At 38.9% G+C, this 72,089-nt stretch overlaps 1 protein-coding gene across 3 annotated transcripts; it reads right to left on the bottom strand.

Moving 5' to 3' along the window:
- Positions 1 to 3,741: 3,741 nt before the first annotated feature.
- On the bottom strand, positions 3,742 to 47,775 carry PKIA (cAMP-dependent protein kinase inhibitor alpha). Of its 3 annotated transcripts, none has more exons than XM_082327816.1 (5): positions 47,761 to 47,775; positions 11,450 to 11,627; positions 5,930 to 6,305; positions 4,693 to 4,754; positions 3,742 to 4,034 (listed from the first exon to the last, which is right to left on the bottom strand). In XM_082327816.1, exons 2-3 carry the CDS (start codon positions 11,598 to 11,600, stop codon positions 6,226 to 6,228), a joined length of 231 nt encoding a protein of 76 aa, XP_082183942.1. In that variant the 5' UTR covers positions 11,601 to 11,627; positions 47,761 to 47,775; the 3' UTR covers positions 3,742 to 4,034; positions 4,693 to 4,754; positions 5,930 to 6,225. The 3 variants fall into 3 exon arrangements, with proteins under 3 accessions (XP_082183942.1, XP_082183941.1, XP_082183943.1); XM_082327815.1 differs by lacking the exon at positions 47,761 to 47,775 and adding an exon at positions 47,153 to 47,264; XM_082327817.1 differs by lacking the exon at positions 47,761 to 47,775 and adding an exon at positions 30,361 to 30,450.
- Positions 47,776 to 72,089: the final 24,314 nt, after the last annotated feature.

Below are 72,089 nucleotides of genomic sequence, written 5' to 3' on the forward strand. Positions count from 1 at the left end.
ATATTAAAGCAGCAGATAGATATCATGACTGTACATGAGTTTTTAACTTTCATAGTACATGTTCTTACATAAATAGCCAGCTAAATCACTGCACTGAAAAGAACATGGACAGCAGAAATAATTTTACATGCAAATGAGTTGACTGAACTAGTAGAAAACACAGTGAAATGCCACTGAAAATGAATGATAAAACATTCCCACATCAAAGATATGGCTAATACATTGGCTAGATACTTGCCATTTGAGGTCTCAAGTGATAACAGAACTCTATCAAATGCACGGTTTTGCTGATGTGCACATCGTAATACTGAATTTCTTTGCACATCACACCTGTGGTGTTCTTTTTTTAGTGAGAAAAGGGACATACAAATGAAGGCATACTAGTAATGAAATGGATCTGTCAGCATGCTACACGGTAAAAAAATCTTGTTTTTGCCTTTGCTGCCTTGGAAGCCACTATTTATGTGTTCATTCTTAAAAACTGCTTCTGTCTATCTGTTTGCAATATCTACGTTTGATGAACGCAATGAGACTTAATTTACATGCTAATGCAACAAAACAGATGCAGAATAGATCAACTCACCTGCTAACAAAGGCATGATTTGGGCCACACTAGTACTGATTGAATGACAGGTAGCTTTAATCCCCCGATAGTGGTTTGCAGAGCTGCTCAAGATTTGATCTCCCTACAAATATCTCCCATCCAGCTCTCAGATGATATGTCACTATTTCCTATAAATTACTGCTGAGTTACTTTTTTTGATTTCATCTCTTATCCTTTTGTGTGTTAAAAACTGATTAATTTTTCAGGATCAAAAGGTGTTTTTTTCATGGAATTAGATTTAAGCATTAACTGGTTAACCATTGATACAATAGGTTTATTATTTAATAAATACAAAACACTGTTATCATCTGTCTTTGCTAGTGCAAGAAGGTAGTGTGGATTTTTTGCAAACATTTTTGTCTCAAGACATTTTGAGAGCACTCAAGAGGATCTGCCTTGGTCAAGCCTGTATCAGGCTATCACCTGTTACACTACACTCATGGATCAGCACCAGAGAATTTCTTAACAGCAAATGGGATTGAAAATGTATACTGATGGCTAATTTGCTAAAAGGTTACTTAAGGACTCATAAGCAAGTCATCACTAGCATTGGTCTTTTTATAAACACTTGGTTTCAGGGTACTGAAGCATAATGTGTTGCCTGAAAACACAGAGATCATTTGTACAAACAGATGCCATCAGTTGGCAAGTCTGTCCTGCCCTCCATCCTAAAACATCAGCAACTCCAAGCCATAATGTCAATGTAAAAGGGTAGAGCATGAAGTCCTGCTGCTTTCAGAAGACGGGGATGCTTCTTGTCAGCATGAGTGCACTATATTTGTGTTTAGCTTTACCCTCTGCTTTTGAGATATGTTCATATTCTGTTAACTCACAATTAGATTAGTCACACACAACAATAGGAACTGATTCAGTACCCTGTTATCCTATTTGTCCAGACCATTGTTTGACAATTATTTTCTCTCAGGCAGATATTGGCAGTACATTACATAAATAATAGTGGAAATGCACCAAACATCCATATTGACCATCTCTGTCCTTATTCTCTTGCATCCAGTATAGTATCCCTGTTCATGACAAAAGAAGGAGGAGAGAGTTCAGCCTGAGCCTGCAGAGAACAGCGAGAACGTTCCTGCTGCTACCCTGATTTCTGTCATTTTCCTAGCTGTTAAAAGTTTCTGCTTTTCGGAGAGTATCCTGTATTCTAAGTTATCTAAGAAATCTCTCATTCTCTTTCATTAGAACCTGGTGATTGTCGTTTGTCTCAGGGGTAAGGGCCACAGCTTTATGCATGCTTCTGTTCCAGAGCACTGTTGAAAACCTGAGGTTGGTTCTGAAGTCAAAATACCAGCTAAGTTGAACAATTTATCTTCTTTTTAGCTAAGACCAACACATCCTGACTCCATCATATGATGGAGGAAGCTATTTTCTGCATTGGGCTCCACCTGCCTTACTATTAAGAAAAGATATCCTCCTTATGTTGCTGGCCTATCTTCTTGAATTCACACTTCCTTCCTGGCTCTACTGCTTCTCTTGTGCTGAGAACTTTGAAGCAGATCCCCCTTTGTGCATTGCTCAAAAAGATGAAGAGAAACAACCTTTCCACTACAAGACTTTAGTCAGTTAAATATACAGAAAATCCAATACAGCACTCTATATCCATATATTTCTAGGGTATTATTTTACATGAGGGAAGCACAGGACAGAAAATAAACCAGCCAGGAGGAGAGGCAGAGCAAAACAAAGAAACAAGTCAGGGCAAAAATACAGCAGTTTAACATAGGAATACTGCTGAGGTAAGGCAAACTTTGTCAAAGTTGAGGTTACATTACTGTGCTTAGTCTCAACAGCAGCTCTCAGTCTTTCCTTTGTAAAACATTCATTGATATTTCTGAAACATAAAATATAAACATTAAGCACACCCGGAATTCTTCACTGTTTAGCTGAGGAAGGCATTCATACTGTAGAAGTTCCAGCTTAACCACTTTGGTAGTCGCTCCCTCCTTCTGGACACCATATAATTTCATTATCCATTTGCATGAAATCTAACTCCTCAGGACCTGTCACTCATACCAGGATACACTTTTCCCCCTTTTAAAATTGGAAAAAACATGGCAAGGGAAATAGCAGGGACAAGTAGCAGGTATACTGACTTTTCTTTTATATTTATTTAATAATTGTTGTATGGAAGATCAGAGTGAACTTTTGGCTTAAAATGATAGTTTGATGAAATAATGGTATGTGCATGCTTGCTGCTGTCTTTTAATAGAAACTTTTTGAAGCACATGCACAACATTAATGGAAATAAGTAGAAAGAAATGCCAGTATCTCTGTGCAATTCTAGTTCTATATTCTTTGTGTTTCAAGTGGATGGAGAATCTAAACCCTGCAAGTGCAATGCTTGCGAACATAGTCATAGACTTTATTATGAGCAACAAGAACATGAGTACAGAGACTATTTTTTGAAGTGACGGGGCTGGCAGGGTGAAGGAAGCACTGAAAAACATGCAACTAAAGAGACAGTAAAACAAACAAAAACCACCACCAAAACCAAACCTTTAAGGAGTATTCTATTAAGCTGATAGTCCAGACCTAACTTTGTTGAGTGTATATAGCTTTTGGAGAGATTTTTCTAAGATAATCCTGGATTAAACAAACAGTTAAACATTTTACCTATCATGAGCACAACAAAATATAAAGAAGATACAGGAACAGAACCCAGAGTGGCAGGCTTACTGAAAAAGATAACTAGCAAAGGGAAAAATAACCCAGTCAAAGTCCGATTCTGCCATCAGTGTCCCTGTTATATGATGCAATTATACAGAAATAAAGGTGTGACTATACTTGAACTAGCTCTTTTGTAATTGCTTGGGTAATAATAGTACTCAAGATACCGTGCTGTGATTTGGCACAGACTAACCACACGTTTACATAAAGTGAGGCCTGCTTATAGATGCTACAGAAACACCCCAAATAAAAAGAGCGAGCAGAGTTCAAATGGTAAAGCACACTCATACGCTTTTGGGGGATGAGGAACATAAACAGCCTTTTACTCTACTAAAATTAACAGCGCTATTTTCCAGCACAAAGAGATGTGTTTCAAAAACCAGAAAATGCCTCCATAATTGTTTTAAAACCAAAAGAAAACAAAAGGAGAAATAGAAGAAACAGGTACAAAATAGAGAGGAAAGGCTGAAATGAATTTTATTTCACAACACAGAAGAATTAAGAAGGAAAGTGTACTGAAATAAAGAAAAGCACTGAAGGAAAATAAGGAAAACCAACACTTCAATGTACTGTAATTACTTATTCCACTATTACCTTTTTCCACGACATTTTACTGATGGTGTTTCATGGATCATCAATAAAGTAACACTATAAAAAGCCCTAGAATCTTATTTCCTTCTGGTGGTTGTGCTAGATTGACAGTAACTAGTCCATGACAAAGGGGCAACCAGTTCCACTTGAAGACCTGATGCAAGAGCAAGGGGGGAAAACAGAATTATTTTTTTAATAATTAAAAAAAAAATCAATAATAATGTATTAACTTTGAAAGGAACACCAAGTGAAATGAATAAATAATTAGTTTAAGGGTAACAGTATTTTCAAAGCAAATGGACTACTTCTGTTACCAAGATGATAGGGCATTTGACAGCTAATAAGAGCAAGGCATTCAGCTTCCAAACCATAAAAGGTGAGAGTTATTATTACACTAATGAGCCACAAGCATACTGCTGGCTTGTTTTTTATTAACACTAATAAATGAGCTCATAATACTGATCAGAAGTGTTTTTTTTTTTTTCTCCACACATCTCACAGAAGAATTTCAGGTGACAAGTACTATGATACACATGGTAGAAACAAACAGCTGTGGCCACAAAGATGTTTTGTTAACTGATGATTAATATATTCAGGAAGCAATCACACTATTCATTAGTAAAAGTTTACAAACATTAAAAAGTGCATAACATTTGAAACCAACAACAACACAAAAATATATATAATATATATACTATATATAAAGAAAGTGACATCACCTCCTGTTAATAAAAGAAAACAAATCTTCTGACTTTGTGATTGGTGCTTATGTGATTGCCGTGGTTTACTAGTCAGTCATTCTCTTTACTCACCTTAGTCACACAGAGGTGTGGTTGCCCCATTTTGCAGTATTCAGCCTCATATATGGCCTTGTCTGTTGGGGTGGGATGGGGGGAAGGAAATCAATCAGCATAGCTACTGCAGAATAGGTTATTAATTTGTAGGTATTTTAAGTAATCCTCTGGATGGACAAGCTATCCTAGTATTTCAGTGAAGGTCCAGCTTGGACTGTCATTTTGGAATAGCTGAAATGGGAAAAATACAGTCTTTTGGGTGCTAGATGCCAGGTCTCTCACTTCCCTCTCCGCATCCTAGCTAAAAGGCTGCTGTAGCAGCTTCTAGCACTTGGCTGTACCTGGTGCATCAGTAACAGGCTACTGGCTGTGCAAACTCAACAGCCTGATCAACTGAGGCAAAGGCAAGGAATAGAAAAAATAGTTCCCCTGGCTGGATCCAGCCCATGATCCACTAGTTGGACTATCCTGCAATCTAAAACTCATTCTAGAATACATAATTGGCAATAACCTATGCCAGTTATTCTCCCGTGTGTAAACAAAGGCCCATCTTTAACAATGTGAACCAGGAAAATCTCTAGCACCACGGAATTTGTCTAAATTTTAACCCATACAAGGTTATAAATGTATTCTTAAAACTACCGTAACAATAAAATACTTGGACTAACATTTTAAAAAAATATCTTGGAGAAAGATTAAGAAATTGGGAGTAAAATTAGAAAAATGGGGAAGAATAACATAAAAGATTCAATTTGAGTCTCTGATATGCAACTAACTACAGGCAAGTGGCAAAACTGTACCAAGGACACAAAACACACTGAAGTATTCACATTAACAAATCGTTTTGAAGGCTCATCTAGTAACAAATTAGAGTGTTGCTGAGTCATTTGGGTTTAGGCATAATCAATTTAGCGGTTGACGTTTTAAATCTATCATGTGCACATCACCACATTATGCAAAAAACCAGCCCTTTCAAAACGCGTGGTAGAAAAATTCACAGTAACAGAAATATTCTTCATAAGCAGTTGAGAAGGGGCAGTGTGGAGCATCTAAGTCGTACGATACAAAAACCATTGTAAATAACAGAGCTGTAAAACAGACGCAAAGTTCTAAAAACAGTGCTTTCTTTACAGTTCTTTTAATGGGTGAACACTTTGGCCAGAGAATTTTAAACTCTGAGGATCACACAAGCCTTTTCTTAAGATACACAATTAGATCCTCTGACGTTTCAAAGGCCATTTGCTACAAGATTTACCTGTTCTACTTTCTAAAAGTGTTCCCATCAAGTAGTCATTATGAAGGGATCCATCTGATGACACTATCCCAAAAAATCAATACATGTTCAACCATTGCTAATGACAGAGGTAGAGAAAATTCTGTCTTCTGCCACAGCTTGTACCCCCATTTTTAGCATTGTGTTGAGTGGGTTCCAGCAGTGAAGACACATGCACTTTCTTTTCCACCAGCTTGCTCATGGAAACAAATTTGTTCCAGCATGCTCTTGTAGTCTGAAAACATCCAGCAGCTGCTCCAGTCGGTCAAAGTCGGATGTCAGCTTTCTTGCTTTGCTGCCTCCCCTTGGGCCTCCCCGGTTTGCTCACTTGGATTTCGTTGTGCATCTCCTTCTCCTTCTATAACATACAAGAAAAAGACGAGTGATCCACCCTAAAACAAAGAGGTCTTGCTCCCAGAACCCCAACTGTTCATCCACCAGTCTCAAAAACAAAGTAAAAAGAAACTGAAACTGAAATCTTGCATTAAATATGAAACCTTTTACTACTAAGATAGCCATACTTTGCACCTCAAGAGGCACCTTCAAAAACAAATTCCTAGCTGCAACTACCACTATCATTTTAAGTACTAGCTGCAACAACCACTATCATTTTAAGTACAGACCTAAAGTAGCTAGAAATTAAAGAATTTACCAAAAATAGTAGGGTATTTTTGACAATTTATTCACTATGTTACTATGACAATGTAAGAGAAAAAACCTCATTACACCAAGTCTGAACAGAGTTTGCTATAAAGAGATGCAACTTCAGTAAAAGCAATAGTTTGTTAAAGCTGTGTTTGTTCTGTGCATCCATTTTCAGTACCATGCCCCCACCATGCATTCAGTCCACTGCAAACCACAGAATGATCTGAGGAACAGAAAACATCTTACAGTGGTACAGTGAGCAGATAGCTCATAAAGCCTGTCTAAAGAAGGCTAAGTAGTGCATTGACAAAGGTCTGTTAGCACCTATATGCAAAGTATTGTATTTCACCTAACGATTAAAGACCTAACAAGTTCAGACAGCTGGAAGCTAAGTGCAAGTAAGACAGAATTCCCTGAACACTGGACTAATTAGCTATAGGTACATAATAAGGAATAATGTTACGTAAGGAATAATGTTAAGACATAAGTAGTCTCTTGTATCTTGCAAGGATTCTGAGTAATTTGTATTGAACTGGCTTAATACAGTAGTTCAAGAGAAGAAAATTCCATGGACTAAGTTGTAAAGAAGTCTAAGTAGAGGTAGCAGTACCCCTTAACTTTAATCTATAGATCTTTAGAACAAAGGCAAGTTCTCAATACAGATATTTATTGTTTCCCCATTTCAAATCACACTGTACATCTGCAGCTTTATTTCGGTTTATAGAAATAAGCACCATAAACACCATCTCTTTTCTATATAGAAGAAATGGCATATTGCTAATGGAAAAAGCTCAGATGTGATTGCTGTGTTTGGTGCATGCAGTGAGTATTTAGTGCCTCAGAGGGTATTGGTAATCATCAAATTCAACCTGATGAACAGTTGTATAGAAGGTTGATTAAGCTATTAAACAGTGAGGTTTGTTCTGTTCATTATGGGTTGAGTAATAAATAAAAATTTGTGAGGCACTTTCTCAGAAAACTCTTTATTTTTCAGTTTTCTCTCTTACATTACAAAGGATTCCATCAGGATGGATCTACATGCAATTATTTCCTATTGGACAGAAATCCCTTTTGCCCAAGTTGTCCAAACACTTTCTACAAAGCCTCCTACATTAGTTCTGATACTGCAGAAGTCTACATGAGTGGAATTTGATTTTTTTATTCCTTTTTTGCCTGCTCTTTACTCCATTTATTCTGACTACTAGGAAGTCTCTAATATTCCTCACACTATCTGGGCAAGTCAAGCTTTCCTGAAAGAATTTCAGGACACACCGAATAGAGAAAAAACCTTGCAAGGCATTTGTGTTTAAAAGAAAAATCATTCTGAACATGAAGCCCAGATATTTAAATACCTAAATGTTAAACATAGTGCACAAAGATTCAGAGAAAGAGCACTAAGGTTCTAATATACCACTTCTTCAAAGATTTCTTTCAACTCACTGAAAAAACTCACTAGTCTAAATCCATTTAATCTATAATGCACTGTTCTTGGTGCTACAGACTTTGTCTTTCTGCTGGCAGAGCTCTCCTACCAAAAGCCTTAAGATACATTTATAGAAACAATTTTGTGTCTAGATTCTGAGAATCCCAAAATTGCCTAAGCACGCTCTTGAACTATTCTTCCTTAAAAACATGATGGCTATAAGCTCTTAAGAGCTGCGATTCTTACACAGCATTTCGAAACCAACAGGCAGTATTAATAAACCTCAAACCAAATAATATGATACTGTCAGCCATAATACAGTTGTGTGAGTTGGTAAGCTAGTGACAGTTACCAGTTCTGCTAATGTGCAGCTTCTACCTCATTTTTCTTCCTGTAACATTACTGACTTTTCAGTGTCTATCGGTGTTCCCAATGCTTACACCTAAAACATTTCTACCATGAACTAAAATCACTTTTAATCACAAATTTCTACAATCAGTGCTTCATTCCAGTTCTGTATGACTTTAACGCCTCTGCTACCCCCAGTTTTTTGCAGATGGTTGGACCATTGTAACTTTTACAAGAAAGTCTTCTTTCCACTTCTGCCCTGAATCCGTGTTCTGTGGCATATCTACAGACACCTACAAAACTAGCAGTTTGTTTTAGAGATTAGACTTGCAGAGACTGGTCCTCGTTCTTCATTGTACTTTTCCTTACTACTTTATTTAGCTACAACCACCTGTAAGATGAATTGAATATAAAGTTTCTTGGAATTGCACTGGTTACCTTGAGAGAGAGTTGACCAGGTGAGCTACCTGCTGATTTCCCTATTAAAATCTTTCTTTTGCCTTCTGTCTTATGATTTCTGTTGCAGTTTTCTACTTCTCAGATGTACCCAGTGTTGCTTTTATTAAATTTAGATAAAATGGGTTGCCACAGAGTACTTGGAACCTATATTTTGAAGTTGGGTAAATATGTCCATTCCATAGCTATTACAAGGTTTTTAGCTTATTATGGACAAAGAACACTGGAATGGTTGTTTTGAAGGGAGAGTATTATATGGTAATTATATGTATTATACATAATTATGCAGCAAACTCTTGATTATCTGTCGTTGGCTCATCAATGAGGGGATTAACCAGCACTCTCTTCAGGTATCAAATACTGCATGACAGAAAATACGTGGTCTTTGAACAAGGCCTCTCTGCGTAGTGCTGTTCAAAGCTGTTCCTGTTCTTTACAGGAAATGTATCTGCAGGCTCTTCAAAATGAATGTACTAAATGTGCTTGGGTAGCTTAATTTACATACGTTTTATAATAACCTCTTCTTTTTTATCTGCATTATCCTACTCTGCCATTACTCCATGCAGCTGAAAGCAAATGTACTTGCACTTTTGCAAGAAAACGCATATAGTTGTAATAAGAATAAAAGAAACAGAAAAAAAAAAAGAATCAAACTTGATGTCTGTATTTGTATAATTAGGTAGTACTTAGCATAAATTGTTTGACATGCACCTTGAAAGAAATAAGATACAATCCCTAAATGTGTTTTCCTCTTAATCCTGTCAGGCATGATGCATATATACATCCCACGAGCACTAGTATATTCTGAACTGGAATCTGAGATGCAAAATATTTTTTAGCCTCTCTTTGGTTTTGGAAGATATGACGGGATAATACACCAATACTCATACGAATGATAATACAATGCATTTTCCAATATTTGTGGTTTGGAGGCTTTTATCTGGCACCTAGGTGTACTAATAATACAAAATTTGCATACATTTTCATTGTGTTTAATTCAAACAGCATAACCTCCTGAAGAAGTATGCAGGCATTTTTGTGTATCCACTACCTAAGGTAATTTTATGAGCAACTCTGTACAGTTTTCTGCAATGATTAAGTTACCCAAGCTGCAAAAGTTGCCTCCATGAAAAACTAAAGAGACTCCTGAATTATGTGTTAAAAATTAGACTAACGGTTATTTAACCCATTCTCATCACTACAGAGCTAACTGCATGTACAAAATGCATACCAACATACATTACAGGCACAAAGTTATTCTTCTTATAGCTCAGAAAAGAACACAGTTCTGGCTTGCAATCACTCCAACAGCTTAACTTAAAAATAGGGATTGTTTATATCTTTTAAATGGACAAGATCAAAGACAATTTTGATAAGTGTAAATTTGAGACTGAAGAAAACTAAAGCAAGAAGGAAAGTTGGCATTATGCATTTCAAATGCCACCTACTTTATATTTTTCCAACATTTTACACATATCCCCACATTAAAATAAATAGACACACCTACACACATACTAATAAAGCTTTTCTTTTTAAATAGAAAAAAAAATTAAAGGCCCTGCCCAGCTAGAATTGCATGCATCTAGAAGCTATAGGCCCCAAACTGGCAACTGCAGAAGGAATAACTTAGGATGTACATTAGTCCGAAAGCCAAAAAAAAGAATCCCCTCCTCCAAATAGCACTACAACCACCCAAATGTCACGCTGCCCACATCTGATTGTCCAGTGATGAGACTGCATCCGAGAACTCTTGCCCTTGTCTCTGAGAAAAATATGTGCACAAACAGGGCAGCTGCTTATGAACAGTTTGTTCTTTGCTGCATTTGGTTTTTTTTGCTGTTATTAAAATAAGCATAAGACCTCTTTCCTAAGATCTGAAAAGGGCTTTCAAATATTTGTAAGATCCATTCATTAGCCCCCACCCACGTAACATGAAAATAATTACGCAGGCATATTACTATTTTTATTTAATGTAAGGCCCTTCACCATGCACTGTCCCTCCTTCCTCTCAACTGAAGGTGTACAACCAGCTAAAAATTTTGGTAATATTAGAGGTGAAGTAAGATTTAGGATTGCATTAGTGCTAATCACCTTAAAAGAAGGACAATCAATCAGCAGAAAGGGGAAAGAGACAATTTACCCAGAAACAAAGATCCAAGTAAATCAAACAATGCATTGCTATTGCTCTGTCCTCTGGCAGCTGAAAACAAAATTAATCTCCACAATAACCTTTCAAGCAGACACATGGCTTGTCCTACAGGCTTCAAACCAAAGAGCTTCCATTAAAGCATATTATGAAGAGTTGGGTTTTAATAAGGACTTCCTTATTTTCTTCCTTATACTCAATTTTCCATAAAATTTATCCTGACACAGACTCTGCCACTAGGCACTCACTGAAGAATGACTTTTCTTTTTTCACTAATATGTCATACTTGCAAATAACCACCCTTCCCATTTATGAAATCTAAGCTTCTTATTGCAGGTAACCCCTGCTGATCTGCCATTATCAGAAAAATAAAATTTGTTGCTGAGGGACAAGGGAATAATGCATGCACATAAACCATATTTTGTGTACTATTCTTTTCATTTTCATTTTAAATAAATATAATAAAAGACCAAAAGGTACTCACCTGCTTTGTTTATATCAAGCTCTGATAACTTTAAGGCCAGTTCACTAGAGTTCCCACCCGGAGAGGACACAAGTATGTCATGTAATGCATTTCTTCTACCTGTTCTTCCTGAAGCAATAAAGTCTGCATATGTAGATTCCACATCAGTCATTGCTAACAAATATCCACATAGCAGTACCTGGATGGAAGAAAAAAAGAACACTTAGAACACCAGAAAAACAGATAACGTTATGGAACAGGAACAGAACTAGAGGGTTCTCATTGTGGAGTAGATTGGCGATGCAGTAAGCAGCAAAAGAAGATGCCTCAATCTCAAAATTTGGAGAAATTAGGAAAGAAACAGACTAGAAAGCAAAAAAAGTGTGTGGATTTTATGCAATCTGTATTCAACGGTACTTTAAACAACTTCATTTTTCATTCTTCATAAAGTGCTAGTGAGTACTTTATAAAAGCAATAACCTCAGCAACATAATTTCTTTATAGAGCTGTCTCTGCTTTTAATATTAGCTGGGAAGTAGGAGGTAGATAGGGGGTGGAAGAAAGTTCTTTTTTGCACAAAATGCAGAGCGTAAAGAGTAAGAAAGTACAAATCGATACTGCTTTTGCATGCAGAACAGCGTGCTCATACACAGGCACAGCTATGTTTTGTGTATTTTCCTTTCTGTTAGTATGATTAGTTTTGGCATTGTATATAGACCTCTTCAGACTCAACCAATTTATTTTGGTATGGTAGTTGCACCAAAGTGAATGCATTACCATAAAGTCACTGAAACGAGTGGAGACATGCTAACAGAGGAAGCAGAATAGCTGAACTATAATGCAGAGGTTAGAAAGCAATGCTCTGTAAGCTAGATATAAACTCAGAACTTCTTTTCATTAGAAAATCATTATTTCTCATGTCATTACGGAATAATGATGATGTGCATTAATGTAAGATCTGCCAAAGATACGAGGAAACTCCTGTTTCAAGCTCAGTCAGAGAAAGATTTTCATGCCTGCTGGAGTATCTGCTGTATCTGCTATAGATCCAACCTGTTAGGATTTTTTTTTTCTTTTTCTTAATTTATAGAATTGTAACCAGAGACTGGGGGTGGGGGCATAAGGGCAACATTGCACAGTTGCATGCAATGAGAAGCTTTAGCTATTATTACTAAAGTAGCTGAAATGTCACATTTGCATAGTGTACAAATCTTTTTAATCAGTTCCTATTGCAGTTGCTGGACATTGAAGAAGCCCCTGAAGTCATCACAAACACTAACAGCAGTAAAAGATTCAGCTTTCTCTCTTTAAATAAAAAGAAAAAACTCATTTTTTATAAACACTTTTTATTTTTAAAATAGATACATAAAAGACAACAGCCAACCCTTCCCCACCCTCAGCTCTGAATAACTTCACAAATCCTGTCCATTCTTCATCTTCATGCTAGTCCTGACCTCCTCAACTTTAGTCAGCTGTATGAGAGTGTACATATGATGTGTCTGAGAAGCCAAGAAAAGGGTTCTACATCATATTTTATTTAGTCTAAATATAACTATATCAAGTATCATTGCAAAACTGACTGACTGAAAAAAGTTCATTGCTATCAAGCTTTGGTGTCCCATGCCAAATGCTGAAGGGCTGGCAGGATAATTTTACTCCTATGAACAACCACTATGAAATTACTTTAAAAAAACAAACAAACAAACAACCAAAAAACCAAAAAAAAACCCAACTCCCAAAACCTAACAACAAACACGTAGGGAATGGCAAGAGGTCAGCATTGACCGAAAGCCTGCCTGACACACATAAAATAGTGTAGTGCCTCTCAATTAACAAATGCTTTCATGAGCATGAGAGCACATGCATTTCTTCCCATGAAGTGCCCTCTTCTTGAAACACTGCAAGGATACTGAAGCAAATGAGGAGGCTACCATTTGTTTTTTGCCCAAAGCACAGACATCTCAATGCCAAGTATATCAACCATGTACTCATGACGTATATAACTTGCAAAGGTGAAGGGAAACAGTGAGGGCAGTTGTGATAAGGTAAGAAAACAGCACAAGTTTTCAGACTTATCTGACCTGTTCACTGAAGAATATGATCCAGCAAGATGAGAAGATAAAAGATTTTAAGTGAATCTTACATGCGTTATATATGTTCATGCCTGTTATTGCAACTGGCCTGTAGAAAATAAAGTGCAAAACCTGAAAGTAATCAATGTACAGGCTTGGATTTTGTCATTACTGTAGCACCAGTCCAAAGTCATCATAGCTATCACTCCTGACAAAACATCAACTTATTTTAGAAAAAACACCACAGAGAAGAATATTCTTTTGCTACTTTGGAAGCTGCATATCAGTACATCAGGAACAGAATAAGCAGAGAAGACTATGACTGAGGTAGAAGGAGCTATAGGGCTGTAAGGCTGGCAAAATGAGCAGTGTTGTACTCCATGAGCAATTCCCTGGACTGTACAAGCTGCATGCCACAGAAGACTCTTCTGTAAGATTACGTTCTTCTTGAAACATCCCATAAAACATGGAGAGCACTGGGGGAAATCTCAAGCTTATTTAATTTTAGCTTGAAACAAGCTATAAAGCCATAGGAAAATGTGCTTGTGGAGAACTTTATTTTAAAGGTTCATTTTCTATAGGCTCAATATGGCATTACTAACAACATTCTGATCAAAAAAGAATGTTACCAAACATACATTTATTAACACTTCCAAGTTTTCCTGTCTGCGTCTTCTCTTAAATGTCAAACACCATTCTGTTTTGTATTGGCATTATCCTGAGACATTACTGCATAAATATGGAACTCCACTGACATCACCCGAGAGCTCCCCTTCCAATGAATGGCTCAATGCCCAGCAGTCTGTAATTATTCACTGAACCAGTCATTAAGGAATTACCATTCACTCCAAAAAACCTTTTTTCCTTCAGTCTCTGTGGAAGGAGTGGAATTTGCTAATAATTCTGTGAAACATAATTTGAATTTCCCAACTAATTGCATTAACAGATATTCCTGCATTAAAGATTGTAGTCGCAGTCCCACTAGTTCTAGTATTTTTTTTTTAAGTTGTAAAACCAATACTCTGCAACGTGGTATTGAACTGAAACAAGAAGGCTGCAAACCTCACTGCTCCTGCCAAGTGAACCAGCAAACTAAAGAAAGCAGTTCTGTGAGCATAAAGACTAATGAAACCTGCTGTCACAGGGTTGGATTCCTTGGTAACTGATAAGATACTATCCCATCTGAAGTCTCCCCCAGCTGTGTTTTGTCTTTCCCCCCATGTAGAGTCACTTTGCCTGAAAATGGGTTAGAGTTTGCAATACAGTCCTGGGGATTTTCAGATGCCATCTTTCCTTTCCTCAGCTTCTTAGTTTCATAAAACTTCTAGAAATGTGAGTATCTTAGACTTCTGTCTCTTTCCCCTCCCAAAGAAAGCTGTGCTGAAAATGAGTTGAAAGCAGTTAAGGAATTATGGAAGATGAGGAAGGTAGATAGGCATAGTTGCTATCTTGGAATTTAGCCAGTGTAACAAGACATCTCTGTATTATTAATGATTATTCTGGATAACGTACCTACACCTGCAAAAGGCCTACTTCTATATCCTATGCAAATGAAGAAGTTTTACAGGTAAGCATCATAAAGAGTAGAATTAGTATCCATAGAATGCAGGAGGAGAAATGAAGGATGACAAGAACAGTATAATTTAATAGGTACAGAAAGAATCAGTATTGGTGTTTTCAGAAAGTTCCCTGAATACTTCTTGATCTCCACAATCCAGTTTCTGTGTTAGATTTTCCATTTCTATGCTATATATAACAAATCTTATCTCCCAAGTTTCTGAAGCTAACTGTCAAGTTTCTACAACTGTTTTCCTTCTTCTATATACCTTGGTTTTATTGAAAAAACTCTTAAAAATAACCTAAAAAGTTAGTGATGGCTTCACAAATGAAATCCCAATTTGACTGCATTCCATAGTCATTCAGTGAAACAAGGTGTTACACAGTGCCGTTGTTCTCAGGAGTTTGGAAATGAAAGTACAGAAATTATGTGGCATACCAGCATGAATTAAAAATCAGTGTCTATACAGTTTATGGGCTAGTAGTACCTAAGGCTGTTAAATTTACCCTGTTTAAGAGACTAGCTACCTAAAAGAAGCTCAGATGCATTTAAAGTACCTTCACTAATTGATATTTATTATTTTAAAAGGAAGACAGAATAAGAATGTGCACCTGACACATGGCTTTGCCTATGGGATTTGGAATACATTGCTGGCTAACACAGGAAAGCTGCCATTTTCTTGGCAAACCTGCAGTGTAAGACTAAGAGGTACGATCCTTCAACGTTTACTCCCCCTCTTTCTCCGTATATGGTTAATGATGGCATTGAATAAGGGATTTTCAAATAAAACTCTCCCAGGCTTTGGCTGCTAAATGTTGTATCACGATCAGCACATTATTTAAATATAATTATCTATATTCAGCTTTCATAAAGGAACAAAAAAAAAAAAAAAGAGAGAGAACTTGTCACTTAATAGCACGTCTGCTTTAGAGAAGGTATATAATTATGCTTTTAAAATAAATTTTCGTTCCAAATGTAGTCTTAGCTTAGAGACAGGGCTCTTTCCAGCAAGGAGATAGCTCTATTCCACAGCAACCTGTACCTAGATTCCCATCTCATGCACGGTCTGCTATGTTGAAAGCAGAAACAGAGCAACAATTAAACAAAAGCGTATTTCTTTCACAAGAGATTATATCTGTTGTGCTATACAATAGTATTGCTTTTGCGCAGACACAGATGAGCAAGAAAATAGCATTAACTCTTGAAAGCCAATTAAAGGAAAATATAAATGTCCGTGCCAGCTAGCGAGCTGGACAGTATTTTAATCTGCACTTTGAAAATCCATTATGTAGTTTTGTCCGACTGATGTTTCTGAAGTGACCACCTCTATAAAATGTAGACCAGGTCACTTACCTTTTTGACAGTTAACATATTTTTACTGTGAACATAGTATATGTAGTACTCCTAGTACTAATAAGATCTTAATGGAAATCAGTGGGCAATTCAACTGGTTAAACAACGAAACAGAACAAAGAAAACCACCACCTGACATTTTTTTTTGACCAGAACAAAATTAAGAAGCTATTTTAAATCTGCATAAAAAAAGCACTATTAAGTTGGATATCCTTCAGCTCATAACCTACACAAAGACATCATTCACTAAGACAGTTAATGGGTTTTCTTTCTTTGTTAACTAAGTTATATTTTACCTAAAGAGATCTACAGAACTAAAAGCCAAACAGTTACATTCTTACTATGTCCTTGCTGAGGCAAATTTTATTATGCCCATGACCATGAGGATTTGGTCTCTCACCTACCATTTAGTTTCAGTTCACAAATTCAGTTTTATCTTCCACTATTCCATAAACACGGGCAGTGAAATAACAGCAGCAAATTAAAAAAAGCAAACATAATCAATGAAGCAATACTACAGAGACCTTGGTTCTTTGGAAAGATACAGTACAGAAGCTGTCATTCCCACAGACAACTATTGACATTATTGGAAGTAACTCTAAATAACAATAAATGTTTTGATATTTTGACATTAACATCCTATGCAGGAAACAAATCACAACATTAAAGTATGCACATGGGGACTCTATGTTAGGGAATGGAAGAGGGTGAGCTACCATCTACCATCACTAGTCACTGCTCCATCTAAAGAGAATGCTGAATGGCAAACAAAATGTGTTTGAGAAAAGAGGTATCTATTGCTGTGTGACTTTCTTACTTGCAGCTGGTGAATGGACCTCTTGGCTTCTGAAGGGAAGGAGGGAGTTAAAGCGTCACTTTTCAGGATGCTCTGATACTCTCTATGAACAACTAAATCCATTGCTATAGCATGTCATAACCATAAAGATGGATAAGGGCCTCAAGCAAGATGGGAGCTGTCAGGTTCCTCATGTGACAAATCTGGCAGCCCTGCTGAGCATTCCCGCGTCCATCCGAGCTGTGGGAAGGCTGATGTTACAGGGTTCTGGGAGGGCGAGGCCGGGTATGCAGCGCTGCAGTTTATTTGTTTAGAATGGTGCGGTGCTCCGAAGAAAGGAGCAGGGCTAACACAATACTGAACAAATACAATGGTTCAAAAGGAATGGTTTCAGCCTTTAGGGAAAGCCTCTCCACGGGGGCCTCTATATGGCAATCCAGCAGCACTCCTTTCAGAACAGAGAGGTGACACGAGAGGCAAGCCCACGGAACAGTATGAAGACACAAAACCCACCCCTCAACAGGAAAGAGGAGCTCTTCCTCAACTGCTGGATTACTGGAAAAGCCCAGTCTATTGAGGATTTGCAACAGACTGGCAGCTTGGGAATGCTTTGCGCAAAACAGAAAAGACTTTCTGCAGAAATGCAGAGTAGATGTCTGCTTAGCATCAGGATGTTTAGTGGAGGGGAGGGGGGGAGTTGTGTGGGCTTTGCTCATGAAGTATCTCTGTATCTTCCTAACCTTGCCCTTAATTCAGGATTCATGCTACAAGTTTGTTCTCTAGACCACTTCCATTAACAAGTGCCAGCCTGCACAGCCAGTGCTTTAAACGTATTGATCAACACACTTCTCATTAGAAAACACAGCTGAGTCTCTAATGTCTGTTCTCCAGCGAACTTGTTATAAGCACTGTAGTGACTATTTTTGTAACAGCCACATCTCCTCTATTTGCTACTATATACAACAGCATGTATATGGCTTTATAAGGGAAAAAAAAAGAACAAAACACTCAACAGTCATGATCAGTAGTCTGCAAATGTTTTGGGCCAAACTGCTGTGAGCCACTATAATCCTTACAGACAACTTTTGACTGAAGAAAAATTATAGGTTTAGCCAACTTTTAACTGAAGGTCTGATAGCAAAATAGTTCTGTGAATTACCTGCAGACCAGTATGAGCCTTCTAAACAATCAGTGGTACAAAGGCGATAATGTGGAAGCTACTCAGATAAAGGGTTTTCTATCAAACAGATTTCCAATTTTTGGCAGAAGCTTAATGCTATGGAAGGGGCTAAGAATGAGATTCATTGGACTTATTTTAAATGCCTGTGTACACATATGTAGGTAGGTAGCTATATGAGGTGATTCATCTGATCCATATTAAGCATTTGTTTCAGAGTGAACGCAGTTAGCACCTTCAATGTGCTTCTCTCTTCCTACTGAATAGAAAAAAAAGTCTAGAGGGTGAGCAGGGATCTTTATTATACATGCATTAAGTTAGGTGACATTAATCCTACTCTAGATGACCTAAAAGGATTCTGGTCCATTGAATTTTAAATTCAGCATCTATAAAATGCTTATCCACATAAGACCTATTCCCCTCAGTATCCTTTCTTCCCCCTGAAGATATACATCTTGCTAGATATTACTTTACTAGTACTAATGCTTTCGAGGTCAAAGCAAAAGAACACTTCATTCTCATTAAAAAAAAAAAAAAAATCAAGAAACAGCACACAGACAGTATGTAGTACATTGTTGTGTACCTTTCCAGTTAAATGGGAACCAGCTCTGTTTTTTAAAAAATAGCATTCATTTATAAAGGACTCATCCTTGGAACACAGAGTATTTCCACCACTTACTGCCGAGCCAAGATCTAACACAAATATGGTGCACATTTTGTTTCCAGGCAATACTCATATCATTGCAATACCCGTTTTCCTCTAAAGTTGCAATGTATGAGGTTGTCTTAGAAGACCTTCTTTCTTCTTATCTCACTGCAAGAGATTTTGCTTAATAGAGTTATACTTCCTATTACACTACTCCCATTCCTAACTTAACTAAAGTTTACATTTTGTGATGTTCTGCATTCTGACAATTTGATTGATATGTTTACAGCATCTACAACAGCAGCTTGTAGGTAACAAAAGCACTTTGAAGGGAAAGCATGCAGTTAGAGTAGCAAAAAGAAAATGTCTAGCTAACAGTATCATGACAGCATTTAAAACTTAGGCTATACATTATCCTGTGTGGACAGGAGGATACACCAGTATTTTCATAAGGTTTTTTCCAGACCTATTTGCTAGGATTCTTTAATGTTTCAGTACAACACGTAGTCTAGCTATCAAGTATTCAAGAGATTGAAATGCTCCACAGTTTAGCTATCCTTCAGCTCTTCCTTTGTATTTAAAAAACTGTCCCCCTTGTCCTGGTTTCGGCTGGGATAGAGTTAATTTTCTTCCTAGTAGCTGATATAGTGCTGCGTATAATTTAGTATGAGAATAATGTTGACAACACACTTATGTTTTAGTTGTTGCTAAGTAGTGTTTATACTAAATCAAGGACTTTTCAGCTTCCCATGCTCTGCCAGGTGCACAAGAAGCTGGGAGGGGGCACAGCCAGGACAGCTGACCCAGACTGGCCAAAGGGCTATTCCATACCATACGACATTGTGCTCAGTGTATTAACTGGGGGGGCAGCAATCGCTGCTCGGGGACTGGCTGGGCATAGGGTCAGTGGGTGGTGAGCAATTGCACTGTACATCACTTGCTTTCTATATTCTTTTATCATTACTCTTATTATTGGTTTCTTCCTCTGCTGTCTTATTAAACTGTCTTTATCTCAACCCATGGGTTTTACTTTTTTTTCCCCCTGATTCTCTTCCCCCATCCTGCGGGGGGAGGGGGGGGGAGGGCGGGGTAAGCAAGCAGCTGCATGGTGCAGCTAGGGTTAAACCATGACACCCCTCCAAGACACTTTCCTCAAATCTTTAAGACATTGTGAACTACTGGACAGATGCAACATCTGTGGTATCACGTATCTTTTCAGCAGGTTCTGGTAGAATAGCTCAACTGTCTGCATGTGACTACCTTTTAAAATCATGCAGTCATGACTCATCATGAAAGCATGTGTTGCAGCATCCAGAACAGAAGAGCTGTTTCTTCTTGAGCAGTGGCAAACACAGTACTGGAAGGAAGGGATTTGCCTTTTTTCATAGCAAGATCATCCACAACTGTGTGTTACCAAATATTAAATATTGGTTCCTACATTTGCTTTTAATAAAATCAGATTACCTCTTGCAAAAACAAAGCCACTATAATATGCTTCTGCTAAGATCTCATATTTCACATGCAAGCTTGCAGTTTTCCAAGAATACCCAAAACGACACCATACTTCTCAGTATTTGCAAAGATAAGTACCACTGGGCCAGCCTGGAGACCCATGAACATGAGACAAGCAGCTTTTTAATGATCGAAGTATTTGAACCTCTGTGTGCCACAACACATTAATCAGTATTTCATTCATGGTATATCTGGTCAACTTTTTGGCTTGTCAACAATAACTTAACTTTTCCATGCAATTTTTTTCCTGTGGCAGGCATTTAACATCTACTTTACATTTGAATTAGTTTTCCCAGCCACCAGACATTCTGCCTTTCTTTTAATTACTATCTAGAAGCTACAAAAACGGAAATGCTGTGCTTTTTTGTATCTTAAAAGCAGTTTAATTTATTATAACTCACACGATAAATTCACATTTTTTATTGCATATCATTTCATTTTGGTTTCCTCTTAGTCTCAGCCTTATATTTTTCAAGGTTTGCATCATTTTTGCATTTCGTTCCCATGTGTACACTGACTACTTTAGAGTCTAAGGACTGCCTGGCTCTGTTGCTATGCAACTGCATAGCCTACTTAGGGCTTCCTGAAATAATCGTCTCAAATGTGCTTTTTTTAGACTTGTTTCCAGCAGGAATACTTTACTGTTTCTTTATAATGGACCACTGATATTATTACCACAATATTAGACAGTGGTCACCTGGGAAGTTTTGGTAGCTACCTAAGATGACAAAAAAACAATGTTATTGGTTGCAAAATTCAGGACGTACCTCCTACATTAGCACAGGGAGGTAAATATCTCAAATATTTCTATATGTTTGCCACATGTTCTCCAGGTATACGAGAGCCATATATTTATAAGCAAAAAAAATAAAAAAATAATAAAAAAAAATCTTAATTTTTGTCTTACTCTATTTCATTCAAGGGGAAAAAAATTTCTCAATTTAATGTAGAATAAGCCACCAGTCAGAAAAAAATAAACCCTCTTTATATGAAGTATATTATAAATTTAATCAGCTCAACAGAAGGAACATATATGCAAATACTCCATGTTGCAATTCATTATAAAATAAGTTGATTTCAGAACTCTTTAGGACAAGGTTCCACATTTTTAAAATCATATTACAGATGCCATGAACTGGGGCTGCATTTGCTTTTTGAGGTACCTGCCAGCAGCCCTTGAGAAACTGTCCTGTGAAACATTCAAATCTCAAACAGCATTGTTCTTGTTAAAGCCTTCTAGTGCTGCTGCTGCAAGGGTAGACCAATGAGTTTTGTTTTCTTATTACTCGTTTATTTGGGAATCTTAAGTTAATTCATTTCTGTAACAATATGTAGAGCAATATAAAGACAGGGCTCTTGTTAAAGCACCAATCAACTCTAGAGGGCCAAGTGCCTTACTATTCACCAGGCTGAGGGATCAAAGGAATGAGGTCTAATAATACAAAAGAGATTTTAATGAAAGGAAATACTTTACCTCATATTATTTTCTTTTCTTTTGTCCACCTTAGCAGGCTCAGCAGCAGTTATGTCTATGGATAGAATCATTAAGGTTGGAAAAGACCCTTAAGATAGCCGTGTGTCAGTCCAGAATTGAGGTAGAGAGAGGAAGGATGTTTCCCAGACCCAGAGAAAATGGGAACAAGGTTTAAATTAAGGCCCTTGCAGAGGAAAGTCCACCTGCTGTCTTTTAAAGGAAGGGGGGAAGAGAGCAGCAATTTCATATTGTTTGCAAGATCTGAAGTCAAAGATGACTTTCTTAAAAAGAGTAGACTGCGATAGGCACAGGAACAGGCTTCTCAAACAAATGCATGAGGTGGTACAAAGGGGTAGTTTTCCATATCCATATGCGTAGGCACATACATGCATAGTAGCCAAGCTATCCAAGAATATGATTCAGCAAGGTTTAGTGAGTGTGACTCTCCCAGAGTGACGCATTTTAAGTCTCTGTTCTTTAAAACCACATAAAAAGTACAGCTCAGACTCAAACTGGTGTCAATACTGTTTTGAAAGCAAAGAGGTCAAGACCTAAAGAGCAGCAACATTTGGGAGGATCTCCTGGTAAGCAGTCTGAAACCTAAAAATGATGCATGATCAGCTGGAAGAGAGAAAAGCATTAATGAGGAAATCTTTTATAATGGAGAAATCCTTTAGCATGTTCAGTTTGCATTTTACACTTTGCAGTATTTGTAGGCATTTAAAAGACAAGTCAAATAATTTCTAACATAAAAAGACAAAAAGCAAGCCCTCACGTTTGCCATGATAAGTTTGAAGACGGGAACCTTACTGACCTCTTTTGCATGTCCACTTCTAAAAAAGAATCTAATTAAGCAAAGAGGAAAAAAAGCAAAACAAACAACCACCCTTCTTCCTGAATAATCCTTTGTGACCTAGGATCATTTTGAACACTTGGGATTGAAAAATCTGCACTTTAGAGGGCTGCCCTTAACAATGCTGACAAGTTTCCATGTGCTGGTACCAGATGGAAACTAAAAAATGGCTTGCATATACTAATAGTTAATTAGCAATTGTGCTGCATTGCACAATCTGTCCATGACAGTCAGATTTAAGATGCATTTCTAGATGCAAACCCAGGTACCCTGATGAGTGTGACACCCAACAGCAATTGAGGAAGATACAGGCTCTGCAAACCACAGCTACTTAAAATCAATACTAGTTACAGCTTTGAATCTGAGGGTCAAATATTGCTTTCGTCCCCCATTTCAAGCCAAACTAAAGCTCAAATACTTAATTCTTATCCCTCTAATGTCACAAGTCTTCATCTAAAAGAAGAAAGGGCCAAATGGAGGAAGATAACAGGGTGGGCAACTTACAAAAGCGGGTGGTGGAAGCATATAAACGAAGTAGAATTTCCTTGACTCTCACAGAACTCATTGATTTCAGCCAACCATAACAAATTGCTCAATCACTTTAAGAGATGGCCTATTAAAAAAGCATACAGTAGACATTTTATACTCATGCCAAGAAAAGTTATCCAACCAAACTAACACATATTTTCTGCAGCTCAAGCTCTTAATCCCAGCTCGAAACTTTCACAGCAGTTGCTGAGTACTAAGAAATGTTAAAAGAGCCTAAGAAGAATCTGAACATACAATTCTTCCTACATGCATAAAAACAACAAAATGCAATGAAGTGCAAGCCATGTTTTCTGGATATGAGCATAAACACACAGGCATGAGCAGAAACAGAAGAACTTACAGAAACCCTTACTACTGTACAAAGTTCCTGAGGGGAATTCATGTTGTCAGACCACATGAGTACTTCCATACTTGACCTGAATAGCTTACCTGACATTGCCAAGGCTGTGCAAAGCACAGAATCCCTCCTGTTATCTACCTGTTGGTGTATTATAGACAATGAAAGGAAGTACCAGCTGTCTGCTTACAGTAAGAACGCATATGTGGGCAGAGTACTTCCTAAGACTTCCAATTTTGAAACCCTGGCAAAGGGGAAAAAAAAACCTCTCAAGAATAAGAATCACCCACAGATGTGAGTTTCTGGGTACCATTTTTTCCACAGGAGGCAAGCTGCAGGTATAACCTCAAAGAGGAAGAAGGTAACCATATAAAAGATGTTGCTCCAAATCTAAAGCGACAGAAACACACACATCTCTTATAGTCACTACAGAAGTGTCTTGTTCAAGTGAAAACTAAACTTCAGAAATAAAGAGAATAAAAGAATTAAGTAATTGAGAATCAATGAAAAGGCACATAGGCAAACTGTGGTAAGAAAGTACATAAAAATAAACCCAAATGGACTCTAAGACTGAGCAGGATGAAACAGTCAACATTAAGTGCCTCCTGGCAAAGAAGAGAAACAAACTTCCTTTATAACCACTGTTCCTCCTGGCAAAGATCTTGGGATGCTGACAGCTAGCTGTAAGCCTCTACCCCATCCCAACTAAAACTGTCCACCTTTGGACATAGATGTACATGGGAATGACCATAATACCAGAGAAAATTGGTAGATACCAGGAAGGTTTCCTATACAACAGTTTGAGTGTTCAGCATCAGGAAACTTTGAAAATTACCTCATCTATCCACGTAAATACACATAGATATACCTGCCAAGATGGGTACTGTTGAATATTCACTCCATCTGCATAACTACTTGTATCTAGACATACTTACCAGTAGTAGATTTTCTGTAAGCTGTACAAGAACTGCCTCATATTCCAAATTTTTTTAATTTTTAATATTTTTAAAAATTATCTGTTGGTACCTAAAGTAATTAGCTTTAAAGAACAACCTGTGGTGCGCTGACCTTGGCTGGCTGCCAGATGCCCACCCAGCTGCTCTCTCACTCCTCCTCCTCAACAAGAAGGGGGAAGAAAATAAGATGAAAGAGCCAGTGGGTCGAGATAGAGACAGGGAGATCTGTTACCAATTACCAGCACTGATAAAACAGGCTCGACTTGGGGAAAATTAATTTACTGCCAATTAAATTAGGTTTGGATAGTGAGAAACAAAGACAAGTTAAAACAACACCTTCCCTCCATCCCCTTCTTCCCAGGCTCAGCTTCACTCCTTCAGTTCCCGACTGCTCTACCTCCTTCCCACCACCCAGCAACTGGGGGGGATGGGGAATGGGAGGGTGCAGTCAGATCAGTCCACATCAGTTCCTCTCTGCTGCTTCTTCCTCCTCACACTTTTCCTCTGCTCTAGCATGAGTCCTTCCCACAGGCTCTTCCCACGGGCTCCAGCATGGGCTCTCCCCAGGCTGCAGTTCTTTCAGGAAATATCAGGCAGCTCTGGTGTGGCACATACTGGCAGGCAAATACCTGCTCCACTGTGGTCTCCTCTACAGGCTGCAGGGGAACCTCTGCTCTGGTGCCTGGAGCACCACCTCCTCTTCCTCCTCCTCCTTCTTCAACCGTTGTGTTCCCTCTGCTGTTTCTCACTCTTTTTGTTTCTTCCTCCTCTACCTGTGTGGCAGGGGGTTTTTTTGCCCTTTCTTAAATATGTTTTCCCAGAGGCGCCACCATCTTGGCTGCTGGGCTCAGCTGTGCCCTGCAGCAGGTCCATGGAGCTGACTGGAACCAGCTGTGTCCATCATGGGGCCACCCTGGCCTCTTCTCACAGAGGCGACCCCTGCAGCCACCTCACTGCCAACACCCAGACACAACACCCAGTATACCCACCAATACAATTCATATTCATCACAAGATACTACGTGCATATAAATGGCCATGAGGAGCACTTACTATGCTTTCCAGTGTATTCCTTAAACTTCAGTAATTGCTGAGACTGCCCTTCTGTCACTTTCTTTCACTTCGAACTGGGAAATCACAGCCACGCAATGATCTCATGTGTTACACGTCCCTGCTATCTCACAGCTGATACAAGGCAGTCTCTTTCCAAGTGAAGGCTATGTGGCAAGTATGTTAATACCATGACAGATAGATAATAAGGCACTATTCTCCACTCACCAGTCTTTACCATCACAGACCAAGAAAATCTCAGTGCTCTCAAAGATCATGATCATTGTAGCCATGACTTTTACAGATACCAGAAGCAATGTGGTTTTTCCCCCCAAGACTGAGATAGGGAGTTTACATGAGAGAGGACAAGGAATATCTTCTCTGTTATTTTAAATAACTTAAACATGAGATTAGCTTTGACATTTTTGGGTTTCTGTACCAAGAAAGGTAGAGGAGTATATACCAGCTTTTCAAGCCTAAAGGCTACTTCCAAGAAAACATTCGCTACAGAAACAAAATTACAAGATTTTTCAAGATCACACCACATTATTCAGTTGAATTAATGCCTCTCAGAAGAGCAAGAAGTGCTAAGGATGCAAGCACATTGCAAGAGCTGGCATGTTTGATTGTGGGTTAACGTTAAGCATTAATTAGCTTGTTTAAAAAGTAAATACTCCACAAAAACAATAGGTAAAAAGACGACACTTGCCCATATGCAAGTAACAAGCCAAGTTTTTGTGAATGAACACAGTATGTAGAGACTCGTATTTTCAGTTTCAGGTGACCAACATGAGATACTACAAAGGACCTCATGCTTCAGAAATTAGTAAGAACCAATATTTTTAGAAAGTATCTTGGGATAAGTAGTGAAATAAACTAGCAAGCTCAAGCCTCTTATTACTTCTGAAAATTTGACTTAATGTAATGTTGAAATGTAGGACACCATCCATGAAATTTGAAGACATAGTGCAAACTTCAAGACCTGAAGATGATGAAAACAACAGTTATTTCAGCCAAGTCAGAAACTCACCCATACTGTAAAAAACACTAAGGGAAGAAAGGAGTAGGGGGGAGAAGCAAAGACATTTTTCTTTCTCCTACTAGGCAATTAATGCCCACATTTTCTAAGATGACTATTTACACTGGATTAAAAGCTTCACTGAACATGTGCTTCATAGGCAACCTTTTGGTAAGTAAATTTTAACTTTTAGTGCAATGTCTTTGAAATTTGCCATCCCAACCACCAAAAATGATCCTTCCTGTCCTTCCCTTGAACAACATTTTCCACTGCTACTACATACCTTATATCTACAGCCTCCTGGTGATTCAACAGAAAAAGCACCGTTATTTTCAAACAAATAGTACTGATGTTTGCATAACAGGTAATATTCCATATTTGTTTTCATCATAGACTCCAATGAAATCAGAGCTGAACTAAAAATGGAAAGACAAGATGTATCTTCATTTCAGAAAAGCTTTTCAGCACAGTTGGAGTGAAATAACATTCAGATGAGAGAGATCTTAACTATACCCTGCTCAGCCTCAGTGTCTATTTTAAATCTTCGTTTCCAAAATGCTCCTCCTTCCCCTAACCAATCTGCTTGTTAACGCTTTGTCAGAAATATCTTTAAGTATTACTTTCAGAATCAAGCAATATTTTCCCCCTTTTGTATTTTCCCGCTCTTCTTGCTGAACCCCCTACAGGGATTATTCAAACATTAATATTCAAATAGTAAAATAAATGAAAATTTTAAATATTTAATTCTATTATTAATTATTAAATAGAAACTTTTTAAAAAGTTTAAGCATGCAAAACACTGAAAGAAAAAAAAAAAAAAAAAAGGCAAGAATCTGGAAGGCTAATTGAAATAGAAAACTATTTCCCCAGAGCTGACCTTTGGATGAAAATTCACACACTCTGGGCACTTCACTTCTGTGTAAAGCACTGCCGAATCCACGTGTCTTGATATATGCCCCCTCCTTTCCACAGAGCTATTTTGCATGACATTACTGGAATAACACATTTGTATCCAGACAGCACTGAACTACATGTGCCAAGGTGTTTTTTGGGAATCACTACAAATCTTTTAGCCATTTGACTTGTATGCCAAACAAGGCAAACTTATTTGTAAAGTCAAAGGGAATTTGGCTATTTGCCTGAAACTCCACATATATCACATTACATAACATCATGATGCTTAGGTCCATTAAAGCTATTTTTAAGTAAATTATTCTCCTGTTTGGCATACCTTGGTACACCATTTAAGGGACCACCAAAGCTAATGGGTTCAATAGAAAGTAAAAACAGACTTAAACAAATTTTACCCACAAAAAAAAATAAATACAGAAGGATTTTTTTTTCTTTTCTTAAAAAACATATAACTGGACTGCAGAGTGTATAAAGGTGTGCAGATTCTCCAAGTCTGACAACTGAAAGATAATATGATTTGAAGACAGGATTAAAATGAAGAGCTGTGCCATCCTCGTGACAAAAACAGTTGCACAGAAAAAGGCAGACACCATATTCACCTTAGGAATGTAAGCAGAAAGAAGGGGCTTTGTTTATTTTTAAAACAAACAAACAAAGAAACAAAGCCCCCACATTCCCAGGAAAAACACAACCACACCTCTCCCACATCATCAACCAAATGCTTCTTACCCAATGAAGCTTATTTGAAACATTTTCAGTCAGCTTTCCAGTTAAATGGTAACTTGAAGAAAAAAGAAACAAAACCAAAAAGACCACCACACACACAAAAAAAACCCCAGATAAGCTAAGCAAAACAAGCCACACCACCACCTCTACTTTGATTAAATATAGATGGTGATTACTTTGCCAACAAAGGCAAACTGGTTTAGTCTGATTATTAAGCATGTAATCAAATACTCCAGTGAGTTCTAATGTTAATGCATAAAGTTTTTATGAAGCAGCATAGTGTTACGTCTTTCAGATGCTACAACAGTAGTAATCGAGTATGTCAGAGCTAAACCTTATGACTCAGACAATTTTTGCTCTGTTCAGCTTCATATTAGGTTCTTTCTTCTGCATTCTTCCAACTAATCTTGGGCACTCTAAAACAACAATAATAGGACAGAGGAGCTCCAGAGACAGAACCATGCCTGATACTAGATAAAAAGAAAGTTCTTTCTTAGAAACAAAGGGCTGATTAGGTACATCTAGAAGAATAAGTAGCTTTAAGTCCGCTTGCGTGTTTCATTACAAAAATTACTCTCCATATACTATTATAAGGGTGAATATCTTTTTCCTTATAACATAGACAAAAACATGCTATGTTACAAGGCTATTTCTATTTGTTGTGAAGATGTCTCAAAAATATTGTGTTGATCATGGTTAACACCAAACAGATCATCATAGAATTTAGTAGCTATAATCCTATGCTAGTTTTGTTATAAGAAAGCAACAATTATAAATAGGTAAAAGCAAAGTATAAACTATAATAGTGCAGGATGATTAGACAAAAAAATTGTGTCATAACATGAAGTAATCACTTTATATAGAGCACTAGGAACAATGCTGGCAAATATACCATCTTTTCTGATTCTCAGAAAAAAAGGTGTTCTCTTTATCCAGAACAAGTATTTTTCACTAGCTTTCCTTAACAAGCCTGTGCAGAAAGACTTCAGCAGTTGTTAGAAGTGAATACACTGCAGGAGAAGAAGCTACAAGGTCTCCTAGAATAGTGTTGGCAACATTCACAATAAAAAAAAAAGAAAACAAACAACAACAATACAAAAAAAACCCCAACAAAATCATGAACTTCTACACTCTTCACTTGATTTCTGTTGTTTCTTGTCCCACACCAGTTCAGTTTGAATGATATACAGTTATTAATTTAAATTAGTTTACTTCCCAGGGTTGCTTTAGATTTCACAGATTTCAGCATGTGATGGAGCTTTTCTTGAATATCTTCTATGTGGGTGGATTTGATAGAAGGGTAAGTTTAGTTTGCAATGCCTGTTGTCACATATCTGTGTTTTTCTGCACCAGAGTAAGGTACATTAAACAATGACAAACTCATTAACATCTGAATATGGAATTGCTTATTTGGTTTGCGTCTCTGTCTTAGTGAGACTTTCACTTCATGTGGCAGCATAAGGAAAACAGAAGCAATCTCTTCACAGAGAACACTGTGATCGTATCTTACAGGTTCAGGAGAAAACCAGCTTGTCATAGCTCTGTTCCTTACGTAGAAGATCGAGAACCATATTGTCTTGGCACTTGAGTATTGTTCTGCTGCATTTTGACACTTTCTGTGGGGCAGGTCTAACTGAAGCTCTGTCTCTTGCATTATCTTAGATCAGCTTATTTCTGTGAAACAAACACTGAATGCCAGAAAAGCTTGTCTTGTGCATAACACTTAGAGCTAGAAGGACTTCCAGAACTGCTCACATATTTTACTCCAGAGACAATTAAAAACAACAAAAATAATCTAAGGAGCATGATCCAGAAGTGGAGGCTTCCCATTTTTCAGCATACAAATCACAGACTACAGAGTCAGGCATCCTCCTGTCCACAAAAAGGCACAGGACCAGAAGGAAAGCAATTGTGCTTGTATGCAATAAACCAGTTCCAACATACCTTTTATACTGGTGGTTCTGTTCTCTGCTTAGACATAGGTTCAGGTTCCTCGAGGTTGAGGACAGTTTGGGGTCCAGGTCTCCTCCTTCCTTGACATGAGGCTATTATATGGAAGATGAGCAATGAGATTCTCTTCCTCCCTGTCTCCACACAGAAGGTATTAAGTTAAACTCAGGCCCTGAGTCAGGACTGCTAGGTCTGTATAGGCACACCTAGTAAATCAACAGATCTCTTTGAATCATAGGAAAACTTTGGCTTGAAGGGACATCTGAAGGCCATCAAGTCCAACAACCACTTGCTCAAAGCTACGCTAGCCTCAAACTTCAGTATGGTTGCTCAGGGACTCCAGCTGAATTTTGAGCATCTCCAAGGATGGAGGTTCCCCAGGCACTTTAGACAACCTGAACCAGTGCTAAACCATTCTTGCAGTGAGATTTCCCTTTCATGTAGTTGGAATTTCTCTCATTGTGACTTGTGATCATTGCCACCTACCCTTTTGTTGTACAACTCCAAGATAAGTCTACATCACCTCCATAACCCTTCCTTGGGTAGTACAGTTAAATCTACTTGTAGGGTCTTCTCCATACAGAACAAACCCAGTTCCCTCCACCCCTGCTCATACATCATGTGCACCAGCCTCATAATGGTTTTGGTAGCCTCCACTAAACTTGAGCTGGTATGTCAGTATCCATTTTGTACCCAGGCATCCAAATGACTGCAATGGCATACTGCTGCCTCATTCTTAGTGAGTTTAGGATCAGAGAGTCCTAGTTACCAGATCATAAACAGTCTTAGGTGACAGACAGATGGTATGCACGTAGAAAGAATCTGGGCAGCAGTTCTAGATGCTTACAGTTTTTAAGTAAAATAGGAAAGATTACAGTCTTGAATTCAGTCTCCTAAAAGGGATGTGTAGCTCCCTGATATTTTCTTGGCTCAAGAGCCCAGTCTAATTAAAAGCATTGTAGAAGCAAAGGGTACTGGTTGACAGAAGCATTAATCTGTGATTAGTGAGTTTAAAAAGTTGTCACTATCACCATGTCATAGGTGAAATACAGCCCTCAACTTATACACAGAACTGAGTCTTAGCAAGACGATTCCCTGACATTAGTTTGGCCTCTTCTAAACTTGCTTGTTCCCAATATATAATACAAGTAACAGATATTTTCCTTTTAATCACACATCTGCACACAGTTTATAAAATTAGATTTTAGCTCTCTACTTGCTGGAGGATAACAGCCCAGGTTTAGACTAAAGTTGATACTCCTTTGTATCCTGGTATAATTCAAAACATTAACATTACAGTCCAAAGCCATTAATCTACAAAGGATTAATCTACAACACTAATCCACAAAGGATGAGAGTTCTAACTCTTCACAAGGCAATCTGTCCTCTCAGCTTGCGGTCTCAGGCAAAGACTACCTAGATATCTGCTCACGGGCCTAAAACTTAAGCAGACTGCCTGCATGAACCAGGCACTGAAAGATCCAACTGTGAGATCAAGACAGCATGTTTTAAATTACAGTCTGTGTAATTAGGCACAGTAAAGGCCACCTTCTCTTCTGGAGAAAGACCTGTTAATTACTTTCCTGTCTGCCTTCTGCTGCCATTTCTTGTCCTGAAGGACAAGCTGCCCTTTACCTCTTCCCCCTGCTCAGACTTCAGAGTCTATCTCCCCTTTGGAAAAGGGGACCAATATCTACTCCTCCCCTCCCCAGATCCCAATATTCAATTAGGAACATGCCCCTTGATACTTTTAAAGCCCAAAACAGTGCTACAGATTTAGTAACCATTAAGATTTGATTAATTAAGGTTGCAGAAAGTAGAAGTATAATCTGATACAAAATTAATGCAAAGCGTTCTCAGGATACCAGCTTTAATTAACTTTACTGGAGAATTTTCACTGGTTGAATTCTCATCAGATTCTACCCATACAATCAAAAATATTTAATTTCTCAAGAGAAGATGAAGATTTGCATATTTAACTCCTAAATTTGCAAGAACACGCATTCTTTGGCCTTGAGCTTGGTGATAGCTGAAAAAGAAACACTGCTATGTATTTTGCTACTAACACATATATATATATTCTATCTAATAAAGTTTTACATGTACATCTTATCTACAGGCTGGGCAGCATACTACAGAAGGCAGAATGATGATCTCCGTTATAAACTGGCATACAAGAGAAAGCCTTAGGAATACACAGGGCAAGCAGGCATTGAAGTAAGATCTTATTTTAAAATGTATTTTTGAAGTAGTAAAATTAAAAAGTAGTAAGAAATTCCATCTCTTAACAGCACCTGGAAAAAACAACATCATAATGCATTTTCGCAGTGAGGTTTCCTCATTCGTATATTGCAATTATGAACTTTTAAAGCCTTTAAGTGAGTTTGTTTTTGAACTATGAATTTGTAAAAGAAGCTAGGAAAAAAAGCAATAGATGCAGAGTATGAAGCAATCAGTCAGACATATGGTCCAGAGCACAGAGCTGACCTTCATCTCTGCCCTTTGAGAGAAAACAAAGAGAAAGGGGGGAGGGGGTAGAAGAACCGAGTGAGCTGGAACTGCTGGAGACTGAAGACAAAGGATTCTACAAAGGCAACTCTCATATGGAATTCTGGCCACAGCACTGAAGAACAAGTAGTTTATAAATGAGGGTTATTTTTTTTTTATTGTTTTGTTGTTGTTTTACATTTTTAAAAGCTGCTTCTTAGAGACTCCTCCAAAGATCTTACTCATTATAACTGGTGACCTCTTTTTGCATTTCATCTTGTGTTTCTCGTGCCATTTACAATAATTAAGTTGAAAGACCCAGTCAGCATCCTCCGACTGCAACTTATACAAGAGGTTCTCTTCATGCTAGTAGGTTACATGCATATGGCACAGCTGGCAGTCTTGTGTTTTCACAGCAGTCAAGTCTTCATTATATCTACTACAAGAGAAGTAGGGAAGATAACGTGACATTAAGCCCCCCTCTTGATTTTTAGGCAACATGCTGATGTCTGGAAGAATCTTACCCTGTTGTAGATGGAACAAGGAGCTGTAATGGAGAACAGCCTGTACCAAAGTTCAAAATACAAAAAGACAAATAAAACAAAGTTAATATTGTCCAGGACAAAGTAGAAAGAACCAAAACACACAATGTAATCACAAGGAATTAATGAGGTGTAAAACATTTAAATGGGGCAAACAAAGTGATGAGTCATATGGAAAGAAACAGAAATGCCCAGTTTCAGTGTTTTAACAGTTTCATAGTTTTCCAGCAAGAAAGTGATCATTTTGGTGGATTTAAGACAAATTTGCAATGAACATGAAGATAGATGCATTACATATAAACAACTGAAAAGCACTAGTCATAGAGGTCTTTAAGATGGCCTGGGAGAACGCCTACTGCTGTCTTTGAATTCATCTAACAAACGTACTTAGTGAGCCTTATGAAGAGGTATTTTAGGGTACTGTTGAAAAATTGGCTATATTTTGCAAATTTGCAACATTCTGACTACCAACACTTTTGAACAAGTAAACTTAATTTGCATTTCTTTGGCTTCAAAGTTTTATTTTAAGAGAAAGATTGAATGTTTGTGTGTCAAGGTAAGTTATCAATAGGAAAACAAATTTTTCCATTGGTAAAATATGGAAGCTGTATAAAATCATGTAGCTCTCCAGATATTCACAGCTCTTTAGAGCACTTCTGAATTCTGTTTCTACTTTCTACTGTAGGAAAAACTTCCCCCTTGCTTTTCTTCCTTGGTGTGGGGGGAGGTCAGGGAGGAGAGAGAAAGGTAAGGGAACACCCACAAATATTGCAGACCATTGCAGAGACTAAGCAAGAAAGGGAAACCCAGATATTCATCATCAGATAGATACTTGTTGTCAGATAGATACTTATCGGTATTTTCTGAGCAGATAAGACTCTTGTAACTACTCCATCTTTTAGAAATCTTTTCACAGTGAACCCAGAAGCAGCTGCTTACAGTCTGGGCCAGTATTGATCTAAACACCACCATGAACTTGTTGGGAAGACATTCATCACACCTATATGATGGGTACAAAAAAGTTCCAGTGGGTAAGACAAAGATATGAACTTAACACATCATATGTTCTGCTGTAACTATCTACCACTGTGTTGCCTGGCATCTGGAACTAACTAGCAAACCTGGCAGGTAACATACAAGAGGTATTTGAGTTGGTAGACACAAAATAACATTTACTTCAGTTTTCACCAAGTAAAGTACACTAGTAAGCCTATTTCCTTTAGCCAAACTTGTAACGTCCAAAATATATAAAGCCAGCATGTCAAGGTCTCTTTCACAGGATCTTTTCTTCATTAACCATTAGTGATTTGCATTAATTATAATCCTGTCCTTCAAAGCTGTAAGTGAAAAGAACATTGCTTTTTCTACTGTTTTGCCTGAGATTCATATCAGATCAATAGACCTCGATAACTTAGTCATTATATTTATTCTTTTTGATAAAAGACATTATATTAGCTTTCTTTTGACTCCTGTAATTTCTTTGCTATTCCAAAATATTTGAGTGAAGAGTACAGGAGCATGGAAGAAGGAATGGTGGACAGTTTAATTTAAATTTGGGTGGCACTACTGGTTTTTTTGGGGGGCAAGTTGTACCCAACAATGTGGGACAAACAAATTCCACTCTTTTTGGTAGCTCATGTAAGCATAGTTACAGAAACAGACTAGCAAATTGGTCACAGATGTTTTTAAAAGATGAGAAGGATGCCATAGAAGTTCCACAGAAATAAATGGACTTCATCAAAGGCTTGCAGAAAAGTCTCCCTTGGAGATAAAAATTCTTTCTTGCCTATGTCTTCTAAGAAGCTTAAGGAAGGAGTCAAAATTATTTCAGTGATTATATGAAGTATCTTGTCAGAAAGGCACTTCAAATAGCGAAGACTACAAATGACAAGCTGATGAACTACTTTCTTTCTGAAATGGGTTATTTGAAGTAAAGCCATTTTAGCTCACTCAAAGCACCTGGCAGAACATTTGCATGTTGGGACAAGCCTCACGTGTTAAGTATGTACTTTTCCTTCTGCTTCAGATAGGTGAGAAAGCACCAAGCACATCCTCTTCCAAGCAACTGTGGAAATAGAAATTACTTGCCAAAACAGGTATTTTCCTCAGAAGGCTAGGGCTAAGCCATAGCGTCTGATAGATCCTGCTGGAGCTGTTCCAGCAAATAAAAGGGCTGGCGTATTGCTCAGTGCAGGTAGTAGAGTAGCTTCTGTCATTTTGGGATGAGAATAAACTCCAGAAAAAGCTTGCCTGTAGAAAAAGCAGCAAAACATGCCAGTCAGTGAGACCAAAAAAGAGATCCTGGTTACGTTAAAGTCGCATGTTTCACAAGTACTTTGCAGACTTGTCATGATTAAATGTCAGGATGAGACCTAGGCATTCCCATTCTCTGCATCACCATTCCAGTTTCCATGGAAAGGACATGTACTTGTGCACAGTCCAAGTAGGTGTGCTGTGGATGATCCAAGTGCAGATGGTGATGCACTCAGCTTGGCATTTTAGAGCTTATTCCAGTCTTGGTTTATTCCTTGTGTTCAGAGACAAAAGGTTTTTCAGAGGACGACAAAGGATCCTTCTGGAGTAACTGATTATCATCAAATGTAGTTGTGTGCAGATTTCCCAGGTGAAACGAAGCAAGTGACTACAAAAGCCAGAATGTGTTTTCATTAAGTTCTAGGTGAAGCTCTTGAAACAGTCAGTAAACAGGGAAGGAGAGACACAAAGAGAAAGTGACCTATGTTCTGCTTTGGTTAGGTTTTCAACAATAAAGTGCTTAAAGGAAGAAGACTTGAATTAAACTTGTGAATAGTCAGCCCTTTCAGTTATCAGGCAAGCCAGCATTCAGCAAGGCCTTGCATGCAATCTTCTTTATTTATAGAAGCATATGGGTACTGACTTCATCTATGTCTCACTCTCAGATGTCATCCATGCCACCTTAAATAACCAAAAACTCTAATGAAATATGTCTAAAACCACACTCAAGGGTAGGAGAGAAGAGACCCTTTTTGCAGACAGCTGATTATGGGGAGGTGCATAACAGCCACTTCAACAATTTTTCTTTACTCTATGCTTAATAGAATTCTTTTCTCTCCCTCTTTATATTTGATCACTTGTAAACTGAAGACCTCTGATTGAATGCTTTCAGTAGCTGAAAGGATTTGAAGAATCTTCTCTTCTGATTCCCATTTTACATGTTAACTTCCCACAATTAATGCCTTTTTCTTTAGCTTGCTTTTAACTTTCAAAGGCTGCTCCTGCATGGAATAAACCCTTATGCTTTGCTGTTTAATCCTACTGAATCTTTTCATGCTTCCCTGAATACTTTTTCATTTAGTGATACATCAGCTGGGTTGAATATAAACAGTCTCCATGCCAAGTGTAAGATTTTAGCTTTAAATAAGCTGGTTAGTTGGAGAGAAAAGTAGGAACCTAAAAGAAAAACAAAACACTCAACACAGATGCCTTTGTTCTTAGCTCGTAAGAAGTCTTTATGCCCAAGCTATAAGACAGAAGCACCTGACTACCACTCAAATACACACATGCAGAAAAGAAAAAGGAGACGAAAAGTTTAGAGTAGAGATCACAGCTACCTTTACTTTTGGTTACTCAAATTTTGCTATTACTAATCTTTATAAAAGGAACTACTACTTCCCTCATATTGGTCTCACACTCATTAGTTCCACAGAGAAGGCACTTTGTGTGGAGGACAAAGAAAAAACTCACCCACTTGACAAACAACTGACATACCAACATTAGTATGCATATTTTTAAGTCCTATATTTGACTTACCCAGAAAGACCCTCACTAGATCCACCCTCCCATTCTTCTGGTGACAGTTAACTCGTATTTATTTTATCCTTTCCAACCTGTCCACATCTATGTCCTTACTTACACAAGAATCTCTTAAGATAGGCAATCCTTGGTGAAAATAAAAACCTAGTATTTTGGCCACTGTTATCAGAATATTAATTATTTTTATAAATTACCACTATATAGTGAGAATCAACAAAACTGAGGTGCCAAACTATAACTTGTCTTGTGTTAAGGTGTGATGTGAAAATCCAAAATAAACACACGTGGAGAGTAAAACTATTGAAAGCCTCTACAACCGTTACTATAAAAGCCATGATACTCCAAATTATTTCTGTATATCTACCTTTCTTGACAAGGCCTTCAAATGTGCTCAGAAAAGAGAGAAAAATTAGAACACTTCACTGGAACTACTGCTCTCTGAGCAGAACAGGAATACCTCAGAAAGGAGGGTGGGAAGTTGAAATTTCTTCAACAGGACAAACGACAGATATGATTAAGTAAGCGTCCAAGAAGAGTGTCACAGAAGGAACATAAGTTGAAAGACAGATCTTGCAGGATGCACAGAAAGCTTCCACTGTTTTCATCAGTTTGAAGAGAGAAAAGCCAGACAAATTAGCTGAAAATCTGACCTGCCTCAGCGGCAACCACACCAAGGGAAAGTCAGGTAAACTAAAAGGCTTCTAACAGAAGAATTTATTTTCTAAACAACATTCAAATTATCAAATGGGAAACGGCACCTAACCCACACCAATTCCCAGACCAAGTTTTGGACTTGTTTGGGAGAACAAGTTGACACAAGCCAGAAATGTACCAAAATCCTTGGCAACAGTTTAACAGCCACATATGAAACTGTCTAGTGCTCAGCAGTATTCACAGACACTGTTTAACTTAAAGACTTCAACTCTGATCCTGCTGATTGATACTCATTCCATACAAACAAAAACCCCTCAAACACCCCATACTTGTCACCAAAATTCATACAAGAATAGAATTATGAAAGAAGATGCTGAAGAGCAGCCCCGAGACGAGATTGTAACGAATCACTACTAAGCACAGAGACACAGGCGACTGCTCCTCTCAGGAGGAGCTGGACAGAAGATCTTACTTGCCAAAAGCACTCCTAGACACCAAAACGAAGTGCTCGGGTGCTGCCTAAGGCTCAAAGAACACACGGCATTCAGTAATTGGCTCGGATCACACAGCCTGGAAAGCAGGGGAAACTTGGAATGTTTTTGGCACTTTTTCCTCCCACTGCAGTAGGAAATTAATGCAACGTACCACCACAGGAAGATAGGCAGTCATTTGGATGCTGACCCCAGAACAGTGCTAAAATTTTCTTGTTTCTAGAATTCTGCCTTGTAGTTTGCTTAAGAAATCATATGCATTTGTTTAAGGTATGCAAACTGCTAAGTCTCCAAATAAAGGTATGAGAGAGTAGTTAAGAACACATATTTATAAAATACTGTGCTACCAAGAGAGACCCAACTATAAGCTCAAAAATTTTACTTACTGACAAAATTCAGTTTAAAAAAAAAAAATATATATATATATATATATATATACTTGCAAAATGAGTACCAGTGCCTGGCTTGGCCAGGCCAAGAAGGCTAGAAGAGGATGGAAGAACCGAAATGCTACCAAAGAGTGGACTAGAGAATCTAGTAAACTTACACAATACATTTGTACAGTGTGTTGTCCCACTAGAAACACTGCTTAAAAAGCAGAGCTGCAGTCTGTAACGGATGAATGGCCTTCAAAAATTGCTTCTATGAGGGACAAAAGTGATAGGGAACACTTTTCTGCTTGGAAGGAAATAGCATGGTTGAGTGTGCTACAGTAGTCATCAGAAATCAGTACCTTTTTCTGGAGATTAGCATAAATAACTCCCTGATCTGCAGTCTTATCAGGTCTACAACTGTGGGAAAACAATGTTTAAATAACAGCTTTCATCCCTTACTTGCAAATGTTGCCAATGCAAACAGAAGTGCTGTAAGGTGTTTTGAGGTCTTCCATGATGAAAAGTGCTACATAAATAATACATTTCCCCAGTATCTGAGAAAAAGAGGGTAACAGAAATGCTGCTTCTTGCTCTTTGGTCTGTACAGCAATTGAGTAAATGTGCAGAGCGTACAACTGAAAAGTATCTTCTAGAGCAAGAACTAGGTAATGCATCATACCATGCAAAATAGCTTCATGCAATTCCTTCCTTATGTGTTAATGAAATCATTCCCCATTATTAGCTTTCTATATGTTAAAAGCCTACTGTTACATGAACATATAATCAATACTAAAGTATCAGTGAGGAAGTGATGTTACATGTTTAAATTTCTTATACAGTATCTATCTGTGCTCCTCTGAGTGCCTGGCTGTCATGTTCATCTTCTATAAATACCCATTCAAATTTTATTTGTTCTGTAGATGCTCTGTGTGTGTGTTGGGGATGGGTGAAGGCTGTGCACCTGTTTTTCATCATTTATCAGTGGTTTTGCTTTTGTAAAATTCAAGAGAATATTGCCATTGCCCCAGTCAGGCCCTAGTAATACCACAGTAGGTATAGATACAAAAATTACACTCTAAAAGGACACGTAGCAGTGGTGGCATTATTTTTGCACATTGTCACTCAGAATGAATTACACTGGCATAATACAGTTCTCTACTACCTTATTATATTATAGTTGCCATTCAGCAGATCAACACCTGAACTCCCTGCAGGCAAATAAACATATCAAGAAAGTATTCAACAAGGCCTCTAGCTATGCAGGATAATTTAGAGCATTCCCTATTCAGAATAAATATTCTGCTTGGAAAAGGTTTTGGTGTTTGTCTAAGAACTGAATGTAAACATTAGTAGCCTGTATATAAACAAATATATGATAACATGGGCTTACTTCATTGACAATATCTGTGGTGTCCTTAGGCTTTTAAGGCATGCTGTAATCAATTTTGATAAGCTATGTCTCCTTCTCAAGTCATACAGCTTCTATATTCATGCATACTCCATTCACATCTCTTATCACGCTTTGACTCCATGAGACCTTACAAATAACAGTTACTTAAAATGCAGCAGTCTATTTTTAGGCTTTTATTTAAAAAAAGTGTTTCACATTATGCCTGCCTTTTAGGCTGATATTTTTTCACATGCTCCAATTCTTACATGCATTAACGAATCCTATTCTCTTTTATTTTCTGCTTGCCATGTCTGAGCTCCCAAACATTAGCCCAAATCAGTAAAGCTGCCATCATCCCACTATTTTAAAACAAGAGTAACACAAAACAAAGGAAGGGCTTATGACTGAATCTCTCTTGGTCTATAAGCTCACTACAGTTTGTTCCTTCTTACACTTAAAATGCACATTTTTGCTACCCAGCCATCAAGTCTTATGTCTCCTGCTAATGGTACCAGTTCCTTCCAGTCTCACTGCGAATGTATTATTGTACTGATCCTACAACGAAAATGAACCTCATAGGGACATGAGAGATCAGCCCAAATGAAACATGTAATTAATAACTGGAAAAACATGCATGGTAAAAAAACCTAGGAAAGGAATGGAACAAAACCAGAAATCATCATGCTACTAAACAGAGTTCCTAAGTTCTGACCATTGCACATCAGAAACAAATTTGCAGGAAGTATATAAAAAAGCGACAAAGAATCAATCAGATATGGAAGAGAGTCTACATATGCAGAAAGAGCAAATAGACTAAGACAACTCTGTTCTTAAGGAAAGAGAGAACGTGATAGATATGTGAAAACATGACTAGTAAGAAACTGAAAAGGAAACAGTTGTTTAACATTTCTCACAGCATGACAATTAAAAGGGCCCCCAATTAAATCATTAGGCAACAAATTTTAAGGCAAAACAAAGATTTCCTTACACTCCACATACACCGAATCATATAACTGCCAAAGGATACGGTGGAGGCTGAGAATATAAATCAGATCAACCGAACACATGCAGTGAGGACACGATGCCCCCTGCGATTAAGTGTAATAGTGCAAACATTACTTTGAGCTCACAAAACTCCTCATCAATGCTGAGCACTAAACACTGGGAGACTGTATCAAAAGATGATTATTCCATTTAATTCATGCATTACTTCTCTAAGCATCCTTTACTGGAATTTTGCCAGTGGTCTTATTTCAATAGCAGATTTATATTCTTACAGGCTAGATCTATAACAATATGGCACACAGCTTTTCTGAATAAGAAGAGGTTTTTGTCCATGCTATACAGTTTGAACAGGCATCTGACAGTCACTGTTCTAGCGTGAACAACTATTTTTTAATTTACTAGCTACACAAACCCCAACTAATCAATGCCAAATGTCATGTACCACAGGAGAAAGTCTCCATATGTATTTCATTTAAAAAATTCACTTAAAAAAAAAAAAAAACCACCAAAAAGAGACACTTAACCTAATAGTTCCCAAGACCTTTTGCTAAACTTAAATAAGACACATCTTTCACTCTTTTTTTGTTATATATTCTTTGCAGTGTATCGTAGTGTCTTCCTGAAATTCACTAGCAACATGCAGATATCAAGAACTTTCTGTGCCCCAAAGCAAGCACCTTGGGAAGTTTGAAAGTAGCAGAGTCTCTTTATCCTGATCACCTTTTTAAACTTACATCTCAATGAAGTGAGAATGACAGTGAACTTCTACTTAACAACAAGAATTTTTCTTGGTCCACTTGTGGATAGATGATTTCAAAGTAGAAATGGATTTTTAATTTCTAATTTGACCACGGTAGAAAAAAAAAATTTCAAAGACAAATCTAGAGAGTTACAGACCAGAAATATTAGGCAGAGCTCTAGAAATTCTTTGAAAGCAAAGTTGAGAATCCAAGTCACTCATTAGATTGGACAAAGAAAACAGGAAAGTGATGAAACATTTGTTTACATAAATTTACTTTAATCCGTTTAGAACAGACTTTTCCATGAAAAAAAGAAAAATTAGGAGGGACTCTTGGTCAAGGCTCAAATTCTGCTATTATTTACCTTCCCTTGCTTTGAAGTGTGAAAATTCTGCTTTTGAGCCTTGGCCCGAAGGAGTTCACATCAACTGAGCTCAAGGCTGAGTGTACAGAATTGGTGGACTCATACTTTTTGCAGTTCTTTGCATTGATCTGCTATCCAAATAGCAGCGGTCATCTTCACAGAACACCTTGTACAGGGCTCACTGACAGGTTTCTCATTAAGTATCATAGCTTTGACTCTTCTGTGAAGTTTGCCTCTCTCTTACCTATGAACAATCAACAAATAGAGATGCTGAACAGGAACCAACTTAAGATTGCTACTGAAGTAATAATATCCTTTACAAATATGATCCACGGTATTTTAAATGAGGTTTAACATGTACTATAAATAGTATCATGGAAGGACCATTAATAAGCATCTGTGCTATTTTAAAACAACAGGTGGTGAGATCGTTTCACCACAGTTATGTGCTCACCATATGTGTAAGTGGAAATTCTGTAGGAGGTAGAAGGCAAATGAGTGAATAGTTAGCAAATATATATATTATGTAATATACATAATTATACAGATATATTAAGATGTATATGATCTCATTAAAGCTGCAGCACATTTTACAGGCTAGCTAACAGCTGCCAAGATAACTTTGATATACCTTTGGGTCTTTTGGAAAAGTTGCTAGAACAAAGATGTGACAAAAAAACAGTCAAAGAGAAACTAAAATTGTATGTTGGATTTAGACCTATTTGCCTATCACATCTGGTGAATCACTGGGACGTTGTGCAGAAAGGGATGCATAACTGCACAAAGACCAGCCAGTTGCTTTAAGGTACTTCTGAACACAGGGCAGGTTAAATTGCCCATAAATCCTGTAAAGCCAAAGAACAGCAATGTAGCCAATTTTAAAATTCATTTTAATAAAGGTTAGAAAACAAAACAAATTCTACTAGAGAGAACTACACCCTGGCTGACATGGAAATTCTTCCACTGAAGCTCTTCTGCAGAGTTCATGTTTTATACTTGGTTCACCCAGGGAAGAAAGGCAGAGATACCCTGGAATCATTTTACCATTACATTTAGAAATGCTATCAGCTCAGAAATGCAGTGTATCTTCAGTATGTTAGGGAGGACACAGAACATGATCATATCTTTTTGGTTCTACCGTATGAATTAAAGGAAGAAAAATGAAATTATTTGATCCGGCATTTGGCTGGGACATTTGCACCAACTCTCCTATAAGAGAGTCCATTTTGTGTTACTTTCTCCTCTGATATGTTTAAATTTAAAGACAGGGATATATATTGGAAGCATATAGTTCTTGTACAACCAGATCCTTTCTTTTATAATGTTGTTTTAATACAGTCATTTTGTAAGAGTACACAACATGAAGACTTTCTCAAAACTAGTCTTTCCATGCATCATGAAATTAATACATATAAATGGATTCATGCTTGTGTTGCTGTCACATGCAGTCCTCTTCACGAGAAAGGCTTAAATTCAGCTTGCTTTTGCAAGAAGCATACATGAACTCTGCACTTCTATCTCTTTATTTCAGATATTAAACTCAGGGCTTCATTACTTGGGTTGTGAAGCGGTGGCTTACTTGATTAGTAAGTCTTGAATACAAGATAAAAAGATGTCTGTCTTGTTCCCACCACTATTATATTATAAATGGATAAAACTCTTTGTTCTCCTTAACAATTGCTACCTTTGCAGTTAACTGACCACTCACATAAAGATCTTCTATTGACAATAATTAGAGTCCAACATGAAATTAATCTGCATAGTAGGAGATGAAGTTTAAGCTTATGCCTGGCATTTATTTCTCAGATGGGCATTTTCTCTCACCTAGAAATGTTAACTACTAGAAAAACTAGTTAAAAACTAGGAAAAAAGGTATCATTACTGTTAAAATACTCCTGACTGTTTGCACATGCTAAAGTATATTGTCTTAAGTTCACTGTATAATATCTGTCCACTTACACCCTGCTCAAGACTTCCTTTAAAGAATTCTTAATTTGGGGAAAATAAACCAACTCAAAGCCTAGTAACAACATAACTGAAAAATTACATGCTTGCTCTGGAATGTGGTTATTTCAGTTAGTTCAAACAGCACTTAGAAACATGAGCTTTAAACATTCTCATAATAAGAGAAAATATATTAACTGAACTGTTTCATTTGAGCTCTTGGAAAGGACCACAAATGAAATCAAACCTCTGCAGCTTCAAGTGCATTCAAGGTTACTGGGTTTTCCAGTTTGTTCTCCTAAGGAAACAGGCCTTATGCAAACATACCCATCTGGCCCTCACTCATAAATTTGGTCAAATGAACCTGCTGGTTCAAAGGCTGACTGTGGCCTAGAAAACTCAAAGATAATTAAGTTCTTACAAATTTGAAGAACTAACCCAGATGAAGAGTTCCAAAATAGCAGACCCTCTGAGGAAAAGGCAGCTAAATCTCAGCTGCTACCCAGTCTGTCTGGCATCAGCCAGCTGGCCAACTAGGCTGTTCTTCCAGTCAGCAGGGCTGTTGCCCTAAATTAACCACAATAAAGATATTTTTCTTTGCTTGGCAAAGGTATGGAAGTTACTGTAAGAGAAGGAGGAAGAGGAGTTCTGGAAGAGAAGTCTCTAGGAAGTGGATTTACATCAGTAACACCATTGAACTAAATTCCAACTAATAATTTTATATACACATTTTTCTATGGACACATGCACTCTTGCATTTTACATGACTACACCACCTGTCTTTGGAGTACACATAAGATAAAAACAAAAGCAATTCAAGTTTTCACTGTCAAACCAATCAGATGCACATTCACATCTATGAAAATGGTCAACTACTCCTTCATCCCTGCCACCACATTGTTTTAAGAAATGTTAACTAACAGTCCTTTGAAACATTATTTAGGTTTGCCAGGAAGCACAAACAGCTAAATTTACTGTGCTAATGTGTCAACACTAGTGAGCACTCATACTACCCTGTATTTAACAACAACAGAATGGGAGACATTACTCGATGCTCTCTTCACTGAAGAAACTGACTTTATATAGAATAGGTGGGCTAATACGAGAAGCATCTGAACTCAGCTACATGGTTTCTTTTTCCAGCCGAAGGTAATTAGACAAGAAATCAGCAAATGACTACAACATTGCAACCTCCAAGACAGCCAGACATGCTCTTTTCTAGAAAAGGAAAAAAAAGCAGAGATGTCGTAACTCGGACTCCCAAGTGTTTTACAGGAACAAAATAAATGTTTGTTAGACAAAAAACAGAGGTTTGATGGAATGAGAACTTTTTTCTAGCTTGAAATGCATACGTAGGATGTGCCATGGAGTGCTTAAAAGGAACAAGCTTATACAGGGTCATAGTTAATGATGGTTCTTCAGAGCAAAGATACGTCTGTTGAACTAATTTCTGACACTGCAATTGACCAGTCACTCTTTGTTTCAGCCTTGCGAAGCCTCAACTGGATTTTATACACATTTCCTGACTCTGTAGCCATCATTCGCCTTCTGCGTACTTAGCATCAGTACTGAGTCAATATATCAATACATATATTTAAACACCTTCCCAGAAATAATGACAACAGACCAAGCAACTGCCTGTTACCTCCTTAAGTATTACTTTTATCACTCTAGCACCGTGACCAGAGGCTGCAACCACGACTGGGGATCCCACAACTGCATAAGCTGCTCTGTGAAGACATAGGGTAACAGGACCCTTTAAGATGAACATACAAGTAAAAAGACATTGAATAAAATAACCTTCAGCTTCCAATATCCTGCTTCCTTTTTTCATTAAGAACAGATGAATACCCTATCCTTGTCTTCCCAGAGGCACAATCATTGTTTTCACTTCCAAACCAAACCACATAGAGCCATTAACCATTACTACAGGCAGACAGTGCTCATTCTAATGATCTGCCTCTGCATGCCAACCCTAGCCTCCTGTATTGACATGCCTGCTTTAGAGCAACCTTTTTTAGAGCAGAACAAAGGAAAAACAAAACCCCAAAACACCAACGTATCAGAGACACAGGCCAGGCAGATTTTTCGCTTCTACTCAATTCCAAAAGACCATTCATCTCATGTTAAAACCTGCGTACGTACCACAAACAATGTGCAATGTCAATGGCCAAGCTACAATGCTGCATGTACTCTTGTTTTTCCACTTCTGAAGGTGATGTGATAGAAGAGCAACTCACCAATTCTTCTATTTAGCAAACAAAGGCATTTGAATTTTCCTGCTATTTTGTTTGTCCCAAACCTTGTGCTAGATGATAAAAATGGAAAAAGGAAGAAAACACAAACAGAAGTCCCCGAAAAAGTCAACAGTATCCATTTTGGTATGAGGGCTGGCTCTCCAACTTCTTCTACACTCCCTGTAGTTTCCTGTGAAGCGACTCCCAAATCCAGGAACGTAAACGAGACGACATCCTTTTCTGCTTCTCTTCCCCTGAAACCCTTCTGCCCTAAGATGTCTTCCCCGTCACTTGAGGAAGGCACAGCGGACCGGGGAGAGCAAGAGGAGGCCCGGAGCGCAGTCCTGCACCTGTCGCAGCGCTCCACGCTCCTTCCCGCTTTCGCGGCCCTCCTGCGCTCCGCCACGGACAAAACGCCCCCTCCGGTCCCTCCTGACGGGGGCACAGCGAGCAGCCCCGGCTGCCGAGCAGAGAGCTGGCACGCAGCCACCGCACATCCTGGCAACAGGAGATAAAACGCAACGCCGTGGCGCTTCGGAGAGGGCAGCCTTTCTGCTTTTGGAGGGAACCACCGGAGGAGGAAGGAGAAGGAAGCTTACGTGCCTCAGCGCGGCTCCAGACCCTGCCTGCGCGCACGCAGCACGGCGGCTGCTCCCCGGGCCGCCAGCCCGGCCCTCCCCGGGCTCGCAGCGGGCAGGCAGCGGCCCCGGCAGCGGGGCGAGCTCGCCGCCCGCCCCCGCACACGCCCCCGGCAGCTCCCGCTCACCTTTCCAGCGACCGGCTCAGCGCATCTTCCTCCTTCCCTCCCGCAGCGGCTGCTCGTGGCGGCCCAGAGCCCCCGGGCTCGGCGGAGCGGGGTGCCCGGCGCTGCCCCTCCCTCAGCCGGCGGCAGCTCCCGCTGTCACTTCACCCCCACATCCCGCCGCCGGCGGCGGCGGCAGCTGCTGCTGCTCCTAAATTCACGGCGCTCCGGCGGCATGAAGTCATCCTCCCCGCCCCCTCCCCGGGCCGCCGCACTCCGCTCCCGCCGCGGAGGGGGAGACGGCCCTTCCGCCCGGCCGCCCGAGCCCCGCGGGGCCCTGGCGCTGCCCCGCCACCCGAGGGGCCGGCACTCCCGCGGTACTACACTCACCCCGCTGCCCGGGAGGCTGCGAGGGGCGGCACGGTCCTCCGGCGGCGCAGCTGCGGGCTGGGGGTCCTCCCCGGGCACGGCGGCACGATGGGCCGCTCCGCCCCGCGCCAGCCTTCCCCTCTCGGGAGTCCCCTCCGCGGGCTGTGGGGAGCGCGGCGCTCCCGCCCGACCGCCGCTCCAACCGCCGCCCCTGTGCCCGGCGCCGCGGCCTCGCCTCGCCGCCCTGCCCAGCCCGGTCGTACCGGGCTCAGCGGCGAGGAGCGGGGGAGGGCAGGCTCCCGCAGCGCTGCAAGGCCGGAGCCAAGGGGGAGCCTCGCCCCGGGAGAGCGCTCTGTTTTGAAGGAAAATCCGCTGTAATCCCTCGTGCTTGTGTGTGGGCGCCCAGCTCTCCCCGCCCCGGCCTCAGGGCGCGCAAGCGCTCCGCAGGCTGTGCCCCTGGAAAATGCAGCTGTTTCGGGGGTGGAGGGGAGTTTCTTTGCCAGTGCCTTTCGCTCGGTGCCTGGGAGGGGAGAGCAGAGTAAAGGCACTGCGTCCAAGGTCACCAGGACACACTTCTCCCTTACCAAGGGCGTCCTGGTATTTTTAAGATCCACCAGTAGGCAGCACGTCTGTTTTTGTTACACAGTGCTGTGCACGTACTGGGTAACTGGCAGGCTCATAAAGAAGGCTGGATTCCTGTCACAGTCTACAATCCCACGAACCCATCCCGTGTGCAGGACAAGCACGGCTATGTTGCTGCATAAATAACAGCAGGCAGCCCAGTTCAGATAGAGCCGCGTGTCACCAAATCATCGTAGTCTGAGAGCTCTTCGAATTCCACGAGCAAGGCAGGGTTGCATCTGGTCGAGAAGAGTCCTGCTGGACCAGCTCCCAGGCAAATACACATGTGAGCACAGGTAGTTTCCAAGGCACCGCGCCTGCTCTGCTGGCCGGGTAACCAAGCGGTGCCTCAGCAGGGTTCTGGGGTAGACCCAACTTGGAAATGTTGATGTTTTTCATGGCGGCGAGGTCTGAAACAGGACAAGAGCTGCTTCAGCGGCCTGAGTATAGATAGGAAGGTTGTCTGTAGTGGAAGAGGAAAGCAGAAAAGGGGAGAGGAGTCTCATTAAGGTAAAGATCTTAATCTCCATCTCTCAGATGAAATATAAAAACTCTGAGCCTGAGTTCCCTTTTGGAAATTCATTGTGTTTATTTTTATAGTGGTTATGGTAAGGCTTTTAACTGTGCCGGTGTCTTTGATTTGATTCCCTGTGCCTGTGCCATCTCACAGTTGCACTAATTGGGCTGCTCCTGTTTACTCCCTGCCTTGAACCTCTTCTATTGATTGGCATGGCAGGCCTGAATGTGCAGCACTGGCAGCATTTCAGCAGTGATATTTAATCTCTGTTTACAGTGTGTTAGGTTAGGTGATTAAAGGCTCATCTCCACATACACAGAGGAGCTCAGGGGCATGTGGGCAGGCGGGGGAGCCCCAATAACTGGGTCAGAGAAAGGGAGCTGTATTGGGTTTGGCTTGGATGGAGTTAATTTTCCCCGTAGCAGCTATCATAGTGCTGTGCTTTGTATTGGTAGCTGGAAAGGTGTTGATGACACACCAGTGTTTTGGCTACTGCCACAGCATCAAGGTTGTCTCCAACATTTCTCCCGCTCCCCAGTAGGCTGAGGTGGGCAAGATCTTTTGAGGGGACATAGCCAGGACAGCTGACCGAAAGTGACCAAAGGGATATTCCACACCATATAATGTCTGCTCAGCAATAAAAGCTAAGAGAAAGGAGGAGGAAGGGGGGGCATTTGTTATTTACAATGTTTGTCTTCCAGAGCAACTGCTAGGCATACTGAAGCCCTGCTTCCTGGGAATTGGCTGGACATCGCCTGCTGATGCAGAGTAGAGAATAAAGTCTTTGTTTTCCTTTTGCTTCCGCATACAGCCTTTGCTTTTGCTTTTATTAAACTGCCTTTATCTTGACCCATGAGTTTTTTTTTTTCCATCTCATTTTCTCTCCCCCATGCCATCCTGCTGAGGAGGGGAGTGATAGAGCGGCGGGGTCCAGCCAAGGTCACCCCACCACAGGAGCCCCTGCCCAGCCCCTCCCAGGGCTGTCCCAGGGGAGCCTCAGCCCCATGGGGCTGCGGGGGGACACCCAGCAGTCAACCAAAAAGCTCTGGGCATCACCTCACAGGCTGAGGGGGTTACTGCCTAGGGGTACAGGACACATTATGGGATGCATAATAGGAAGAGCATTTTGGGATTGTACAAGGCTTATTATGGGATGTTTAGGGCAAGAACCAAAGGCGAGGAAAGGAAGGGATCAAGGTGATATGGGAATGAGCAAGTGTGGGAAAACAGTTGGAAGAGGAGGTAAATAGGGACAGTCCTGTGTAAACAAACTGCTGGTCAGTACGCTTGTGTGCCTGTGCCCTGCACCTGATCAGCGCAGTCTCTCCTGTCTCCTCACTAAACTCTATTTCTAATGCGTTTATTGGGTGAGAGGACTCCCTGTTCTGTGTGCGTGTGTGTGTATGGGGTGTAAATGCCAGCAGCAAGAGTCGCACCTCAGGTCACAGGGACCCGTGCCAGAGAGGAGGACAGGATTACACCATTCATGCTATCTGTGTGTGTTTGAGTGTTTGTGTCTGTGCTGATCTGTGCAGTTGGCCATGTGCACATTTATATATATATTTGTGTATACATACATAGTGTGTGTGTGCCTATTAGGAATACCTTCTCAGACTTGCTACTGACTAGACCTAGGAAAATGGAGCCATGGCAGCCTCTCTTCTGTTGGGCTACATGGCTCAGCAACTCCTCCCACAATCCACTAAATGATTAGCATACTAGAAAATCCTTGATCTGTGCAAAAGTGAGAATTATTATTGTCATTGTTATTATTATTATTATGGAATTATTATAATTTCTTTAGTAACAGTAAACTCCAGAGTCAAAATAAGTAAATGATCCTGGCCCAAGAGTATTAATTAGTACTATTCAATATACATAATTACAAAAAAAGAGAAGGACACGTGGGCGAGACACCTATAGAAATTAATTTTAGTAGAAAAACATATAGGTGTGCATCATTTAGCAACATTCAGAGAGCCTGTTCTACTCAGAGAATTAATCTTCGATTTAGTAATCACGGATTCAATCAGTTTAAAATAAATGCAAATCTAAATGCAAATTGATTGAAATCTAAGCATTTCAGCTTTAAAAGGGAAAATAGAAGGAACTAGTTAGTGAAATCAGTTGAACAGCTGAATATGGGGAAAGCTTGGAAATTTCTTTAATAAGTGAAAACAACAATGTATAAGGAAGAACTCCAGACTTGACTGCAAAGGGGGTGACTTCAAACAAGATACTAGAAGTAGGCTGTCAACCAACAAATGAAGAGAAAGTTGTGGCTTAGAGGTTAGAAATAGCAAGGGTGAGGTGAGATTTGCCAACATTCAAATTAAATTAGATTGTTAAAATAAATAATAAATAATAAAAGTGCATCACTTGTAAAAATGTAAAAAAATCCTGACATGAAGAAACTGACCTCCTTTTTAGTGAAGATGGTGTGAAAAATCTAGGCTCTCTCCCTCAAGTTGAGTACTTTGCTTTCCTGATAATTGCTGCTGGAGTAAAGGGTGGAGTGAAGGAAAAACAATGAAGGGAAATGAATGAATGTATAATGGATGTTACTGTTTTCACAGTGAAATTAAAATCAAAAGAGTGTGTTCAGGTCAGAGGAGTAAATCTCCATCTAAATGTAATGGAAAAAATATGGTATAAAATCTCAAGAAATTTTTGTAAGTCAAAACTGGTACACTATTCCTGGAGATTGTCTGACAGTACCGATATTTAAGAAATGAGAAGAGACCTAGGAAATTTAAGTTACATGAGCTGGTTGGTGGCCACATGCAACACTGAAATTCAGGGATGCTTTTACTATGGAACCCATTTGATAAACTGCAGAATATAGGGATAGGTAGATATGGTGTACCTGTAACAGGCGAGGAATATGAAGGATAGCAAAAAGTTGTCCTGTTAAGGCAAGATGTCATTCTGAAGAAAAGTTAGGGGTAGCATTTCAAAAAGAGTAATCTTGGATTTGATTTTATTTAGCATTTTCAGTAGTGGTCTTGGCAAATAAGTACAAATGAATTAAATTTGGATAAGAAACACTGTCAATATACAGGATGTTTGGAGAAACATGCTAACCAGATGAGGAGTAAAATCGCAGAACTGGGATGAAGTTTTAATGGAAAAAAAGCCAAGAATTTTAACTATGCACTAGAGACTCATCAGCTGGAAATCACAAAGGAAAAGAAAGAAAAATTCAGAACTATTAGATGATCATAGGATGACTCTGAGCTAGCCATATTGAGAAAGGAAAAAGTATTTTTATCACGTATCAACTGAGGCTAGTATAGATACGGAATTTTGTTGACCTGGCTGTATCTCTGCTTACATGTTTGAGTTTGCTGTGGCGACACTTCTCAGTAGAAAGTGTGTTACAAATAACAAATAGCTTTACAGAAAGCTATTTCTTCTTTGTGGTTAACCAGTGACTTGCAAACACTTAGATCAAGTGGCCAAATAGTAAGTATGTGGCCAGACATACACTAAGAACAAATGGCAAGAATCAAGTCCATCCACAGAATAATTTGTAGGAAGTGTGTAAACAGGACGAGTATGCATTTATACATGAGCCGTGAATTTTAACAGTAAAGTGGAGAAGAAGATAACTTCATACATTGCCTCTGGGTTTGATTTCATTGTCTCTGTAACTTAGGGGATGTGTGTGTATTTCCTGAATTCTTGGTCTGTGTGCAGAGACAGAATAAGGTAAACTCCCATGGGCCTACTTTTCATTTCAGTTTTACCTAGGCATTTAATCTATGCCATAGATTGTATAGCAGCATTTAATAGCTTATGGGAGCTTCCTGAAGCTCTCCTGTTAGGAAATACTTCATCACACTCTTGCTTACATACACACGTATGTAAGACTTTTCATGAGCATTAGGACCTTCAGGAAATTCCTAATAAAAAGAAGTCTCCTGCAGCTGACTTAGCTTTTTTACCACTTTGCTTAGTACCAGTGGTAAAAACGGTATAGACCATGCAGGTTGGTAAAAGTGGATCTGATTTACAAGATGTCTTACTAATGAAGGCATATATTTATGTGGAGAACTGTTGTGGTTTAGCCCAGGTAGGCAGCTCAGCCCCACGCAGCCACTCGCTCGTGACCCTGCGCAATGGAGTGGGGAAGAGAATTGAAAGGGTAAAAGTGAGGCAACTCGAGGGTTGAGCTAAAGACAGTTTAATAAATAAAGCAAAAGCTGTGCATGCAAGCAAAGCAAAATAAGGAATTTGTTCACTGCTTCCCATCGGTAGGCAGATGTTTAGCCATCTTCAGGAAAGGAGGGCTCCATCACACGTAACAGTTCCTTGGGAAGACAAATGCCATCACTCTGAACGTCTTCCCTTCCTCCTTCTTTCCCACAGCTTTTATTGCTAAGCACAACGTAATATGGTGTGGGATATCCCTTTGGTCAGTTGGGGTCAGCTGTCCCGGCTGTGTCGCCTCTCAATTTCTTGTGCACCCCCAGCCTACTCGCTGGTGGGGCAGTGTGAGAAGCAGAAAAGGCCTTGACTCTGTGTAAGCACTGCTCAGCAATAACTAAAACATCTGTGTGTTATTAATACTGTTTTGATCATAAATCCAAACCATAGCACCATACAAGCTATTATGAAGAAAATTAACTCTACGCCTGCCAGAAGTAGTACAAGAACATAAGAAGATACAAGGACCACTGCACATAAGCTTCTTTACAGTTTATATTCCTGAAACTAGGAAAATTGGTTGTACTGAGTATAAAAAAGAACTCTGATCTCCCATCCACTTTTTTCTGCCTAAATAGCTTACCTCCTATGGACCTGCTTATGTGGCAGTTACCTACATTAGGTTATTTTCATGTGTTCCAAAATTCTAATGCTTTTGGAGTCTCTGCAGTGCAAGCCAATGTGCTGTTTCCTGGAGAACAATAGCTAATTCTGTTATAACCAGTTTATATATCATAGTTTGCCATAAGCTTTTTTTTTTTTTCTTTTAATATTAAACTAAGTACTAATGTGCACTTTAATAATAGAGTTTTTCTGGATTTCTTCAGAGTGCATTTAAATGAAAGCAAGACAATTAAACAGTTCTTACAAAATTTTACCAGTTTTTATAACAGATCTGGGCAAAAATTTTGCATAAGCATTCAAAAAATGACAGAAAAAACAATTGCCACATGTCACCAGCAGTGCAAGATAAGATATTGAACATTATTTTGCAATTCCCACGGAGAATATAGTAAGTGTGGTCCCTACTGGATATCAAAACAGTCTTACTGACGTTGAAACACAATGTAAGAATGCACTGTAAAGACCCTTAGTTATCCTTCTTAATAAGTTAATGTCTATCTGGTGCCTCTAACAGCATTTAGATGAAATAATTTCAGGTCCCACAAATTAAATTATAAAATTAATAAAATAAAAATTGCTATAGGCTTTCTAAGAAGAAACGACTTTAAAATGTTGATGTTGGAGGTATTGTTTCAGCAGATATTTTTTCAAAGCAAATTGACTAAGCTGTCTCTTCATGACTGCTGTTTCAATTCCTTATTCTTTCTTTATTCTTTCATTGCCATCATAGCTTGTTATGTATAGGTATGCCTTTAAGTAAATTAAGTAAATGAACACATTTTGTTCAATTGGTTGTATTTATGAGGTGTAATGTGTATGGCAGAAGTAGTGACCCAAAAGTAGTATGATGATGAAGAAGAACATTGCAAAAGGAACTGCAATGTCAACAATACCCAAACAGACTTTCTTATAACTAAAACCATCTTCAAGAAAATATATTTAAAGTAGTGATATATATCTGCAATAATTTCCAAACCATTTGGGAGGGAATAATTATTTAAGTGAATTCTGATTGCTTAGTTGATAACTACCGAACCAATATGAATTAAAAAGCAAACAAGTCATGCTGCATTCAGTACATTAGTTTCTAATATTCAGTAACAGGAATTTTCAAGTTATATGATCTGGTTGTAAACAGTTTAGAATGACCAAACTCTGGATGCAGACAGCCTCTGCCAGTGTTTCACAGTATCCTCCTCTTAATGCTGGTTGTATATTTTCTTAGACTAGGATACTGAAGTTTTCAAGGCAGGGACTGTCAGTGTTTCAGTTTGTACTACATTGTTAGGCACTTGCAAAATGCACTGTTTACAACAGTTGTAGTTTACAACGCTTGTGTCTCTACTGTGGTCTTCTGACTTTTATGCACAAGACCCAGTTCTGCCCTAAGTTACAAGTTGTTTCAGCTGAAGGTACTGGAAGTTGTGTCTGTACAGGGGTACAGCCTGGCCCTTAGCCTCCTGACGTCAATAGGAACAGATGTGTTCTTTTTTTTCCCTTGGGCCTTCCAGCATTGTCTTAATACAAAGGAGTCTGATTTTCTTAACGCTTTAATAGGAACCTGCTTGGGTTTTCTCATTTTCCACTGTCAGCTTCATTGCTTGCTTATACATTTTCTAAACTTTGTAGGAATAATAGTCCCCTAGTAGCATTTTCTGTGCTTAAAAATACATTACTAACATTGTAATATAAAGCATCCTTCCAACTGGGAAAAATCCCTTATAATAATATAATGCTGTTATAATGCATATGCCATAAGGGGAGAAAATAAGATTTTACTAGCATTCTCAATTCTGGGATTAGCCAGCATGTTTTCTGAGTGCTTGACTTGTCAACCTTAGGTTTTTCACTTTTTTAGATGCATTATGTGGAATCTGTTCTTTTTAAAGAAAAAAATACTGTCATGTGACAATTCTGATACCTTCATAGGTCTTCAATATGTTTACTTATGTGAATGGATATCTAGTGATCTAGTGAAAGTTGTCCCTGCCCATTGCAGGAGAGTTGGACTAGATAATCTATAAAGGTCCATTCCAACCCAAACCATTCTATGATTCTATGATATTAAAGTGAGATGTAGTACTGTACTTTACCTCTTAATTCCACAACTACTTGTCAACAGTGGAAAAGCAAAAATTGGAGAATCTTGACATATATTGTTCATGCCCTCTTCTAACTCCATCTTTTCATCCTCTTGGATCTTCACCCTAATTCCCATCTTCAGGTTTCTCATACCAGTCCCCACAGATGTTAGTTTTTCTTCATTCTTTCTGCTAGTATTCAACATAGCTCCTCTCCAGATCGTGGGATTTTCCACTTCTTAATAATATATGGTGGAGCAAAGACAGTAGAGGCTCTGTAGTTGTCTCACTTCCTCTTCATCTCTTCACAACTGCCAAGTGTCATTTTGGCTTGTCACCATATCCTTTCATCTCTTTCTGAAAAGCCTGAGCCGATGTACTCCTCTTAGCAGAACCCTTTCCTTGCTCATGTCTCCTCTGCATTTGAACTTTGCATCTTCCTCTTGCATGCAATCTGGTACCAGATAGATAGAGTTGGCTTTCAGAGAACAAAAGAGCTGAAAACTTCAGGTTTCTAGAGCTGGTCTCAGGTAAGTAGTTAATGAAAAGTCCTACTGACTCTGCTCTGGAGTGTGCTTTGTGAGAGTGGGATCTTAGAAGTAGTTGTTGCTAAAACTCCCCAGTTCTTTCTGAGCATGTGTAGTTTTCAGACTTCTAAGGATTTGCATGTATTTGAATCTGAGTGGTTAGTTCAGTTCCTCATCCAAAGCACGTGGACTAAAGAGTGCTCATCGGATTTATTGTTATTCTGGTTGGAGTTACCCTGTCAATTTTTGGAAAAAAGAATTTTCTTATGACATTAAAGTGCATTTTGAAGCTCATACAGTTCTGAAATTTATAGGTCAAATTCTTAAAATTGGTAAAGTTATAATCAAGAGTAAAAGAGTCCAGTCCGAAGTGGTGAGTAACTGCTATAATAGGCTATTTTCAGTATATATCTGTGTGCAGTGTCCACATTTCATTTTTAGTTTGGTGCCTTTCTGTCTGACTAATACTCCCAGGAGTTCAGCCTGCAGTCATATTTAGCGTTTAATGTACACCCTGTATTTCTTTGACTGTCATTGATACAGATTTAAAATTTTGTAATGTTTTAATCCTGATTTTCTTTCTGATTTCTTCCCTTACACCTGTTTGTTTTGGTGGAGGAACCCATTTAAGACTGGAGTCAGTGAGTCCAGGTGCTTATTGTTATGTACAAGCCTTAAAAAAGAGATTTGTCCCAAGATTGTCCTCTCCACTCTTCATTTTGCAATGCAGCAGAGAGCATCTTGCAACACCGATAAGATCTTTAATTTTAAAAAAATTGCTACCAAAAGTTGCAGTGCATAACAGGGAAGAGAGAAGCAAAGACCATGAGAGCTGCCAAAACTTGGTGCCTTTGCAGATGCAGAGAATTTGACAGCAAAAATGTGCCACAGTGATCCTGTATACTTTAGGTTATCATTCACTGCCAAAACAGTTAAAACCAGCCAAGAAACATGAGAACCCTGTCTGTCTGGCCAGAGAAAGTACATCTTTTCCTAATCCCAAATCTAGTACAACCCAGAGTCGGGTTTTAGGGAAATATCTCACTAACATGCCAGCACCTCTAAAACTTTGTCTAAAGCAATTTCTAAAACTGAAGAATGCCTATTTTGATTCTGTATATTAGTTTTGCTTCGTTTCCCTTTCTGTATCCCTTTCTGTTCAGTATTCTTGGGCAAAAATTTTCAGTTCTGAATTAAAAAAAAAAAAATTCAATTTTGGATGGTGGCTAAACTTAGTTTTCTAAATAACAGAAGCTTGTGGGTTGCTTGTAGTTTTTTAAATGTTGGTGAGTAGGTGGCAGTTTAACATAGGCAGTTCTGGTTTTCAAGGCATTTGCAGTTCTCAGTTGTTTCTTTAGGTACCATCTACTGAAATTTTCATTTAGGTCCCTGCTCCTGCCTTTTCCTGTACAAGTGTAATTCTTCCTGACTTTAGCGCAGGCTGATAGCCGTCCTTAGGAATACTTTTGCATCAGTGAAGACATTGTGGTGGGTTGACCCTGGCTAGACACCAGGTGCCTACCAAAGCTGCTCTGTCACTCCTCCTCAGCTGGACAGCGGAGAAAAAATATAACAAAAAGCTCATGGGTCGAGATAAGGACAGGGAGAGATCATTCACCAGTTAACATCACAGGCAAAACAGACTCGACTTGGGGAAATTAGTTTAATTTATTACCAGTCAAATCAGAGTAAGGTAAGGAGAAAATAAAAACTAAATCTTAAAACACCTTCCCCCACCCCTCCCTTCTTCCTGGACTCAACTTCACCCCTGATATCTCTACCTCCTCCCCTCCAGCAGCGCAGGGGGATGGGGAATGGGGGTCGTGGTCAGTTCATCACACATTGTCTCTGCCGCTCCTTCCTCCTCAGGGGAGGACTCCTCACACTCTTCCCCTGCTCCAGCGTGGGGTACCTCCCATGGGAGACAGTCCTCCATGAACTTCTCCAATGTGGGTCCTTCCCACGGGCTGCAGTTCTTCATGAACTGCTCCAGTGTGGGTCCTTTCCACAGGGTGCGGTCCTTCAGAAACAGACTGCTCCAGCGTGGGTCCCCCTCAGGGTCACAAGTCTTCAAGAAGGGCAACAGGGATGACCCTGGTAACTACAGGCCTGTCAGTCTCACTTCTGTGCCTGGCAAAATTATGGAGAAGATTATTCTGGGAGTTACTGAAAAACACCTGAAAGACAACGCAGTCATTGGTCCCAGCCAGCACAGATTCATGAGGGAAAAGTCCTGCTTGACAAACTTGATTTCCTTCTATGACAAGATTACCCACCTAGTTGACCAAGGGAAGCCAGTTGATGTAATCTTTTTGGGCTTCAGTAAAGCCTTCGATACTGTCTCTCACAATATCCTCCTGGACAAAATGTCCAGCATACAGCTGGATAAACACATAATGCAATGGGTGTGCAATTGGGTGACGGGTCAGGCTCAAAGGGTTATAGTAAATGGGGTTACATCAGGCTGGTGACCAGTCACTAGCGGGGTTCCACAAGGATCCATCTTGGGGTCAGTGCTCTTCAATATCTTCATAAATGACTTGGATGCAGGACTTGAAGGTCTGTTATCAAAGTTTGCTGATAACACAGAATTGGAAGGAGCCATTGACACTCTCGAGGGCAAAGAGGCCCTGCAGAGAAATCTGGACAAATTAGAGAGCTGAGCAATCACCAACCGTATGAAGCTTAACAAGGGCAAGTGCTGGATTTTGCACCTGGGACATTGCAACCCTGGATGTACATACAGACTGGGGAACGAGAGGCTGGAGAGCAGCCCCATGGAGAAGGATCTGGGGGTTCTGGTCGACGGCAAGTTGAACATGAGCCAACAGTGTGCCCTGGCAGGCAAGAGGGCCAGCCGTGTCCTGGGGTGCATCAAGCACTGTGTTGCCAGCCAGTTGAGGGAGGTGAGTGTCCCACTCTACTCTGCACTGGTGTGGCCTCATCTTGAGTACTGTGTGCAGTTTTGGGTGCCACAGTACAAAAAGGATACGAAGCTACTAGAGAGTGTCCAGAGGAGAGCCACAAAGATGGTGAAGGGCTTAGAGGGGAAGCCGTATGAGGAGCAGCTGAAGTCACTTGGTCTGTTCAGCCTGGAGAAGAGGAGACTGAGGGGAGACCTCATCGTGATCTACAGCTTTCTCACTGGAAGGAGGAGGCGCAGGTGCTGATCTCTTCTCCCCGATGACCAATGAAAGGACCCAAGGGAGCAGCAGGAAGATAAGCCAGGGGAGGTTTAGGTTGGACATTAGGAAAAGGTTCTTCACCCAAAGGGTGGTGGAGCTCTGGAACAAGCTTCCCCGGGAGGTAGTCATGGCGCCAAGCCTGACAACATTCAGGAAGCATTTGGACAATGCCCTCAGACAGATGGTATGATTTTTGGGGTTGTCCTATGCAGGGACAGGAGTTGGACTCGATGATTCTTGTGGGTCCCTTCCAACTCAGGACAATCTGTGATTCTATGATTTTAAGTCCTGCCAGCAAACTGGCTCCAGCGTGGGCTCCTCTCTCCACGGGCCCACAGGTCCTGCCAGGAGCCTGCTCCAGCGCAGGCTTCCCACGGGGTCACAGCCTCCTTTGGGCATCCACCTGCTCTGGCATGGGGTCCTTCACGGGCTGCAGGTGGATATCTGCTCCAGTGTTACCCTCCATGGGCTGCAGGGGGACAGCCTGCCTCACCAGGGTCTTCACCACAGGCTGCAGGGGAATCTCTGCTCCAGCGCCTGGACCACCTCCTCCCCCTTCTTCTTCACTGACCTTGGTGTCTGCAGGGTTGTTCCTCTCACATATTCTCACTCCTCTCTCTGGCTATGTGACCACCATCTCTGATGGGCTCGGCCTTGGCCAGCAGCGGATCCGTCTTGGAGCCAGCTGGCATTGGCTCTGTTGGACACAGGGGAAGCTTCTGGCAGCTTCTCACAGAAGCCACCCCTCTAGCCCCTCTGCTACCAAAACCTTGCCACACAACCCCAATACAGACATCTGCCTATTTCCCAAGAAATCTTTTCATTGTTGTACGGGTGTGTATATTTCATGATTTTTTTTTTCCCCAATAGAATAAAAGAAGAAGATTCTTTACTGATGAGTGCTGTGCCCAAAGCTGGTCAGTGGTTCTGATTAATGCAGTTGGGGTGTTGGGGCTTTCTGCTTAAAAATAATTATTTCCCAAACCAAGTACTTCAGTGATTCTGTATCAATGCTAGCAAATCTTTTCCTCCAAAACTTAGTTTTATAAAAAGTAATTGACTTGTAATTTTTTTGGTTTAATTTTGCTGTTTCATTTCTGAGTGTATATTAGAAAATTCTATAACTGTCCCTTGTGCCTGCCCACTCACAAGCTCAATGCCTCCATAGGAATCCCACTTTCAAGTCAATCTCCTGGTGTGACTGTGGATTTCTTTGAGTCTGTTTATGTTCCTAGAGCAAACTGTGTCAGTCATGAAACAGAAGAAACAATAATCTTTTGGAGATTACTTTCTCAACAATAGGTTAATGGCATATTGTTTTGTAGGACAGGAAGACAAAGGAGACTGGAAAAATAGTACGAATTTCAGCAAGAGCTGAATGGAAGGTACAACTTTCACAAAATCCTTCTGCAAACATTTTTCCTCCAGTCAAAAAAGAAAAGAACTTGTAAGAGGTTTAGTTGCTGTTTGAATGAGCTCAGATATTATTGTGATAAACAGGGGAATAAAATTGCACAATGGGTTGAATATTGACATTTTATCATGTGTGGAATTTCATTGTACTTGTAGAGATATGAACACTCAGACAGATAAAATGATCTAAAATGAGTCTCGAATATCCACACAGGCAGTATCTTCCAGAGGCAGTATCAAATTACATGACAGTGGAGCAGCAGAGCATGCTCCATCTGAAAACAGCCTTTGGACAGTATGTGCTAGCTATCTCGAGGCGATAAAAGATTAATTAAGTGGATAAGTAGCTGAATAGCACAGACTTTTAGCTTTCAATTTATAGGCCAAATGTATCTTACTTCCCGTTTTGCTAAATCAGACCTCTGAAGCTGATGCCCAAAGTCACAGTTTTATTTGCTTCAGTTTCATAAGCAACTACAGTTTTCATCATTCTTTGAACAGAATATAATCAGTACACATAATCCAAACTGCCTCCTTTTTGAAATTGGAATTTTGCTAGAAATGTCAATAAAAAATGTGATTTGAATTACCATAGCATGAAAAAGCTTTGATCCTAGATCAGGATCTGATTAGGCTAGGCACAGTGCAAAAACAGCCACAAAACAAGATGTTTGCCTGTGTAGCTTACATTCAGAGGATCAAGACGCTGGATAGTACAATACAGCTGGGTAATTCGTTCCTGGTCTTCCCCAATATGCAGGAATTGTAACACAGGAGCAGCCTAAGTCCTCATTTTTTAAAGACATCTGTTGTGGTTTAACCCGGCAGGCAGCTAAACAGTACACAGCCTTTTGCTCACTCCCCTGCAGTAGGATGGAGGAGAGAATAGGTGAAAGGTAAAACTCATGGACTGAGGTAAATATAATTTAATAGGACAGAAAAGGAAAATAATAATAATGATAAAAGAATATACAAAACAAGTGATGCACAATGCAATTGCTCAGCACCCATTGACTGATGCCCAGCCAGTTCCCAAGCAGCGGCCACACCTCCCCCAGCCAACTGCCCCCATTATTTTTTGTTCAGCATGACATCATATGGTATGGAGTAGCCCTTTGGCCAGTTGGGGTCAGCTGTCCTGGCTGTGTCCCCTTCCAGCTTCTTGTGCGCCTCCAGCCTCCTCGCTGGCAGGGCGGTATGAGAAGCTGCAAAGTCCTTGACTTAGTGTAAGCACTGCTCAGCAACAGCTAAAACATCAGTGTGTTATCAACATTATTCTCATCCTAAATCCAAAACACAGTACAATACCAGCTACTAGGAAGAAAATGAACTCTATCCGAGCTGAAACCAGGACAACATCATAAAGAGAAGGGGAATAGGAATGGTAATGAGATGACTTGTGAAAATATCCCATCTCAGGTCTAGAAGCTTTGCGTGTGAAACCACAAATATTGGAATGCACAGAAATGCATACTGCAATAAAAGTGACAGGATAGAAAGTTCATTGTTGTAACAGTGCTCTGACTTTGTACAAGCAGGGCATGTGTGAAAACCAAACAGAACATTGTGGTAATTCATAAGAACATAAATGAGATTTTTGATCGCATGGCTAAATAGGAAAAAAAAAAAAACAAATGTATTTTAGAAATGTTTTGAAGAGAGACCATGGAGCCATGGTTGAAATAAGATATAGGACAACAGAAAGAGAGTCAGGACAGAACTCTAGGAAGACAGGAGTTAAGAAAGCTACTTTAAAGGCCACCCTAAAAGAAGTGGGAAGAGACCAAGAACACTCCTTCACAAAAATGAAGAAAGGACAAGATTGCGCAGTCAGCAGGTTAAAAGTCAGTGGGGAACAGGAAGTACTCCTGGTTTTGAGATTTTGATAGCGTGGTGGGAGGACAGAGCAGAAGCTTGGTCTTTTGTAGGGTTTTTTTCCCCTAAAAATTTCCTTCCTTTGGTTTCTTAAAACAGCTACTGCATACATTGATAATACCATTCATTTTTTAGCTTGCTCTGGAATCTGAGTTTTCAGGGATTTAGCAGCTATATTGCCACTATATTGCAGGGGTTTTCAGCTGAAAGTTGTCATTAGATGGGGAATAAACTCTCAATTTTTACACTTATTTCACATGTCTCTAAGAGACTTTGGGTTATGATCTTCCATTTAATTATTGTAGAAAGCATTTTTAAAATTAAAACTACATCCAAAATGAAGCATATCTTTGTAGTATGGGCTTTGCAATACTTAATTATGAGATGTTGAAGAAATTTATCAGAAAATGAGACATTAAAGAAAATCCTTTTACAAACAGCAACATTTCTACACCTGAAGTGTTTAATGCTGGTTACCTGTGAATGTTTTCCACACACAGATAATGTCCGTTTGTTAATATTGCAGCTGCAACAATCTTCATTAAGCTAGATGGTTAGTTGTACTTATTTCTTAAAAGAGACAAAATTGATAGACCAAGAGATTTGTCATTATTGCTGCAATCTACATTGAGATAGAACTCTGTTGGGTAGACTTTGAGATATTGTCTAAAACTTGGAGTAGGCAATGTCTCTATTGAATCTATAGAACCAAAACTATAAGTTTCACTCCCTGGTGTGCAATAAAAAAACACCACATATTCATGATGTGAGGTAAAATATGCGCCAGAGAGTAAACGTACATCAATAATCTTTGGTAGTGAGAATGATTAACTTCTTGCAGTGTGAGGAGTTCTCAAAAGAATTCTGGACCCCACAATGTCTTGGATGTTGTACATACACATAATAATAAAGCTGAGATCCATGTCACCTAGATTCTGCCTTAACTTGACCCTCAATATCTAAATTTTGCTCAAGTATGAGCTGGAGTGGCTCTCCAGAGACTACTTATCCTCCTTGACTGTCCTTAGAATTCCTTGTATACCTAAAATTAAGGCCTGGGAATACTCAGGAAAAACCCTGACTGAGCACTGAGATCCTTGGCTTTTGCCTAAGCCTTACTCAATCTAGAGTTTATGTCTGCTTACTTAAGCCCTAAAGTAATTCTGTCTTAAAGCCTGGAGAACAGCTAACTGGTGCTGACAGCACTGGCGTCACTAACAAGCATATCATGGTACTCACGTCATGCAGCTATACAAAGTGATTAGTGTATATATGGTGTATATATAGGTGTATACATATATCTCATATCTTCTAGTCTGAATCATTAATGCACAGAGGGATAGAAGAAAGGAAAAAGCAATCTTTCACTTCTGCTTTACAAGTGGACAACTGGAGCACACTGAAATTTGAGCAAGGTCAAATAAGAAGTCTGTGACAAAGCTGGAAATGGAACTGAGAATTTTGAGTGCCTTAACCACTCTATTTTCTGATAAGTGTGTGGTGTCTTTTCCCACTCTTGTCAGAAGATGACTGTTTGTTTTTTTTTTTTTTTCTTTACCCTAAATTCTATTCGCATTACTGTTTAAATTCGAGTTTTTCAACAGCTGCTATTTTTGCAGCAGTGAAAGACAATATTGTGGAGCTGGTCTTAATTTCCAGATGGAGAGCAGTTATCAAAAGATTGTTGAATGCTTGTTCCTTATGACATACAAAGCTGTTCAAACAGCATTCTGAGAGCGAGGTGATAGCTTTGGGAGGTGTTTTTTACAGAGGAAATGTATAATGTATTGAACCAAGCTCCTCTGAAATTTCTAAAAATACACAAAAAGAAGGAAGAATTATGAACTGTAATATCTGCTACTAAAAACTGAAATTTTGTGGCTCCTGTAATCACTTTTTTCAACGCACATCAAATTTCTCTATTGGTGAGACTTTTGCTATGAACAAGATCCCCTCTTGTAGTATATGATTAAGTAGCAGAATAGGTTTATATCGACTTTATTTTAAGGAAAAAGCAACTAAACCTGAATATGTGGCAAGTTCTTCCATTTTACTTAGCTTATGTCATCCAATTATGTATGAAGAGTTTTAATTTTAGTTAGTAAATCTTAAGAATTAGATAATTGTCTGATTTTATTTGAAGTAATGAACTTCCAATAAGACATGATATGACTGTGTTATTTCAAGGCACAGCAAATCAGAAGGAAGGTCCTCACTTTACCCTTCCAAATGGTTATTTTTGCTAATGAAGTGTCTTCCATAGTTCAAGGAATTTTTTCAACAAATGCATCACTTCAGCATTGGCATAGATATTTAGGCTGTCCTAGGAAGCAGAGACAAGCCTGAATCAATCTTTATTTTTGTAAAAGGTAACTGGCATTCATGTTGCTTCTGTGCTGTTGGTAGGGGTTCAGCCACTAAAGGTTTGGAATCTGCTGAAAAAGTCTGCTTCAGCTTGCCATTCTAGGTAGATATGACGGCTGGGTGTGAATTTAAAGTTTTTTTCTAAAGTTTTCCCAAAGCTTCACCAAAAATAAAATAATGACAGGGCAAAAATTTATTTGTGTGTGCCTGTCCCTGTCAGGCCTCTATTGACTCTTCATTATTCCAGTAGTAAATTGAATACAGCCTCAGGGAAGGAAACTTTTATATAAGAGCATTACAGTGGAAGGATCTCTATCCTAATCCTGCATATGAAAAACAGGCCTTGGAACCAGCATGTCTTCAGCTAGTTAAATGTAGCCTTTCTTCCCCTTGAAGAAAAGATGTTTCTCCCTGCAAGTTACCGGGGAGCTTTATGGTGTTCTCTCTTTCCTTCAGAGAATACCTTCAACTGAGGAAACTAAAACTGAGCAAGTAAAAAAATAGTCTTGATAGAATTAATATTATGCAATATTTGTGGGCATGTATATGTGAATAATTTGTGAACACTATTTGTGCAGGGAACATTCCCTGACAGTGTTATTTCTGCTGTGTAGCCAGGTTTGTCTTCCTCCATTTCTCTGTTTATTTATGGTTCAGAGAAATAGACCTTTGGGAAGGGCTGTTTCTCCTGATTTTATAGGGAAGTCCTAGCCCATTTTGATAATGCCAGTAACATGTAATAAAGAGACTCAGAACACTGGTATTTTTTTGGCTGTTTTGCATTAATTTATGATGTGTCATATTCCCTAAGCATAATTTCAGTGATGCTTGATATCTCAAATGATGTTGATGTGAAGCAGCATGACATTAAAAACCTCTCACTTGCTCTAGAATAGGTGGCTGCTGTATGTGGCTATTCAAATCTATGTTATGTGAAAGAACATCATAGAAGAATTAAGGCACATGTTTAATTACAAAGGTTACTGAAAGTCATGCAATTGACTGTTAAAATTCGGAAATACAGCTGGTGCACTTAATCACACAAAAGCTAAGTTCATCCCTTATTCAGCATTCTTTGTCTCTAACAATGCCATGGGAAAACAATAGGATGTTTTTTCTCTTAGAATGGACTGGGCAGCTCTATTTCTTTCCTCCCTTGTTTGATTTACAATATATGTATTGTCTGAACAGTCTGCATGAATATTTTTACAGTGGATGCCTTGTCTGTCTTGAACTGTGTAGATCCAGTGCTTTATTATTCTGAAGGTTTTATGTGCATCAGAATCTATATTTTATTGCTAACCTTTGTGTGTAAGCCTCAGGAAAAGGAGCAAAATAATAATGAAAACCAGACCTTGCTGTCTGGTAGCAACATACACTATAAATTCATATTTTGGCTAAAGATTTTTTTTTTCTGGGACATCTAGTAAAGTAAGAAAAGCTGAATTATCAGTCTGTTCCAAAAGAATGTCTAACTGTCACAGGTGAATTATTAAGAGAAGACATCATTATGGGGTTAACTAAAAGGGTTTTATTGATGACTGAATGATGATCAAATGGTAATTAATCAATGATTGAATGAAAATCAAATGGTAATCAAATGGTGATTAAGCAATAATTTAATGTTAATTAAACAGTGATTTAAGAATTATTTGAGAATTATTTGACAATGGTTTAAATGGTGATTTAAATGGTAATTTAGATGGTGATTAGACAATTATTTAGACAACAATTTAGACAGCAGTGAAACACTGCTACTTACTTCACTTCTAATAATGAAGCTATAGCTGGATATATATAAATGTCGCTAGCATACAATATACTTTTAGGCCTACTGTAAAGTGTCACTTACCTTGTTATAGATATCAGATGCCGGGTAAGGAGTCTCTCAGCCTCGAGGGGTAACCTTGATAGGTGGCTCTGCTGAAGGACGAGATTGCCGCTGTGCAGCTGGCTGCTGTACGGGAGAGCTCAATGGGCTTGGAGGGGTTACAGATTTTTGTAGCGTAAAGTGATTGACTCATAGTCAACCCCCCCCCGCCTTTGGTGTATGTGCAGGTGTGCAGCTGTAGCAGTTTTAGTTCAGTCTAGTCCCAGCTCGGGCTGGTACTGTTAGCTCCTGGTAAGACATGGCCTAGGCTACTTAGTTCCTGCGAAGATGCAGCCCGGCACAATTCTCGCGGTTTGCACGGCAGGGCTGGTTTCAAGCAGGCCCACTCATCGGTGATGCCTGAGCCACAGTGCTGTTCACTCACGCAGCATGAGTGCAGCCGTCACACCAGCTTACGGTGTAAAAGAGCACAATGAGCAGGCAGCAGCACAGGAATGTCGGGAGGTATAGAGTGATACTGGTGACATGTTTCTACTTCAACGCTGCCGTACTTCGAGTTGTTGACTCTTCTAGGAATGCCGTATATGAACATGGCAAAACAGTTCATATGCACTTGGGTTTTGGTTTATTTTTTCTTTTTTTTTTTTTTTTCAGTACATTGAAAAACTAGAACAGTATACACAAAAATTAACATTTCTAAAGTCTGTATAAAAGCAAGACAGAAAAAGAGGATACAGCTGACCTAACGATGCAAGAATGCTGGGGGTTTTATAAAAGATCAGGTTGTGACTTGTCCCAGATCTCAAACACAAAGAAGGAATTTTTGTTGAAGTAATTAAAATTTGCCAAGCAAAGGAAATTTGTCAACCCACATGAAAACTTACTGAAGAAAGTTAAGTTCTTAGATAGCATGAGTATGAGAGAATACAAAAAAAGAAAAAAAAAAAACAAAACAATCCCAAACCAGAAAAGAGTATCTGAAACAAAAAGGGGAAGCGAATCTCAAACTTGGAGTCCATGAAAGTCGTGTTGCCAAAATCACACCAATCAGCATAAGACCAGCCCATGTTGATGTCTGTAAAATGGTAGCATAACTACAAAGGATTGCACGAACTGCAAGAGTCAGCAGAATGTATATACCATGGACAAAAGAGAATCTTCCAGCTCAGAAGAGACCTTGTGAGGAATAGCACCAGTGCAGCAAAAGGCAATTAGAAAACTAGCTTTAAAAAAAATTATGTGTGATTAATGGGCCCATGTTGCTAGAAAAATCCCATTTGCCTCAGAAAGATATGATGTGTGCAGTAAAAGAAAAAAAAAGAAACAGAAAAAAAGAAAAAAACACAGATACATTTTTACTTTACTGTGGTGAAGTTACGCCTGTTGTTGTGGTAGAGTTACACCTATTATTGGAGCATTTAAATTAAATATATGGATAAATATAATATCAAAAATATAAGGAAAAATAATGATGAAGAAGTTCTGTGGTGGGGAGAAAGAGAAACCCAACTTTTAAAACTAAAATATGGCAACCTCTTTTTGGTCTCCTTAAGAGGACACACTTTAGAAGGCTAAATAAAGACAGCATAGAGGCAGGCTAGCTGCTTTTTAATAACATTCACTGCTTTAGAAAATTTGCTAGGTTATTCTAGGAAGTAATATTTGCTGGCACAATAAAACAAAAAGATGTAAAATACTATGTATTTTACTATTGTACTAAAATTAAATTTCTAACAAAGCAAAAACCTTAGCAGTTCTTCTGTCACAAGATTTCTCACTGGTGGGTTAGGTGTATCCTGAAATGCTTCTTTTTAAACCACATTCTTCTCTGACTGAGCCCTTAAAATATCAATTTATTCCCGGGCAATTCATTGGTGTATATACTTGTAAACTAAAGTCACTGGTTATGTATCTTGCACCATGTTTAATAATCCTTAATCTGTTGAGAAACTTCAGTTTTATCTCTCCTTTGTCAATATGCATGTGGTATTTTCAAACATATACCTTGTGAAAATTATAGAAAATACAGCCAAACTTCATTAATAGGGAAAATTGATGCTAAAATATTCTAAGTGGTTAGCTTATAAATGCGCTAAATAAACATTTATAAACATTATAAACCTAGTACACCATAGTATTAATTGGGTTTTTTTGTTCATTAACAAGAAAAATATTATTTTTTTTATAGTAAAATATATCCTCATATACTAACTTTACTATTATGTTCATAGTCCATATGCCTCTATGTCTGTAAGAGGAAGTGCAAACATTTAGCTATACTCTCAAAACCTTAGTTGTTATTCGATTGTGATTTTTGCAAAAAGACTCAGCAAGAGCAGTGTAGTTGACTCGCTGTGAAAATGCTGTTTGTACAGAGTGTAGCTGATGGAATCCACCCATTCCCCAGTTCATGCTCTCAGGAGGGTTTCCCTTTTTGTAATGCAGAAACTAATGGATAGATGTGATAGTCTGCCTTCTTTGGTATTCAAAGAAAGACAAAAAAATGAAAGAATTAGTATACTCCCTAGGTAATGTCAGAAAGAAGACAAAGCTGTCTATTTAGGTATAAACCCAAAAGCACTCAGCATGGTCTCGGCCCATAGTCACATTTTAAGCTCTTTATATTAGCAACTTTGTTGAAAAGTGCCTGCCTGAAGATCCCTACACTGCTACAGGAAAATATGTGAGATTATATTCCTGTAATTTTCTTGAAGATTGAAAAGTATAATTTTAATAGTATTTCTGTTGTGACATCAAATGAACAGTGGTACTAAAGCAGCTGTTAAAGGCCTATACATATGCCAAAAACGGAGGCAAAGTCAGGAGCTGATACTGATGGCACCTTGGGAAGAATTGGACTCAAACTGGTTGGTTTGTATTGGCTGAAAGGAGCAATGAACTTGTCCTTTGTGGTAAAATCCTCATCCCTATTACCTTTAATCTAGTGAGCTGGTGAACACTGGTATTAAAGAAGCAAAAAAGGTGTAAAATCAGATTCCTGATCGATAATTAACTTTTCTAAGTTACAATATAGAAGTAATGAAGTGTCATTGACAGATTCTTAATTCACAGAGCACTGAAAATCAGTGTCTGCATGGTTAGGAATTGCTGTCAGAGCTACTGGGATCTTGCAGAGGTCTCAGGGAGACTTCCAGGGACATGGGAAAAAAGTGAAGAGATACAAGGAAAATTGAAGAATAGATTGTATATAAAAGGTCATTACGGAAAAAACCACCATTTCCTCCAGTGTATTAAGACTTTTTCTCTCATATCTATTTTTTCTTGCTCCTATATATACAAGTCAACATGTCTCAAATTGCTATTTAAAATGGTTTCCAGTTTTAATATATTTCAAAACTTTAAAAACCCAAAATATTTAATAACTTATATATGTAGTTGAAATTAGTTTGATGTTCAACCTTAACGGAATTAATATTTAGCAAGTTTCTACAATTTTTCCAAGACTATTTGCCAGGAAAATAATTATTTTGAGCACTGCATTTGAGGTAGGAATAGACATAGTACATTTTAAACTTTTTAAGAACTTGAGAAAATCCGATTTAAAGATAGAAAAATTATTAATTTCCTAATTTGCATACTCCACTGAATCTCAGTTAAAATATTCCTTATGCAAACAATCCACAGTAAGTCTTTTGTCACACTCCAGCCCTATAACAATTCTAATAGTTTCATGAGAAGTAAAACAAGTACCGAATACTTTTTAGATAAAGTGGTTACATTATATTAGAATTTGATGTTTGGGTTTTTGTTACTGACACCTGAATGTTAACTTTGAGAGCTACTGTATATTGCTAAAATAAATTTCCTTACTTTTCGTTTTTGTTGTTGTTTAGCTGTATGTTTTTAAGGTGAATTAAATTTGTAAAAAATAATTTGTCATCAACTTTCCTTTGGTACTTAACCATCAATTAATGCATTATGTCATTTAAGAAATAGGAATAGTTCTCGGTCATGGAAAGTTTCTTCCAATCCATCTTCTTCATCTTTGGAGAGACTAAAAATTTCAGTTTCTTCTCATGGTACAAATGCGGTATTGGAAAGTAACAAAACATTTTAAGCTGCTTTCAGCTGTAGAGATAAAGGGATATGTACAACATTTCTAAGTATCTAAAACTAACAAAATGACATAGCTCCCATTATCTTGAAATTTTGGAAGATGAGAAAGGAAGATAAAATGTATTATTACATCATTGACAGGACCATTTTATGACTTAGAGTGTATTTGCTCTGTAGGAAATGGACAATTAGCTGGAGGTGAATATTTGTTTTTATTCTCCATTAATTTGCAGACAGAGTAAGATCTCACAGAGTTGATGTTAACACTGTCAGCTGGAGATGATAATTCTCTGTCAAAGTGCAGACGAGTTGAATGTAGTGTACTTTTTATTTTTTCAAAATTCCAGCTGCAATTATTTTTTCTAAAGTAATCCATCAAATAGTGGATTTGTTTTTTTTTTTCTTTAAGTATTAATAAGGTAGGACTATCAGAAATTATTTTGATATATTTATTGTTTGAAGTACCAATAGCCACAAAGGAAAATAGGGTTTTTTTTCAACGATTCTTAATGAGTTTCTTAGTTAAAAGAAAACTGGCAATAAACAAAGCTCAATCATACCAAGAGGTAACATTTTAGACATGGGTGCTCTTAGAAAGGCATGCTACATTATTATTACAATCAAATCATTCATGTAAATGACTCCAAATGATATGGCGGTGTATTTACTTGCTTTTGCAACAGCTTTTACAACAGCTTTTTTGGAGCAGCCACCTTATGAGCTTCTGCATTTTCACATTTGTTAGCAATAACCAACAAAACCACGAAACCAAGAGCTTTGTTCCTAGATGCAATGTTAAAATTATTTGGAGGATTTGCATTGCCTGTACGCTGTCCTACTCCAAACAGTCCCTGTGAGCAATAGAGAAACTGCGGTATAAAGTATAGTAAAGAGTATAGCCATACATATCACACAAAGTGTTTGTCATTGCTGAAAGGGCAAAGCATATTCTCCTGAAAGTATATCTTATGTTTAGTGCGTGTCTTCATAACATTTTACCAACATCATATTCGTGATCCATGGGAGGAAGTAACTTAACCAGATAAAAATAAATAATACCTGGCTCTACCTTAAATTATTATTTCCATACCGATCTCTGTAATCAGCTGGTATTAGAGAGACACTGTCCAGATAGTGTAGTCTATAATAGATAGTATTTACCCTATGATAAATACAAAAAATGAAGTCACTAATTGGCTGAATGTATTGGGTTATCCCAGCTAGAGCTTGGTAGGCAGTCCAGAGCTATTCTGGAAATGTAATTTTTA

Source organism: Platalea leucorodia (assembly GCF_965183815.1).
Source record: "Platalea leucorodia genome assembly, chromosome: 1".
Lineage (NCBI taxonomy): Eukaryota > Metazoa > Chordata > Aves > Pelecaniformes > Threskiornithidae > Platalea > Platalea leucorodia.

Excerpts from the sequence above, each read along its gene's own strand:
- PKIA (XM_082327816.1), bottom strand. The coding sequence starts at position 11,600 with ATGACTGATGTGGAATCTACATATGCAGACTTTATTGCTTCAGGAAGA. Across the intron at positions 6,306-11,449 it reads GCTTGATATAAACAAAGCAG|AAGGAGAAGGAGATGCACAA; the intron begins GTGAGTACCTTT and ends TGTATGTTATAG.